Here is a 70793-nt window from a genome sequence, read left to right as displayed (position 1 = left end):
CTCATCTCGAGTTGATTTTGGTCCACCGAGCTCTTGCGTGTTGCTACAGTGACCTCAGGATCCCTCTAGCCTTGAAACAGTGTTCTTGGGGTTTCTCTGGAGTGCCATCAAGGAAATCAAGGCTCTTTTCCTGTGTGATGTGCAACACGGCATTGCTCTGCACGCAGTGCAGGGGAATCGGGCCTCATCTCGCGGCGAAGGGGAAGTCTCATGGTTTTTCTCGAGTTGCGGCGGGAACCTGGGGTATATTCTCGAGTTACGACGGGGATGGCCCTTCCACACACGTGGTTGTTCAGCGACGTCAGGACTCCTGCCTAGTTGCGAGGGACAACTCGGGATTCTCCTCGAGGCTTGGCAGGGCAATTGGAACGCCTCTCCAGCTGAGGCGGGAGACCAAGGGTCCCTTTCCATGTGCCACAGGAATCCTGGGACTCCTATCAAGTTTCACGAGGAGTCAGGCATCGTCTCCTTTGGAGGCACTGATCTCCGCGTCCCTCTGGGGTTTTCAAAGGATGTGAGGCCTCAGGTAGCGATGAGGTGGGGAACTAGGTCTTTCTCTGTGGTCTCCACAGGGGATTCAGACATCCTTTCGTCTTGGGAGATGCAAGACGAGCCTGCATTCAAGTCACTGCAGGCATATCCGGCCTTATTTCAAGTCAGGGCATCGCGGTGTCTATTCCACTTGATTCCGAAAACTCAGGGTCCCTCTCACATACCTAGAGCTGAGAGAAACCTCCTCTTGAGGTGCTTGTGGTAAGGTGGTATTCCTCTGGAGTCGAAGCCAGGGACTAACCTCTCATCTCTAGTTGTTTTGTGGTCCACGGAGCTCTTTCATGTTGCTACAGTGACCTCAGGATCCCTCTAGCCTTGAAACAGTGTTCTTGGGGTTTCTCTGGAATGCCATCAAGGAAATCAAGGCTCCTTTCCTGTGTGATGTGCAACACGGCATTGCTCTGCATGCAGTGCAGGGGAACCAGGCCTCATCTCGTGGCGAGGGGGAAGTCTCATGGTTTTTCTCGAGTTGCGGCGGGAACCTGGGTTATATTCTCGAGTTACGACGGGGATGGACCTTCCACACACGTGTTTGTTCAGCGACGTCAGGACGCCTTCCTAGTTGCGAGGGACAACTCGGGATTCTCCTCGAGGCTTGGCAGGGCAATTGGGACGCCTCTCCAGCTGAGGCGGGAGACCAAGGGTCCCTTTCCACGTGCCACAGGAATCCTGGGACTCCTATCAAGTTTCACGAGGAGTCAGGCATCGTCTCCTTTGGAGGCACTGATCTCCGCGTCCCTCTGGAGTTTTCAAAGGATGTGAGGCCTCCGGTCGCGATGAGATGGGGAACTAGGTCTTTCTCTGAGGTCTCCACAATGGATTCAGACATCCTTTCGTCTTGGGAGATGCAAGACGAGCCTGCATTCAAGTCACTGCAGGCATATCCGGCCTTATTTCGAGTCAGGGCATCGCGGTGTCCATTCCACTTGAGGCCGAAAAATCAGGGTCACTCTCACATACCTAGAGCTGAGAGAAGCCTCCTCTTGAGGTGCCTGTGGTAGGGTGGTATTCCTCTGGAGTCGAAGCCAGGGACTAACCTCTCATCTCGAGTTGATTTTTGGTCCACGGAGCTCTTTCGTTTTGCTCCAGTGACCTCAGGATCCCTCTAGCCTTGAAACAGTGTTCTTGGGCTTTCTCTGGAGTGCCATCAAGGAAATCAAGGCTCCTTGCCTGTGTGATGTGCAACACACGCATTGCTCTGCATGCAGTGCAGGGGAATCGGGCCTCATCTCGCGGCGAGGGGGAAGTCTCATGGTTTTTCTCGAGTTTCGGCGGGAACCTGGGGTATATTCACGAGTTACGACGGGGAAGGCCCTTCCACACACGTGTTTGTTCAGCGACGTCAGGACTCCTGCCTAGTTCGAGGGAAAACTCGGGATTCTCCTTGACGCTTGGCAGGGCAATTGGGACGCCTCTCCAGCTGAGGCGGGAGACCAAGGGTCCCTTTCCAGGTGCCACAGGAATCCTGGGACTCCTATCAAGTATCACGAGGAGTCAGGCATCGTCTCCTTTGGAGGCACTGATCTCCGCGTCCCTCTGGAGTTTTCAAAGGATGTGAGGCCTCCGGTCGCGATGAGGTGGGGAACTTGGTCTTTCTCTGTGGTCTCCACAGGGGATTCAGACATCCTTTCGTCTTGGGAGATGCAAGACGAGCCTGCATTCAAGTCACTGCAGGCATATCCGGCCTTATTTCGAGTCAGGGCATCGCGGTGTCCATTCCACTTGAGGCCCCAAACCAGGGTCCCTCTCACATACTTAGAACTGAGAGAAGCCTCCTCTTGAGGTGCTTGTGGTAAGGTGGTATTCCTCTGGAGTCGAAGACAGGGACTAACCTCTCATCTCGAGTTGATTTTTGGTCCACGGAGCTCTTTCGTGTTGCTACAGTGACCTCAGGATCCCTCTAGCGTTGAAACAGTGTTCTTGGGGTTTCTCTGGAGTGCCATCAAGGAAATCAAGGCTCCTTTCCTGTGTGATGTGCAACACGGCATTGCTCTGCACGCAGTGCAGGGAAATCGGGCCTCATCTCGCGGCGAGGGGGAAGTCTCATGGTTTTTCTCGAGTTGCGGCGGGAACCTGGGGTATATTCTCGAGTTACGACGGGGATGGCCCTTCCACACACGTGTTTGTTCAGCGACGTCAGGACTCCTGCCTAGTTGGGAGGGACAACTCGGGATTCTCCTCGAGGCTTGGCAGGGCAATTGGGACGCCTCTCCAGCTGAGGCGGGAGACCAAGGGTCCCTTTCCACGTGCCACAGGAATCCTGGGACTCCTATCAAGTTTCACGAGGAGTCAGGCATCGTCTCCTTTGGAGGCACTGATCTCAGTGTCCCTCTGGAGTTTTCAAAGGATGTGAGGCCTCCGGTCGCGATGAGGTGGGGAACTAGGTCGTTCTCTGTGGTCTCCACAGGGGATTCAGGCATCCTTTCGTCTTGGGAGATGCAAGACGAGCCTGCATTCAAGTCACTGCAGGGATATCCGGCCTTATTTAGAGTCAGGGCATCGCGGTGTCCATTCCACTAGAGGCCGCAAACTCAGGGTCCCTCTCACATACCTAGAGCTGAGAGAAGCTTCCTCTTGAGGTGCTTGTGGTAGAGTGGTATTTCTCTGGAGTCGAAGCCAGGGACTAACCTCTCATCTCGAGTTGATTTGTGGTCCACGGAGCTCTTTCGTGTTGCTACAGTTACCTCAGGATCCCTCTAGCCTTGAAACAGTGTTCTTGGGCTTTCTATGGAGTGCCATCAAGGAAATCAAGGCTCCTTTCCTGTGTGATGTGCAACACGGCATTGCTCTGCACGCAGTGCAGGGGAATCGGGCCTCATCTCGCGGCGAGGGGGAAGTCTCATGGTTTTTCTCGAGTTGCGGCGGGAACCTCGGCTATATTCTCGAGTTACGACGGGGATGGCCCTTCCACACACGTGTTTGTTCAGCCACGTCAGGACTCCTGCCTAGTTGCGAGGGACAACTCGGGATTGACCTTGAGTCTTGGCAGGGCAATTGGGACGCCTCTCCATCTGAGGCGAGAGACCAAGGGTCCCTTTCCACGTGCCACAGGAATCCTGGGACTCCTATCAAGTTTGACTAGGAGTCAGGCATCGTCTCCTTTGGAGGCACTGATCTCCGCGTCCCTCTGGAGTTTTCCAAGGATGTGAGGCCTCCGGTAGCGATGAGGTGGGGAACTAGTTCTTTCTCTGTGGTCTCCACAGGGGATTCAGACATCCTTTCGTCTTGGGAGATGCAAGACGAGCCTGCATTCAAGTCACTGCAGGGATATCCGGCCTTATTTCGAGTCTGGGCATCGCGGTGTCCATTCCACTTGAGGCCGCAAACTCAGGGTCCCTCTCACATACCTAGAGCTGAGAGAAGCCTCCTCTTGAGGTCCTTGTGGTAAGGTGGTATTCCTCTGGAGTCGAAGCCAGGGACTAACCTCTCATGTCGAGTTGATTTTTGGTCCACGGAGCTCTTTCGTGTTGCTACAGTGACCTCAGGATCCCTCTAGCCTTGAAACAGTGTTCTTGGGGTTTCTCTGGAGTGCCATCAAGGAAATCAAGGCTCCTTTCCTGTGTGATGGGCAACACGGCATTGCTCTGCACGCAGTGCAGGGGAATCGGGCCTCATCTCCCAGCGAGGGGGAAGTCTCATGGTTTTTCTCGAGTTGCGGCGGGAACCTGGGGTATATTCTCGAGTTACGACGGGGATGGCCCTTCCACACACCTGTTTGTTCAGCGACGTCAGGACTCCTGCCTAGTTGCGAGGGACAACTCGGGATTCTCCTCGAGGCTTGGCAGGGCAATTGGGACGCCTCTCCAGCTGAGGCGGGAGACCAAGGGTCCCTTTTCACGTACCACATGAATCCTGCGACTCCTATCAAGTTTCACGAGGAGTCAGGCATCGTCTCCTTTGGAGGCACTGATCTCCGCGTACCTCTGGAGTTTTCAAAGGATGTGAGGCCTCCGGTCGCGATGAGGTGGGGAACTAGGTCTTTCTCTATGGTCTCCACAGGGGATTCAGGCATCCTTTCGTCTTGGGAGATGCAAGACGAGCCTGCATTCAAGTCACTGCAGGGAAATCCGGCCTTATTTCCAGTCAGGGCATCCCAGTGTCCATTACACTTGAGACCGCAAACTCAGGGTCCCTCTCACATACCTAGAGCTGAGAGAAGCCTCCTCATGAGGTGCTTGTGGTAAGGTGGTATTCCTCTGGAGTCGAAGCCAGGGACTAACCTCTCATCTTGAGTTGATATTTGGTCCACGGAGCTTTTTCCTCTTGCTTGTGTGACCTAAGGATCCCTCTAGCCTTGAAACAGTGTTCTTGGGGTTTCTCTGGAGTGCCATCAAGGAAATCAAGGCTCCTTTCCTGTGTGATGTGCAACACGGCATTGCTCTGCACGCAGTGCAGGGGAATCGGGCCTAATCTCGCGGCGAGGGGGAATTCTCATGGTTTTTCTCGAGTTGCGGCGGGAACCTGGGGTATATTCTCGAGTTACGACGGGGATGGCCCTTCCACACACGTGTTTGTTCAGCGACGTCAGGACTCCTGCCTAGTTGCGAGGGACAACTCGAGATTCTCCTCGAGGCTTGGCAGGGCAATTGGGACGCCTCTCCAGCTGAGGCGGGAGACCAAGGGTCCCTTTCCACGTGCCACAGGAATCCTGGAACTCCTATCAAGTTTCACGAGGAGTCAGGCATCGTCTCCTTTGGAGGCACTGATCTCCGCGTCCCTCTGGAGTTTTCAAAGGATGTGAGGCCTCCGGTCGCAATGAGGTGGGGAACTAGGTCTTTCTCTGTGGTCTCCACAGGGGATTCAGACATCCTTTCATCTTGGGAGATGCAAGACGAGCCTGCATTCAAGTCACTGCAGGGATATCCGGCCTTATTTCGAGTCAGGGCATCGCGGTGTCCATTCCACTTGAGGCCGCAAACTCAGGGTCCCTCTCACATACCTAGAGCTGAGAGAAGCCTCCTCTTGAGGTGCTTGTGGTTAGGTGGTATCCCTCTGGAGTCGAAGCCAGGGACTAACCTCTCATCTCGGGTTGATTTGGGGTCCACGGAGCTATTTCGTGTTGCTACAGTTACCTCAGGATCCCTCTAGCCTTGAAACAGTGTTCTTGGGGTCTCTCTGGAGTGCCATCAAGGAAATCAAGGCTCCTTTCCTGTGTGATGTGAAACACGGCATTGCTCTGCACGCAGTGCAGGGAAATCGGGCCTCATCTCGCGGCGAGGGGGAAGTCTCATGGTTTTTCTCGAGTTGCGGCGGGAACCTGGGGTATATTCTCGAGTTACGACGGGGATGGCCCTTCCACCCACGTGTTTGTTCAGCGACGTCAGGACTCCTGCCTAGTTGCGAGGGACAACTCGGGATTCTGCTCGAGGCTTGGCAGGGCAATTGGGACGCCTCTCCAGCTGAGGCGGGAGACCAAGAGTACCTTTCCACGTGCCACAGGAATACTGGGAATCCTATCAAGTTTCACGAGGAGTCAGGCATCGTCTCCTTTGGAGGCAGTGATCTCCGCGTACCTCTGGAGTTTTCAAAGGATGTGAGGCCTCCAGTCGCCATGAGGTGGGGAACTAGGTCTTTCTCTGTGGTCTCCACAGGGGATTCAGACATCCTTTCGTCTTGGGAGATGCAAGACGAGCCTGCATTCAAGTCACTGCAGGAATATCCGGCCTTATTTCGAGCCAGGGCATTGCGGTGTCCAATCCACTTGAGGCCGCAAACTCAGGGTCCCTCTCACATAGCTAGAGCTGAGAGAAGCCTCCTCTTGAGGTGCTTGTGGTAAGGTGGTATTCCTCTGGAGTCGAAGCCAGGGACTAACCTCTCATCTCGAGTTGATTTGTGGTCCACGGAGCTCTTTCGTGTTGCTACAGTTACCTCAGGATCCCTCTAGCCTTGAAACAGTGTTCTTGGGCTTTCTATGGAGTGCCATCAAGGAAATCAAGGCTCCTTTCCTGTGTGATGTGCAACACGGCATTGCTCTGCACGCAGTGCAGGGGAATCGGGCCTCATCTCGCGGCGAGGGGGAAGTCTCATGGTTTTTCTCGAGTTGCGGCGGGAACCTCGGCTATATTCTCGAGTTACGACGGGGATGGCCCTTCCACACACGTGTTTGTTCAGCCACGTCAGGACTCCTGCCTAGTTGCGAGGGACAACTCGGGATTGACCTTGAGTCTTGGCAGGGCAATTGGGACGCCTCTCCATCTGAGGCGAGAGACCAAGGGTCCCTTTCCACGTGCCACAGGAATCCTGGGACTCCTATCAAGTTTGACTAGGAGTCAGGCATCGTCTCCTTTGGAGGCACTGATCTCCGCGTCCCTCTGGAGTTTTCCAAGGATGTGAGGCCTCCGGTAGCGATGAGGTGGGGAACTAGTTCTTTCTCTGTGGTCTCCACAGGGGATTCAGACATCCTTTCGTCTTGGGAGATGCAAGACGAGCCTGCATTCAAGTCACTGCAGGGATATCCGGCCTTATTTCGAGTCTGGGCATCGCGGTGTCCATTCCACTTGAGGCCGCAAACTCAGGGTCCCTCTCACATACCTAGAGCTGAGAGAAGCCTCCTCTTGAGGTCCTTGTGGTAAGGTGGTATTCCTCTGGAGTCGAAGCCAGGGACTAACCTCTCATGTCGAGTTGATTTTTGGTCCACGGAGCTCTTTCGTGTTGCTACAGTGACCTCAGGATCCCTCTAGCCTTGAAACAGTGTTCTTGGGGTTTCTCTGGAGTGCCATCAAGGAAATCAAGGCTCCTTTCCTGTGTGATGTGCAACACGGCATTGCTCTGCACGCAGTGCAGGGGAATCGGGCCTCATCTCCCAGCGAGGGGGAAGTCTCATGGTTTTTCTCGAGTTGCGGCGGGAACCTGGGGTATATTCTCGAGTTACGACGGGGATGGCCCTTCCACACACCTGTTTGTTCAGCGACGTCAGGACTCCTGCCTAGTTGCGAGGGACAACTCGGGATTCTCCTCGAGGCTTGGCAGGGCAATTGGGACGCCTCTCCAGCTGAGGCGGGAGACCAAGGGTCCCTTTTCACGTACCACATGAATCCTGCGACTCCTATCAAGTTTCACGAGGAGTCAGGCATCGTCTCCTTTGGAGGCACTGATCTCCGCGTACCTCTGGAGTTTTCAAAGGATGTGAGGCCTCCGGTCGCGATGAGGTGGGGAACTAGGTCTTTCTCTATGGTCTCCACAGGGGATTCAGGCATCCTTTCGTCTTGGGAGATGCAAGACGAGCCTGCATTCAAGTCACTGCAGGGAAATCCGGCCTTATTTCCAGTCAGGGCATCCCAGTGTCCATTACACTTGAGACCGCAAACTCAGGGTCCCTCTCACATACCTAGAGCTGAGAGAAGCCTCCTCATGAGGTGCTTGTGGTAAGGTGGTATTCCTCTGGAGTCGAAGCCAGGGACTAACCTCTCATCTTGAGTTGATATTTGGTCCACGGAGCTTTTTCCTCTTGCTTGTGTGACCTAAGGATCCCTCTAGCCTTGAAACAGTGTTCTTGGGGTTTTTCTGGAGTGCCATCAAGGAAATCAAGGCTCCTTTCCTGTGTGATGTGCAACACGGCATTGCTCTGCACGCAGTGCAGGGGAATCGGGCCTAATCTCGCGGCGAGGGGGAATTCTCATGGTTTTTCTCGAGTTGCGGCGGGAACCTGGGGTATATTCTCGAGTTACGACGGGGATTGCCCTTCCACACACGTGTTTGTTCAGCGACGTCAGGACTCCTGCCTAGTTGCGAGGGACAACTCGAGATTCTCCTCGAGGCTTGGCAGGGCAATTGGGACGCCTCTCCAGCTGAGGCGGGAGACCAAGGGTCCCTTTCCACGTGCCACAGGAATCCTGGAACTCCTATCAAGTTTCACGAGGAGTCAGGCATCGTCTCCTTTGGAGGCACTGATCTCCGCGTACCTCTGGAGTTTTCAAAGGATGTGAGGCCTCCGGTCGCAATGAGGTGGGGAACTAGGTCTTTCTCTGTGGTCTCCACAGGGGATTCAGACATCCTTTCATCTTGGGAGATGCAAGACGAGCCTGCATTCAAGTCACTGCAGGGATATCCGGCCTTATTTCGAGTCAGGGCATCGCGGTGTCCATTCCACTTGAGGCCGCAAACTCAGGGTCCCTCTCACATACCTAGAGCTGAGAGAAGCCTCCTCTTGAGGTGCTTGTGGTTAGGTGGTATCCCTCTGGAGTCGAAGCCAGGGACTAACCTCTCATCTCGAGTTGATTTGGGGTCCACGGAGCTATTTCGTGTTGCTACAGTTACCTCAGGATCCCTCTAGCCTTGAAACAGTGTTCTTGGGGTCTCTCTGGAGTGCCATCAAGGAAATCAAGGCTCCTTTCCTGTGTGATGTGAAACACGGCATTGCTCTGCACGCAGTGCAGGGAAATCGGGCCTCATCTCGCGGCGAGGGGGAAGTCTCATGGTTTTTCTCGAGTTGCGGCGGGAACCTGGGGTATATTCTCGAGTTACGACGGGGATGGCCCTTCCACCCACGTGTTTGTTCAGCGACGTCAGGACTCCTGCCTAGTTGCGAGGGACAACTCGGGATTCTGCTCGAGGCTTGGCAGGGCAATTGGGACGCCTCTCCAGCTGAGGCGGGAGACCAAGAGTACCTTTCCACGTGCCACAGGAATACTGGGAATCCTATCAAGTTTCACGAGGAGTCAGGCATCGTCTCCTTTGGAGGCAGTGATCTCCGCGTACCTCTGGAGTTTTCAAAGGATGTGAGGCCTCCAGTCGCCATGAGGTGGGGAACTAGGTCTTTCTCTGTGGTCTCCACAGGGGATTCAGACATCCTTTCGTCTTGGGAGATGCAAGACGAGCCTGCATTCAAGTCACTGCAGGAATATCCGGCCTTATTTCGAGCCAGGGCATTGCGGTGTCCAATCCACTTGAGGCCGCAAACTCAGGGTCCCTCTCACATAGCTAGAGCTGAGAGAAGCCTCCTCTTGAGGTGCTTGTGGTAAGGTGGTATTCCTCTGGAGTCGAAGCCAGGGACTAACCTCTCATCTCGAGTTGATTTTTGGTCCACGGAGCTCTTTCGTGTTGCTACAGTGACCTCAGGATCCCTCTAGCCTTGAAACAGTGTTCTTGGGGTTTCTCTGGAGTGCCATCAAGGAAATCAAGGCTCCTTTCATGTGTGATGTCCAACACGGAATTGCTCTGCACGCAGTGCAGGGGAATCGGGCTCATATTGCGGCGAGGGGGAAGTCTCATGGTTTTTCTCGAGTTGCGGCGGGAACCTGGGGTATATTCTCGAGTTACGACGGGGATGGCCCTTCCACCCACGTGTTTGTTCAGCGACGTCAGGACTCCTGCCTAGTTGCGAGGGACAACTCGGGATTCTCCTCGAGGCTTGGCACGGCAATTGGGACGCCTCTCCAGCTGAGGCGGGAGACCAAGCGTCCCTTTCCACGTGCCACAGGAATCCTGGGACTCCTATCAAGTTTCACGAGGAGTCAGGCATCGTCTCCTTTGGAGGCACTGATCTCCGCGTACCTCTGGAGTTTTCAAAGGATGTGAGGCGTCCGGTCGCGAAGAGGTGGGTAACTAGGTCTTTCTCTGTGGTCTCCACAGGGGATTCAGACATCCTTTCGTCTTGGGAGATGCAAGACGAGCCTGCATTCAAGTCACTGCCGGGATATCCGGCCTTATTTCGAGCCAGGGCATTGCGGTGTCCATTCCACTTGAGGCCGCAAACTCAGGGTCCCTCTCACATACCTAGAGCTGAGAGAAGCCTCCTCTTGAGGTGCTTGTGGTAAGGTGGTATTCCTCTGGAGTCGAAGACAGGGACTAACCTCTCATCTCGAGTTGATTTTTGCTCCATGGAGCTCTTTCATGTTGCTACAGTGACCTCAGGATCCCTCAACATTGAAACAGTGTTCTTGGGGTTTCTCTGGAGTGCCATCAAGGAAATCAAGGCTCCTTTCATGTGTGATGTACAACACAGATTTGCTCTACAAGCAGTGCAGGGGAATCGGGCCTCATCTCGCGGCGAGGGGGAAGTCTCATGGTTTTTCTCGAGATGCGGCGGGAACCTGCGGTATATTCTCGAGTTACGACGGGGATGGCCCTTCCCAACACGTGTTAGTTCAGCAATGGCAAGACTCCTGCCTAGTTGCGAGGGACAACTCGGGATTCTCCTCGAGGCTTGGCAGGGCAATTGGGACGCCTCTCCATTCGAGGCGGGAGACCAAGGGTCCCTTTCCACGTGCCACAGGAATCCTGGGACTCCTATCAAGTTTCACGAGAAGTCAGGCATCGTCTCCTTTGGAGGCACTGATCTCCGCGTACCTCTGGAGTTTTCAAAAGATGTGAGGCCTCCGCTCGCCATGAGGTGGGGAACTAGGTCTTTCTCTGTGGTCTCAACAGGGGATTTAGACATCCTTTCGTCTTGGGAGATGCAAGACGAGCCTGCATTCAAGTCACTGCAGGGATATCCGGCCTTATTTCGCGTCAGGGCATCGCAGTGTCCATTCCACTTGAGGCCGCAAAATCAGGGTCCCTCTCACATACCTAGAGCTGAGAGAAGCCTCCTCTTGAGGTGGTTGTGGTAAGGTGGTATTCCTCTGGAGTCGAAGCCAGGGACTAACCTCTCATCTCGAGTTGATTTTTGGTCCACGGAGCTCTTTCGTGTTGCTCCAGTGACCTCAGGATCCCTCTAGCCTTGAAACAGTGTTCTTGGGCTTTCTCTGGAGTGCCATCAAGGAAATCAAGGCTCTTTTCCTGTGTGATGTGCCACACGGCATTGCTCTGCACGCAGTGCAGGGGAATCGGGCCTCATCTCGCGGCGAGGGGGAAGTCTCATGGTTTTTCTCGAGTTGCGGCGGGAACCTGGGGTATATTCTCGAGTTACGATGGGGATGGCCCTTTCACACACGTGTTTGTTCAGCGACGTCAGGACTCCTGCCTAGTTGCGAGGGACAACTCGGGATTCTCCTCGAGGCTTGGCAGGGCAATTGGGACGCCTCTCCAGCTGAGGCGGGAGACCAAGGGTCCCTTTCCAGGTGCCACAGGAATCCTGGGACTCCTATCAAGTTTCACGAGGAGTCAGGCATCGTCTCCTTTGGAGGCACTGATCTCCGCGTACCTCTGGAGATTTCAAAGGATGTGAGGCCTCCGGTCGCGATGAGTTGGGGAACTAGATCTTTCTCTGTGGTCTCAACAGGGGATTCAGACATCCTTTCTTCTTGGGAGATTCAAGACGAGCCTGCATTCAAGTCACTGCAGGGATATCCGGCCTTATTTCGAGTCAGGGCATCACGGTGTCCATTCCACTTGAGGCCCCAAACCAGGGTCCCTCTCATACCTAGAGCTGAGAGAAGCCTCCTCTTGAGGTGCTTGTGGTAAGGTGGTATTCCTCTGGAGTCGAAGCCAGGGACTAACCTCTCATCTCGAGTTGATTTTTGGTCCTCGGAGGTTTTTCGTCTTGCTACAGTGACCTCAGGATCCCTCTAGCCTTGAAACAGTGTTCTTGGAGTTTCTCTGTAGTGCCATCAAGGAAATCAAGGCTCCTTTCCTGTGTGATGTGCAACACGGCATTGCTCTGCACGCAGTGCAAGTGAATCGGGCCTCATCTCGCAGCGAGTGGAAAGTCTCATGGTTTTTCTCGAGTTGCGACGGGAACCTGGGGTATATTCTCGAGTTACGACGGGGATGGCCCTTCCACACACGTGTTTGTTCAGCGACGTCAGGACTCTTGCCTAGTTGTGAGGGACAACTCGGGATTCTCCTCGAGGCTTGGCAGGGCAATTTGGACGCCTCTCCATCCGAGGCGGGAGACCAAGGGTCCATTTCCACGTGCCACAGGAATCCTGGGACTCCTATCAAGTTTCACGAGGAGTCAGGCATCGTCTCCTTTGGAGGCACTGATCTCCGCGTCCCTCTGGAGTTTTCAAAAGATGTGAGGCCACCGGTCGCGATGAGGTGGGGAACTAGGTCTTTCTCTGTGGTCTCCACAGGCGTTTCAGATATCCTTTCGTCTTGAGTGATGCAAGACGAGCATGCATTCAAGTCACTGCAGGCATATCCGGCCTTATTTCGAGTCAGGGCATCGCGGTGTCCATTCCACTTGAGGCCGCAAACCAGGGTCCCTCTCACATACCTAGAGGTGAGAGAAGCCTCCTCTTGAGGTGCTTGTGGTAAGGTGGTATTCCTCTGGAGTCGAAGCCAGGGACTAACCTCTCATCTCGAGTTGATTTTTGGTCCACGGAGCTCTTTCGTGTTGCTACAGTGACCTCAGGATCCCTCTAGCCTTGAAACAGTGTTCTTGGGGTTTCTATGGAGTGCCATCAAGGAAATGAAGTTTCCTTTCCTTTGTGATGTGCAACACGGCATTGCTCTGCACGCAGTGCAGGGGAATCGGGCCTCATCTCGCGGCGAGGGGGAAGTCTCATGGTTTTTCACGAGTTGCGGCGGGAACCTGGGGTATATTCTCGAGTTACGACGGGGATGGCCCTTCCACACACGTGTTTGTTCAGCGACGTCAGGACTCTTGCCTAGTTGCGAGGGACAACTCGGGATTCTCCTCGAGGCTTGGCAGGGCAATTTGGACGCCTCTCCAGCTGAGGCGGGAGACCAAGGGTCCCTTTCCACGTGCCACAGGAATCCTGGGACTCCTATCAAGTTTCACGAGGAGTCAGGCATCGTCTCCTTTGGAGGCACTGATCTCCGCGTCCCTCTGGACTTTTCAAAGGATGTGAGTCCTCCGGTCGCGATGAGGTGGGGAACTAGGTATTTCTCTGTGGTCTCCACAGGGGATTCAGACATCCTTTCTTCTTGGGAGATGCAAGACGAGCATGCATTCAAGTCACTGCAGGCATATCCGGCCTTATTTCGAGTCAGGGCATCGTGGTGTCCATTCCACTTGAGGCCGCAAACTCAGGGTCCCTCTCACATACCTAGAGCTGAGAGAAGCCTCCCCTTGAGGTGCTTGTGGTAAGGTGGTATTCCTCTGGAGTCGAAGCCAGGGACTAACCTCTCATCTCGAGTTGATTTTTGGTCCATGGATCTCTTTCGTGTTGCTACAGTGACCTCAGGATCCCTCTAGCCTTGAAACAGTGTTCTTGGGCTTTCTCTGGAGTGCCATCAAGGAAATCAAGGCTCCTTTCCTGTGTGATGTGAAACACGGCATTGCTCTGCTCGCAGTGCAAGGGAATCGGGCCTCATCTCGCGGCGAGGGGGAAGTCTCATGGTTTTTCTCGAGTTGCGGCGGGAACCTGGGGTATATTCTCGAGTTACGACGGGGATGGCCCTTCCACACACGTGTTTGTTCGGCGACGTCAGGACTCCTGCCTGGTTGCGAGGGACAACTCGGGATTCTCCTCGAGGCTTGGCAGGGCAATTGGGAGGCCTCTCCAGCTGAGGTGGGAGACCAAGGATCCCTTTCCACGTGCCACAGGAATCCTGGGACTCCTATCAAGTTTCACGAGGAGTCAGGCATCGTCTCCTTTGGAGGCACAGATCTCCGCGTCCCTCTGGAGTTTTCAAAAGATGTGAGGCCTCCGGTCGCGATGAGGTGGGGAACTAGGTCTTTCTCTGTGGTCTCCACAGGCGTTTCAGACATCCTTTCGTCTTGAGTGATGCAAGACGAGCATGCATTCAAGTCACTGCAGGCATATCCGGCCTTATTTCGAGTCAGGGCATCGCGGTGTCCATTCCACTTGAGGCCGCAAACCAGGGTCCCTCTCACATACCTAGAACTGAGAGAATCCTCCTCTTGAGGTGCTTGTGGTAAGGTGGTATTCCTCTGGAGTCGAAACCAGGGACTAACCTCTCATCTCGAGTTGATTTTTGGTCCACGGAGCTCTTTCGTGTTGCTAGAGTGACCACAGGATCCCTCTAGCCTTGAAACAGTGTTCTTGGGGTTTCTCTGGAGTGCCATCAAGGAAATCAAGGCTCCTTTCATGTGTGATGTGCAACACGGCATTGCTCTGCACGCAGTGCAGGGGTATCGGGCCTCATCTCGCGGCGAGGGGGAAGTCTCATGGTTTTTCTCGAGTTGCGGCGGGAACCTGGGGTATAATCTCGAGTTACGACGGGGATGGCCCTTCCACACACGTGTTTGTTCAGCGACGTCAGGACTCCTGCCTAGAAGCGAGGGACAACTCGGGATACTCCTCAAGGCTTGGCAGGGCAATTGGGACGCCTCTCCAGCTGAGGCGGGAGACCAAGGGTCCCTTCCAGGTGCCACAGGAATCCTGGGACTCCTATCAAGTTTCACGAGGAGTCAGGCATCGTCTCCTTTGGAGGCACTGATCTCCGCGTTCCTCTGGAGTTTTCAAAGGATGTGAGGCCTCCGGTCGCCATGAGGTGGGGAACTAGGTTTTTCTCTGTGGTCTCCACAGGGGATTCAGACAACCTTTCGTCTTGGGAGATGCAAGACAAGCATGCATTCAAGTCACTGCAGGCATATCCGGCCTTATTTCGAGTCAGGGCATCGCGATGTCCATTCCGCTTGAGGCCGCAAATTCAGGGTCCCTCTCACATACCTAGAGCTGAGAGAAGCCTCCTCTTGAGGTGCTTGTGGTAAGGTGGTATTCCTCTAGAGTCGAAGCCAGGGACTAACCTCTCATCTCGAGTGGATTTTTGGTCCACGGAGGTTTTTCGTCTTGCTACAGTTACCTCAGGATCCCTCTAGCCTTGAAACAGTGTTCTTGGGGATCCTCTGGAGTGCCATCAAGGAAATCAAGGCTCCTTTCCTGTGTGATGTGCAACACGGCATTGCTCTGTACGCAGTGCAGGGGAATCGGGCCTCATCTCGCGGCGAGGAGGAAGTCTCATGGTTTTTCTCGAGTTGCGGCGGGAACCTGGGTTATATTCTCGAGTTACGACGGGGATGGCCCTTCCACACACGTGTTTGTTCAGCGACGTCAGAACTCCTGCCTAGTTGCGAGGGAAAACTCGAGATTCTCCTCGAGGCTTGGCAGGGCAATTGGGACGCCTCTCCAGCTGAGGCGGGAGACCAAGGGTCCCTTTCCACGTGCCACAGGAATCCTGGGACTCCTATCAAGTTTCACGAGGAGTCAGGCATCGTCTCCTTTGGAGGCACTGATCTCCGCGTCCCTCTGGAGTTTTCAAAGGATGTGAGGCCTCTGGTCGCGATGAGGTGTGGAACTAGGTCTTTCTCTGTGGTCTCCACAGGGGATTCATACATCCTTTCCTCTTGGGAGATGCAAGACGAGGATGCATTCAAGTCACTGCAGGCATAACCGGCCTTATTTCTAGTCAGGGCATCGCGGTGTCCATTCCACTTGATGCCGCAAACTCAGGGTCCCTCTCACATACCTAGAGGTGAGAGAAGCCTCCTCTTGAGGTGCTTGTGGTAAGGTGGTATTCCTCTGGAGTCGAAGCCAGGGCCTAACCTCTCAACTCGAGTTGAATTTGGTCCACGGAGCTCTTTCGTGTTGCTACAGTGACCTCAGGATCCCTCTAGCCTTGAAACAGTGTTCTTGGGCTTTCTCTGGAGTGCCATCAAGGAAATCAAGGCTCCTTTCCTGTGTGATGTGCAACACGGCATTGCTCTGCACGCAGTGCAGGGGAATCGGGCCTCATCTCGTGGCGAGGGGGAAGTCTGATGGTTTTTCTCGAGTTGCGGCGGGAACCTGGGGTATATTCTCGAGTTACGACGGGGATGGCCCTTCCACACACGTGTTTGTTCAGCGACGTCAGGACTCCTGCCTAGTTGCGAGGGACAACTCGGGATTCTCCTCGAGGCTTGGCAGGGCAATTGGGACGCCTCTACAGCTGAGGCGGGAGACCAAGGGTCCCTTTCCACGTGCCACAGGAATCCTGGGACTCCTATCAAGTTTCACGAGGAGTCAGGCATCGTCTCCTTTGGAGGCACTGATCTCCGCGTCCCTCTGGAGTTTTCAAAGGATGTGAGGCCTCCAGTCGAGATGAGGTGGGGAACTAGGTCTTTCTCTGTGGTCTCCACAGGGGATTCAGACATCCTTTCGTCTTGGGAGATGCAAGACGAGCCTGCATTCAAGTCACTGCAGGCATATCCGGCCTTATTTCGAGTCAGGGCATTGCGGTGTCCATTCCACTTGAGGCCGCAAACTCAGGGTCCCTCTCACATACCTAGAGCTGAGAGAAGCCTCCTCTTGAGGTGCTTGTGGTAAGGTGGTGTTCCTCTGGAGTCGAAGCCAGGGACTAACCTCTCATCTCGAGTTGATTTTTGGTCCACGGAGCTCTTTCGTTTTGCTCCAGTGACCTCAGGATCCCTCTAGCCTTGAAACAGTGTTCTTGGGCTTTCTCTGGAGTGCCATCAAGGAAATCAAGGCTCCAGGCCTGTGTGATGTGCAACACACGCATTGCTCTGCATGCAGTGCAGGGGAATCGGGCCTCATCTCGCGGCGAGGGGGAAGTCTCATGGTTTTTCTCGAGTTTCGGCGGGAACCTGGGGTATATTCTCGAGTTACGACGGGGAAGGCCCTTCCACACACGTGTTTGTTCAGCGACGTCAGGACTCCTGCCTAGTTCGAGGGAAAACTCGGGATTCTCCTTGACGCTTGGCAGGGCAATTGGGACGCCTCTCCAGCTGAGGCGGGAGACCAAGGGTCCCTTTCCAGGTGCCACAGGAATCCTGGGACTCCTATCAAGTTTCACGAGGAGTCAGGCATCGTCTCCTTTGGAGGCACTGATCTCAGTGTCCCTCTGGAGTTTTCAAAGGATGTGAGGCCTCCGGTCGCGATGAGGTGGGGAACTAGGTCGTTCTCTGTGGTCTCCACAGGGGATTCAGGCATCCTTTCGTCTTGGGAGATGCAAGACGAGCCTGCATTCAAGTCACTGCAGGCATATCCGGCCTTATTTAGAGTCAGGGCATCGCGGTGTCCATTCCACTAGAGGCCGCAAACTCAGGGTCCCTCTCACATACCTAGAGCTGAGAGAAGCTTCCTCTTGAGGTGCTTGTGGTAGAGTGGTATTCCTCTGGAGTCGAAGCCAGGGACTAACCTCTCATCTCGAGTTGATTTGTGGTCCACGGAGCTCTTTCGTGTTGCTACAGTTACCTCAGGATCCCTCTAGCCTTGAAACAGTGTTCTTGGGCTTTCTATGGAGTGCCATCAAGGAAATCAAGGCTCCTTTCCTGTGTGATGTGCAACACGGAATTGCTCTGCACGCAGTGCAGGGGAATCGGGCCTCATCTCGCGGCGAGGGGGAAGTCTCATGGTTTTTCTCGAGTTGCGGCGGGAACCTCGGCTATATTCTCGAGTTACGACGGGGATGGCCCTTCCACACACGTGTTTGTTCAGCCACGTCAGGACTCCTGCCTAGTTGCGAGGGACAACTCGGGATTCTCCTCGAGGCTTGGCAGGGCAATTGGGACGCCTCTACAGCTGAGGCGGGAGACCAAGGGTCCCTTTCCACGTGCCACAGGAATCCTGGGACTCCTATCAAGTTTCACGAGGAGTCAGGCATCGTCTCCTTTGGAGGCACAGATCTCCGCGTCCCTCTGGAGTTTTCAAAAGATGTGAGGCCTCCGGTCGCGATGAGGTGGGGAACTAGGTCTTTCTCTGTGGTCTCCACAGGCGTTTCAGACATCCTTTCGTCTTGAGTGATGCAAGACGAGCATGCATTCAAGTCACTGCAGGCATATCCGGCCTTATTTCGAGTCAGGGCATCGCGGTGTCCATTCCACTTGAGGCCGCAAACCAGGGTCCCTCTCACATACCTAGAACTGAGAGAATCCTCCTCTTGAGGTGCTTGTGGTAAGGTGGTATTCCTCTGGAGTCGAAACCAGGGACTAACCTCTCATCTCGAGTTGATTTTTGGTCCACGGAGCTCTTTCGTGTTGCTAGAGTGACCACAGGATCCCTCTAGCCTTGAAACAGTGTTCTTGGGGTTTCTCTGGAGTGCCATCAAGGAAATCAAGGCTCCTTTCATGTGTGATGTGCAACACGGCATTGCTCTGCACGCAGTGCAGGGGTATCGGGCCTCATCTCGCGGCGAGGGGGAAGTCTCATGGTTTTTCTCGAGTTGCGGCGGGAACCTGGGGTATAATCTCGAGTTACGACGGGGATGGCCCTTCCACACACGTGTTTGTTCAGCGACGTCAGGACTCCTGCCTAGAAGCGAGGGACAACTCGGGATACTCCTCAAGGCTTGGCAGGGCAATTGGGACGCCTCTCCAGCTGAGGCGGGAGACCAAGGGTCCCTTCCAGGTGCCACAGGAATCCTGGGACTCCTATCAAGTTTCACGAGGAGTCAGGCATCGTCTCCTTTGGAGGCACTGATCTCCGCGTTCCTCTGGAGTTTTCAAAGGATGTGAGGCCTCCGGTCGCCATGAGGTGGGGAACTAGGTTTTTCTCTGTGGTCTCCACAGGGGATTCAGACAACCTTTCGTCTTGGGAGATGCAAGACAAGCATGCATTCAAGTCACTGCAGGCATATCCGGCCTTATTTCGAGTCAGGGCATCGCGATGTCCATTCCGCTTGAGGCCGCAAATTCAGGGTCCCTCTCACATACCTAGAGCTGAGAGAAGCCTCCTCTTGAGGTGCTTGTGGTAAGGTGGTATTCCTCTAGAGTCGAAGCCAGGGACTAACCTCTCATCTCGAGTGGATTTTTGGTCCACGGAGGTTTTTCGTCTTGCTACAGTTACCTCAGGATCCCTCTAGCCTTGAAACAGTGTTCTTGGGGATCCTCTGGAGTGCCATCAAGGAAATCAAGGCTCCTTTCCTGTGTGATGTGCAACACGGCATTGCTCTGTACGCAGTGCAGGGGAATCGGGCCTCATCTCGCGGCGAGGAGGAAGTCTCATGGTTTTTCTCGAGTTGCGGCGGGAACCTGGGTTATATTCTCGAGTTACGACGGGGATGGCCCTTCCACACACGTGTTTGTTCAGCGACGTCAGAACTCCTGCCTAGTTGCGAGGGAAAACTCGAGATTCTCCTCGAGGCTTGGCAGGGCAATTGGGACGCCTCTCCAGCTGAGGCGGGAGACCAAGGGTCCCTTTCCACGTGCCACAGGAATCCTGGGACTCCTATCAAGTTTCACGAGGAGTCAGGCATCGTCTCCTTTGGAGGCACTGATCTCCGCGTCCCTCTGGAGTTTTCAAAGGATGTGAGGCCTCTGGTCGCGATGAGGTGTGGAACTAGGTCTTTCTCTGTGGTCTCCACAGGGGATTCATACATCCTTTCCTCTTGGGAGATGCAAGACGAGGATGCATTCAAGTCACTGCAGGCATAACCGGCCTTATTTCTAGTCAGGGCATCGCGGTGTCCATTCCACTTGATGCCGCAAACTCAGGGTCCCTCTCACATACCTAGAGGTGAGAGAAGCCTCCTCTTGAGGTGCTTGTGGTAAGGTGGTATTCCTCTGGAGTCGAAGCCAGGGCCTAACCTCTCAACTCGAGTTGAATTTGGTCCACGGAGCTCTTTCGTGTTGCTACAGTGACCTCAGGATCCCTCTAGCCTTGAAACAGTGTTCTTGGGCTTTCTCTGGAGTGCCATCAAGGAAATCAAGGCTCCTTTCCTGTGTGATGTGCAACACGGCATTGCTCTGCACGCAGTGCAGGGGAATCGGGCCTCATCTCGTGGCGAGGGGGAAGTCTGATGGTTTTTCTCGAGTTGCGGCGGGAACCTGGGGTATATTCTCGAGTTACGACGGGGATGGCCCTTCCACACACGTGTTTGTTCAGCGACGTCAGGACTCCTGCCTAGTTGCGAGGGACAACTCGGGATTCTCCTCGAGGCTTGGCAGGGCAATTGGGACGCCTCTACAGCTGAGGCGGGAGACCAAGGGTCCCTTTCCACGTGCCACAGGAATCCTGGGACTCCTATCAAGTTTCACGAGGAGTCAGGCATCGTCTCCTTTGGAGGCACTGATCTCCGCGTCCCTCTGGAGTTTTCAAAGGATGTGAGGCCTCCAGTCGAGATGAGGTGGGGAACTAGGTCTTTCTCTGTGGTCTCCACAGGGGATTCAGACATCCTTTCGTCTTGGGAGATGCAAGACGAGCCTGCATTCAAGTCACTGCAGGCATATCCGGCCTTATTTCGAGTCAGGGCATTGCGGTGTCCATTCCACTTGAGGCCGCAAACTCAGGGTCCCTCTCACATACCTAGAGCTGAGAGAAGCCTCCTCTTGAGGTGCTTGTGGTAAGGTGGTGTTCCTCTGGAGTCGAAGCCAGGGACTAACCTCTCATCTCGAGTTGATTTTTGGTCCACGGAGCTCTTTCGTTTTGCTCCAGTGACCTCAGGATCCCTCTAGCCTTGAAACAGTGTTCTTGGGCTTTCTCTGGAGTGCCATCAAGGAAATCAAGGCTCCAGGCCTGTGTGATGTGCAACACACGCATTGCTCTGCATGCAGTGCAGGGGAATCGGGCCTCATCTCGCGGCGAGGGGGAAGTCTCATGGTTTTTCTCGAGTTTCGGCGGGAACCTGGGGTATATTCTCGAGTTACGACGGGGAAGGCCCTTCCACACACGTGTTTGTTCAGCGACGTCAGGACTCCTGCCTAGTTCGAGGGAAAACTCGGGATTCTCCTTGACGCTTGGCAGGGCAATTGGGACGCCTCTCCAGCTGAGGCGGGAGACCAAGGGTCCCTTTCCAGGTGCCACAGGAATCCTGGGACTCCTATCAAGTTTCACGAGGAGTCAGGCATCGTCTCCTTTGGAGGCACTGATCTCAGTGTCCCTCTGGAGTTTTCAAAGGATGTGAGGCCTCCGGTCGCGATGAGGTGGGGAACTAGGTCGTTCTCTGTGGTCTCCACAGGGGATTCAGGCATCCTTTCGTCTTGGGAGATGCAAGACGAGCCTGCATTCAAGTCACTGCAGGCATATCCGGCCTTATTTAGAGTCAGGGCATCGCGGTGTCCATTCCACTAGAGGCCGCAAACTCAGGGTCCCTCTCACATACCTAGAGCTGAGAGAAGCTTCCTCTTGAGGTGCTTGTGGTAGAGTGGTATTCCTCTGGAGTCGAAGCCAGGGACTAACCTCTCATCTCGAGTTGATTTGTGGTCCACGGAGCTCTTTCGTGTTGCTACAGTTACCTCAGGATCCCTCTAGCCTTGAAACAGTGTTCTTGGGCTTTCTATGGAGTGCCATCAAGGAAATCAAGGCTCCTTTCCTGTGTGATGTGCAACACGGAATTGCTCTGCACGCAGTGCAGGGGAATCGGGCCTCATCTCGCGGCGAGGGGGAAGTCTCATGGTTTTTCTCGAGTTGCGGCGGGAACCTCGGCTATATTCTCGAGTTACGACGGGGATGGCCCTTCCACACACGTGTTTGTTCAGCCACGTCAGGACTCCTGCCTAGTTGCGAGGGACAACTCGGGATTGACCTTGAGTCTTGGCAGGGCAATTGGGACGCCTCTCCATCTGAGGCGAGAGACCAAGGGTCCCTTTCCACGTGCCACAGGAATCCTGGGACTCCTATCAAGTTTGACTAGGAGTCAGGCATCGTCTCCTTTGGAGGCACTGATCTCCGTGTCCCTCTGGAGTTTTCCAAGGATGTGAGGCCTCCGGTAGCGATGAGGTGGGGAACTAGTTCTTTCTCTGTGGTCTCCACAGGGGATTCAGACATCCTTTCGTCTTGGGAGATGCAAGACGAGCCTGCATTCAAGTCACTGCAGGGATATCCGGCCTTATTTCGAGTCTGGGCATCGCGGTGTCCATTCCACTTGAGGCCGCAAACTCAGGGTCCCTCTCACATACCTAGAGCTGAGAGAAGCCTCCTCTTGAGGTCCTTGTGGTAAGGTGGTATTCCTCTGGAGTCGAAGCCAGGGACTAACCTCTCATGTCGAGGTGATTTGGGGTCCACGGAGCTCTTTCGTGTTGCTACATTGACCTCAGGATCCCTCTAGCCTTGAAACAGTGTTCTTGGGGTTTCTCTGGAGTGCCATCAAGGAAATCAAGGCTCCTTTCCTGTGTGATGTGCAACACGGCATTGCTCTGCACGCAGTGCAGGGGAATCGGGCCTCATCTCCCAGCGAGGGGGAAGTCTCATGGTTTTTCTCGAGTTGCGGCGGGAACCTGGGGTATATTCTCGAGTTACGACGGGGATGGCCCTTCCACACACCTGTTTGTTCAGCGACGTCAGGACTCCTGCCTAGTTGCGAGGGACAACTCGGGATTCTCCTCGAGGCTTGGCAGGGCAATTGGGACGCCTCTCCAGCTGAGGCGGGAGACCAAGGGTCCCTTTTCACGTACCACATGAATCCTGCGACTCCTATCAAGTTTCACGAGGAGTCAGGCATCGTCTCCTTTGGAGGCACTGATCTCCGCGTACCTCTGGAGTTTTCAAAGGATGTGAGGCCTCCGTTCGCGATGAGGTGGGGAACTAGGTCTTTCTCTGTGGTCTCCACAGGGGATTCAGGCATCCTTTCGTCTTGGGAGATGCAAGACGAGCCTGCATTCAAGTCACTGCAGGGAAATCCGGCCTTATTTCCAGTCAGGGCATCCCAGTGTCCATTACACTTGAGACCGCAAACTCAGGGTCCCTCTCACATACCTAGAGCTGAGAGAAGCCTCCTCATGAGGTGCTTGTGGTAAGGTGGTATTCCTCTGGAGTCGAAGCCAGGGACTAACCTCTCATCTTGAGTTGATATTTGGTCCACGGAGCTTTTTCCTCTTGCTTGTGTGACCTAAGGATCCCTCTAGCCTTGAAACAGTGTTCTTGGGGTTTTTCTGGAGTGCCATCAAGGAAATCAAGGCTCCTTTCCTGTGTGATGTGCAACACGGCATTGCTCTGCACGCAGTGCAGGGGAATCGGGCCTAATCTCGCGGCGAGGGGGAATTCTCATGGTTTTTCTCGAGTTGCGGCGGGAACCTGGGGTATATTCTCGAGTTACGACGGGGATTGCGCTTCCACACACGTGTTTGTTCAGCGACGTCAGGACTCCTGCCTAGTTGCGAGGGACAACTCGAGATTCTCCTCGAGGCTTGGCAGGGCAATTGGGACGCCTCTCCAGCTGAGGCGGGAGACCAAGGGTCCCTTTCCACGTGCCACAGGAATCCTGGAACTCCTATCAAGTTTCACGAGGAGTCAGGCATCGTCTCCTTTGGAGGCACTGATCTCCGCGTCCCTCTGGAGTTTTCAAAGGATGTGAGGCCTCCGGTCGCAATGAGGTGGGGAACTAGGTCTTTCTCTGTGGTCTCCACAGGGGATTCAGACATCCTTTCATCTTGGGAGATGCAAGACGAGCCTGCATTCAAGTCACTGCAGGGATATCCGACCTTATTTCGAGTCAGGGCATCGCGGTGTCCATTCCACTTGAGGCCGCAAACTCAGGGTCCCTCTCACATACCTAGAGCTGAGAGAAGCCTCCTCTTGAGGTGCTTGTGGTTAGGTGGTATCCCTCTGGAGTCGAAGCCAGGGACTAACCTCTCATCTCGAGTTGATTTGGGGTCCACGGAGCTATTTCGTGTTGCTACAGTTACCTCAGGATCCCTCTAGCCTTGAAACAGTGTTCTTGGGGTTTCTCTGGAGTGCCATCAAGGAAATCAAGGCTCCTTTCCTGTGTGATGTGAAACACGGCATTGCTCTGCACGCAGTGCAGGGAAATCGGGCCTCATCTCGCGGCGAGGGGGAAGTCTCATGGTTTTTCTCGAGTTGCGGCGGGAACCTGGGGTATATTCTCGAGTTACGACGGGGATGGCCCTTCCACCCACGTGTTTGTTCAGCGACGTCAGGACTCCTGCCTAGTTGCGAGGGACAACTCGGGATTCTGCTCGAGGCTTGGCAGGGCAATTGGGACGCCTCTCCAGCTGAGGCGGGAGACCAAGCGTCCCTTTCCACGTGCCACAGGAATCCTGGGACTCCTATCAAGTTTCACGAGGAGTCAGGCATCGTCTCCTTTGGAGGCACTGATCTCCGCGTACCTCTGGAGTTTTCAAAGGATGTGAGGCGTCCGGTCGCGAAGAGGTGGGGAACTAGGTCTTTCTCTGTGGTCTCCACAGGGGATTCAGACATCCTTTCGTCTTGGGAGATGCAAGACGAGCCTGCATTCAAGTCACTGCCGGGATATCCGGCCTTATTTCGAGCCAGGGCATTGCGGTGTCCATTCCACTTGAGGCCGCAAACTCAGGGTCCCTCTCACATACCTAGAGCTGAGAGAAGCCTCCTCTTGAGGTGCTTGTGGTAAGGTGGTATTCCTCTGGAGTCGAAGACAGGGACTAACCTCTCATCTCGAGTTGATTTGTGGTCCACGGAGCTCTTTCGTGTTGCTACAGTTACCTCAGGATCCCTCTAGCCTTGAAACAGTGTTCTTGGGCTTTCTATGGAGTGCCATCAAGGAAATCAAGGCTCCTTTCCTGTGTGATGTGCAACACGGCATTGCTCTGCACGCAGTGCAGGGGAATCGGGCCTCATCTCGCGGCGAGGGGGAAGTCTCATGGTTTTTCTCGAGTTGCGGCGGGAACCTCGGCTATATTCTCGAGTTACGACGGGGATGGCCCTTCCACACACGTGTTTGTTCAGCCACGTCAGGACTCCTGCCTAGTTGCGAGGGACAACTCGGGATTGACCTTGAGTCTTGGCAGGGCAATTGGGACGCCTCTCCATCTGAGGCGAGAGACCAAGGGTCCCTTTCCACGTGCCACAGGAATCCTGGGACTCCTATCAAGTTTGACTAGGAGTCAGGCATCGTCTCCTTTGGAGGCACTGATCTCCGTGTCCCTCTGGAATTTTCCAAGGATGTGAGGCCTCCGGTAGCGATGAGGTGGGGAACTAGTTCTTTCTCTGTGGTCTCCACAGGGGATTCAGACATCCTTTCGTCTTGGGAGATGCAAGACGAGCCTGCATTCAAGTCACTGCAGGGATATCCGGCCTTATTTCGAGTCAGGGCATCGCGGTGTCCATTCCACTTGAGGCCGCAAACTCAGGGTCCCTCTCACATACCTAGAGCTGAGAGAAGCCTCCTCTTGAGGTCCTTGTGGTAAGGTGGTATTCCTCTGGAGTCGAAGCCAGGGACTAACCTCTCATGTCGAGGTGATTTGGGGTCCACGGAGCTCTTTCGTGTTGCTACATTGACCTCAGGATCCCTCTAGCCTTGAAACAGTGTTCTTGGGGTTTCTCTGGAGTGCCATCAAGGAAATCAAGGCTCCTTTCCTGTGTGATGTGCAACACGGCATTGCTCTGCACGCAGTGCAGGGGAATCGGGCCTCATCTCCCAGCGAGGGGGAAGTCTCATGGTTTTTCTCGAGTTGCGGCGGGAACCTGGGGTATATTCTCGAGTTACGACGGGGATGGCCCTTCCACACACCTGTTTGTTCAGCGACGTCAGGACTCCTGCCTAGTTGCGAGGGACAACTCGGGATTCTCCTCGAGGCTTGGCAGGGCAATTGGGACGCCTCTCCAGCTGAGGCGGGAGACCAAGGGTCCCTTTTCACGTACCACATGAATCCTGCGACTCCTATCAAGTTTCACGAGGAGTCAGGCATCGTCTCCTTTGGAGGCACTGATCTCCGCGTACCTCTGGAGTTTTCAAAGGATGTGAGGCCTCCGTTCGCGATGAGGTGGGGAACTAGGTCTTTCTCTGTGGTCTCCACAGGGGATTCAGGCATCCTTTCGTCTTGGGAGATGCAAGACGAGCCTGCATTCAAGTCACTGCAGGGAAATCCGGCCTTATTTCCAGTCAGGGCATCCCAGTGTCCATTACACTTGAGACCGCAAACTCAGGGTCCCTCTCACATACCTAGAGCTGAGAGAAGCCTCCTCATGAGGTGCTTGTGGTAAGGTGGTATTCCTCTGGAGTCGAAGCCAGGGACTAACCTCTCATCTTGAGTTGATATTTGGTCCACGGAGCTTTTTCCTCTTGCTTGTGTGACCTAAGGATCCCTCTAGCCTTGAAACAGTGTTCTTGGGGTTTTTCTGGAGTGCCATCAAGGAAATCAAGGCTCCTTTCCTGTGTGATGTGCAACACGGCATTGCTCTGCACGCAGTGCAGGGGAATCGGGCCTAATCTCGCGGCGAGGGGGAATTCTCATGGTTTTTCTCGAGTTGCGGCGGGAACCTGGGGTATATTCTCGAGTTACGACGGGGATTGCCCTTCCACACACGTGTTTGTTCAGCGACGTCAGGACTCCTGCCTAGTTGCGAGGGACAACTCGAGATTCTCCTCGAGGCTTGGCAGGGCAATTGGGACGCCTCTCCAGCTGAGGCGGGAGACCAAGGGTCCCTTTCCACGTGCCACAGGGATCCTGGAACTCCTGTCAAGTTTCACGAGGAGTCAGGCATCGTCTCCTTTGGAGGCACTGATCTCCGCGTCCCTCTGGAGTTTTCAAAGGATGTGAGGCCTCCGGTCGCCATGAGGTGGGGAACTAGGTCTTTCTCTGTGGTCTCCACAGGGGATTCAGACATCCTTTCATCTTGGGAGATGCAAGACGAGCCTGCATTCAAGTCACTGCAGGGATATCCGACCTTATTTCGAGTCAGGGCATCGCGGTGTCCATTCCACTTGAGGCCGCAAACTCAGGGTCCCTCTCACATACCTAGAGCTGAGAGAAGCCTCCTCTTGAGGTGCTTGTGGTTAGGTGGTATCCCTCTGGAGTCGAAGCCAGGGACTAACCTCTCATCTCGAGTTGATTTGGGGTCCACGGAGCTATTTCGTGTTGCTACAGTTACCTCAGGATCCCTCTAGCCTTGAAACAGTGTTCTTGGGGTTTCTCTGGAGTGCCATCAAGGAAATCAAGGCTCCTTTCCTGTGTGATGTGAAACACGGCATTGCTCTGCACGCAGTGCAGGGAAATCGGGCCTCATCTCGCGGCGAGGGGGAAGTCTCATGGTTTTTCTCGAGTTGCGGCGGGAACCTGGGGTATATTCTCGAGTTACGACGGGGATGGCCCTTCCACCCACGTGTTTGTTCAGCGACGTCAGGACTCCTGCCTAGTTGCGAGGGACAACTCGGGATTCTGCTCGAGGCTTGGCAGGGCAATTGGGACGCCTCTCCAGCTGAGGCGGGAGACCAAGCGTCCCTTTCCACGTGCCACAGGAATCCTGGGACTCCTATCAAGTTTCACGAGGAGTCAGGCATCGTCTCCTTTGGAGGCACTGATCTCCGCGTACCTCTGGAGTTTTCAAAGGATGTGAGGCGTCCGGTCGCGAAGAGGTGGGGAACTAGGTCTTTCTCTGTGGTCTCCACAGGGGATTCAGACATCCTTTCGTCTTGGGAGATGCAAGACGAGCCTGCATTCAAGTCACTGCCGGGATATCCGGCCTTATTTCGAGCCAGGGCATTGCGGTGTCCATTCCACTTGAGGCCGCAAACTCAGGGTCCCTCTCACATAGCTAGAGCTGAGAGAAGCCTCCTCTTGAGGTGCTTGTGGTAAGGTGGTATTCCTCTGGAGTCGAAGACAGGGACTAACCTCTCATCTCGAGTTGATTTTTGGTCCATGGAGCTCTTTCATGTTGCTACAGTGACCTCAGGATCCCTCAACCTTGAAACAGTGTTCTTGGGGTTTCTCTGGAGTGCCATCAAGGAAATCAAGGCTCCTTTCATGTGTGATGTACAACACAGATTTGCTCTACAAGCAGTGCAGGGGAATCGGGCCTCATCTCGCGGCGAGGGGGAAGTCTCATGGTTTTTCTCGAGATGCGGCGGGAACCTGCGGTATATTCTCGAGTTACGACGGGGATGGCCCTTCCCAACACGTGTTAGTTCAGCGACGGCAAGACTCCTGCCTAGTTGCGAGGGACAACTCGGGATTCTCCTCGAGGCTTGGCAGGGCAATTGGGACGCCTCTCCATTCGAGGCGGGAGACCAAGGGTCCCTTTCCACGTGCCACAGGAATCCTGGGACTCCTATCAAGTTTCACGAGAAGTCAGGCATCGTCTCCTTTGGAGGCACTGATCTCCGCGTACCTCTGGAGTTTTCAAAGGATGTGAGGCCTCCGGTCGCGATGAGGTGGGGAACTAGGTCTTTCTCTGTAGTCTCCACAGGGCATTCAGACATCCTTTATCTAGGGAGATGCAAGACGAGCCTGTATTCAAGTCACTGCAGGGATATCCGGCATTATTTCGAGTCAGGGCATCGCGGTGTCCATTCCACTTGAGGCCACAAACTCAGGGTCCCTCTCACTTACCTAGAGCTGAGAGAAGCCTCCTCTTGAGGTGCTTGTGGTAAGGTGGTATTCCTCTGGAGTCGAAGCCAGGGACTAACCTCTCATCTCCAGTTGATTTTTGGTCCACGGAGCTCTTTCATGTTGCTACAGTGACCTCAGGATCCCTCAACCTTGAAACAGTGTTCTTGGGGTTTTTCTGGAGTGCCATCATGGAAATTAAGGCTCCTTTCATGTGTGATGTGCAACACGGAATTGCTCTGCAAGCAGTGCAGGGGAATCGGGCATCATCTCGGGGCCAGGGGGAAGTATCATGGTTTTTCTCGAGTTGCGGTGGGAACCTGGGATATATTCTCGAGTTACGTCGGGGATGGCCCTTCCACACACGTGTTTGTTCAGCGATGGCAGGACTCCTGCCTAGTTGCGAGGGACAACTCGGGATTCTCCTCGAGGCTTGGCAGGGCAATTGGGACGCCTCTCCAGCTGAGGCGGGAGACCAAGGGTCCCTTTCCACGTGCCACAGGAATCCTGGGACTCCTATCAAGTTTCACGAGGAGTCAGGCATCGTCTCCTTTGGAGGCACTGATCTCCGCGTACCTCTGGAGTTTTCAAAGGATGTGAGGCCTCCGGTCGCCATGAGGTGGGGAACTAGGTTTTTCTCTGTGGTCTCCACAGGGGATTCAGACATCCTTTCATCTTGGGAAATGCAAGACGAGCCTGCATTCAAGTCACTGCAGGGATATCCGGCCTTATTTCGAGTCAGGGCATCGCGGTCTCCATTCCACTTGAGGCCACAAACTCAGGGTCCCTCTCACATACCTAGAGCTGAGAGAAGCCTCCTCTTGAGGTGCTTGTGATAAGGTGGTATTCCTCTGGAGTCCAAGCCAGGGACTAACCTCTCATCTTGAGTTGATTTTTGGTCCACGGAGCTCTTTCGTGTTGCTACAGTGACCTCAGGATCCCTCTAGCCTTGAAACAGTGTTCTTGGGGTTTCTCTGGAGTGCCATCAAGGAAATCAAGGCTCCTTTCATGTGTGATGTGCAACACGGAATTGCTCTGCACGCAGTGCAGGGGAATCGGGCCTCATCTCGCGGCGAGGGGGAAGTCTCATGGTTTTTCTCGAGTTGCGGCGGGAACCTGGGGAATATTCTCGAGTTACGACGGGGATGGCCCTTCCAAACATGTGTTTGTTCAGCGACGTCAGGACTCCTGCCTAGTTGCGAGGGACAACTCGGGATTCTCCTCGAGGCTTGGCAGGGCAATTGGGACGCCTCTCCAGCTGAGGCGGGAGACCAAGTGTCCCTGTCCACGTGCCACAGGAATCCTGTGACTCCTATCAAGTTTCACGAGGAGTCAGGCATCGTCTCCTTTGGAGGCACTGATCTCCGCGTTCTTCTGGAGTTTTCAAAGGATGTGAGGCCTCCGGTCGCGATGAGGTGGGGAACTAGGTCTTTCTCTATGGTCTCCACAGGGGATTCACACATCCTTTCGTCTTGGGAGATGCAAGACGAGCCTGCATTCAAGTCACTGCAGGGATATCCGGCCTTATTTCGAGTCAGGGCATCGCGGTCTCCATTCCACTTGAGGCCGCAAACTCAGGGTCCCTCTCACATACCTAGAGCTGAGAGAAGCCTCCTCTTGAGGTGCTTGCGGTAAGGGGGTATTCCTCTGGAGTCGAAGCCAGGGACTAACCTCTCATCTCGAGTTGATTTTTGGTCCACAGAGCTCTTTCGTGTTGCTCCAGTGACCTCAGGATCCCTCTAGCCTTGAAACAGTGTTCTTGGGGTTTCTCTGGAGTGCCATCAAGGAAATCAAGGCTCCTTTCTTGTTTAATGTGCAACACGGAATTGCTCTGCATGCAGTGCAGGGGAATCGGGCCTCATCTCACGGCGAGGGGGAAGTCTCATGGTTTTTCTCGAGTTGCGGCGGGAACCTGGGGTATATTGTCGAGTTACGACGAGGATGGCCCTTCCACACACGTGTTTCTTCAGCGACGTCAGGACTCCTGCCTAGTTGCGAGGGACAACTCGGGATTCTCCTCGAGGCTTGGCAGGGCAATTGGGACCCCTCTCCGGCTGAGGCGGGAGACCAAGGGTCCCTTTCCACGAGCCACAGGAATCCTGGGACTCCTATCAAGTTTCACGAGGAGTCAGGCATCGTCTCCTTTGGAGGCACTGATCTCCGCGTACCTCTGGAGTTTTCAAAGGATGTGAGGCCTCCGGTCGCGATGAGGTGGGGAACTAGGTCTTTCTCTGTGGTCTCCACAGGGGATTCAGACATCCTTTCGGCTTGGGAGATGCAAGACGAGCCTGCATTCAAGTCACTGCAGGGATATCCGGCCTTATTTCGAGTCAGGGCATCGCGGTGTCCATTCCACTTGAGGCCGCAAACTCAGGGTCCCTCTCACATACCTAGAGCTGAGAGAAGCCTCCTCTTGAGGTGCTTGTGGTAAGGTGGTATTCCTCTGGAGTCCAAGCCAGGGACTAACCTCTCATCTCGAGTTGATTTTTGGTCCACGGAGCTCTTTCGTGTTGCTACAGTGACCTCAGGATCCCTCTAGCCTTGAAACAGTGTTCTTGGGGTTTCTCTGGAGTGCCATCAAGGAAATCAAGGCTCCTTTCATGTGTGATGTGCAACACGGAATTGCTCTGCACGCAGTGCAGGGGAATCGGGCCTCATCTCGCGGCGAGGGGGAAGTCTCATGGTTTTTCGCGAGTTGCGGCGGGAACCTGGGGAATATTCTCGAGTTACGACGGGGATGGCCCTTCCAAACAAGTGTTTGTTCAGCGACATCAGGACTCCTGCCTAGTTGCGAGGGACAACTCGGGATTCTCCTCGAGGCTTGGCAGGGCAATTGGGACGCCTCTCCAGCTGAGGCGGGAGACCAAGTGTCCCTTTCCACGTGCCACAGGAATCCTGGGAATCCCATCAAGTTTCACGAGGAGTCAGGCATCGTCTCCTTGGAGGCACTGATCTCCGCGTACCTCTGGAGTTTTCAAAGGATGTGAGGCCCCCGGTCGCGATGAGGTGGGGAACTAGGTCTTTCTCTGTTGTCTCCACAGGGGATTCAGACATCCTTTCGTCTTGGGAGATGCAAGACGAGCCTGCATTCAAGTCACTGCAGGGATATCCGGCCTTATTTCGAGTCAGGGCATCGCAGTGTCCATTCCAGTTGAGGCTGCAAACTCAGGGTCCCTCTCACATACCTAGAGCTGAGAGAAGCCTCCTATTGAGGTGCTTGTGGTAAGGTGATATTCCTCTGGAGTCGAAGCCAGGGACTAACCTCTCATCTCGAGTTGATTTTTGGTCCACGGAGCTCTTTCGTGTTGCTACAGTGACCTCAGGATCCCTCTAGCCTTGAAGCAGTGTTCTTGGGGTTTCTCTGGAGTGCCATCAAGGAAATCAAGGCTCCTTTCATGTGTGATGTGCAACACGGAATTGCTCTGCACGCAGTGCAGGGGAATCGGGCCTCATCTCGCGGCCAGGGGGAAGTCTCATGGTTTTTCTCGAGTTGTGGCGGGAACCTGGGGTATATTCTAGAGTTACGTCGGGGATGGCCCTTCCACACACGTGTTAGTTCAGCGACGTCAGGACTCCTGCCTAGTGCGAGGGACAACTCGGGATTCTCCTCGAGGCTTGGCAGGGCAATTGGGACGCCTCTCCAGCTGAGGCGGGAGGCCAAGGGTCCCATTCCACGTGCCACAGGAATCCTGGGACTCCTATCAAGTTTCACGAGGAGTCAGGCATCGTCTCCTTTGGAGGCACTGATCTCCGTGTACCTCTGGAGTTTTCAAAGGATGTGAGGCCTCCGGTCGCGATGAGGTGGGGAACTAGGTCTTTCTCCGTGGTCTCCACAGGGGATTCAGACATCCTTTCGTCTTGGGAGATGCAAGACGAGCCTGCATTCAAGTCACTGCAGCGATATCCGGCCTTATTTCGAGTCAGGGCATCGCAGTGTCCATTCCACTTGAGGCCGCAAACTCAGGGTCCCTCTCACATACCTAGAGCTGAGAGAAGCCTCCTCTTGAGGTGCTTGTGTTAAGGTGGTATTCCTCTGGAGTCGAAGCCAGGGACTAACCTCTCATCTCGAGTTGATTTTTGGTCCACGAAGCTCTTTCGTGTTGCTACAGTGACCTCAGGATCCCTCTAGCCTTGAAACCTTGTTCTTGGGGTTTCTCTGGAGTGCCATCAAGGAAATCAAGGCTCCTTTCATGTGTGATGTGCAACACGGAATTGCTCTGCACGCAGTGCAGGGGAATCGGGCCTCATATTGCGGCGAGGGGGAAGTCTCATGGTTTTTCTCGAGTTGCGGCGGGAACCTGGGGTATATTCTCGAGTTACGACGGGGATGGCCCTTCCACCCACGTGTTTCTTCAGCGACGTCAGGACTCCTGCCTAGTTGCGAGGGACAACTCGGGATTCTCCTCGAGGCTCGGCAGGGCAATTGGGACGCCTCTCCTTCTGAGGCGGGAGACCAAGGGTCCCTTTCCACGTGCCACAGGAATCCTGGGACTCCTATCAAGTTTCACGAGGAGTCAGGCATCGTCTCCTGTGGAGGCACTGATCTCCGCGTCCCTTTGGAGTTTTCCAAGGATGTGAGGCCTCCGGTCGCGATGAGGTGTGGAACTAGGTCTTTCTCTGTGGTCTCCACAGGTGATTCAGACATTCTTTCGTCTTGGGAGATGCAAGACGAGCCTGCATTCAAGTCACTGCAGGGATATCCGGCCTTATTTCGAGTCAGGGCATCGCGGTGTCCATTCCACTTGAGGCCGCAAACTCAGGGTCCCTCTCACATACCTAGAGCTGAGAGAAGCCTCCTCTTGAGGTGCTTGTGGTAAGGTGGTATTCCTATGGATTCGAAGTTAGGGACTAACCTCTCATCTAGAGTTGATTTTTGGTCCACGGAACTCTTTCGTGTTGCTACAGTGACCTCAGGATCCCTCTAGCCTTGAAACAGTGTTCTTGGGGTTTCTCTGGAGTGCCATCAAGGAAATCAAGGCTCCTTTCACGTGTGATGTGCAACACCGAATTGCTCTGCACGCAGTGCAGGGGAATCGGGCCTCATCTCGCGGCGAGGGGGAAGTCTCATGGTTTTTCTCAAGTTGCGGCGGGAACCTGGGGTATATTCTCGAGTTACGACGGGGATGGCCCTTCCACCCACGTGTTTGTTCAGCGACGTCAGGACTCCTGCCTAGTTGCGAGGGACAACTCGGGATTTTCCTCGAGGCTTGGCAGGGCAATTGGGATGCCTCTCCAGCTGAGGTGGGAGACCAAGGGTCCCTTTCCACGTGCACAGGAATCCTGGGAATCCTATCAAGTTTCACGAGGAGTCAGGCATCGTCTCCTTTGGAGGCACTGATCTCCGCGTACCTCTGGAGTTTTCAAAGGATGTGAGGCCTCCGGTCGCGATGAGGTGGGTAACTAGGTCTTTCTCTGTGGTCTCCACAGGGGATTCAGACATCCTTTCGTCTTGGGAGATGCAAGACGAGCCTGCATTCAAGTCACTGCAGGGATATCCGGCCTTATTTCGCGTAAGGGCATCGCAGTGTCCATTCCACTTGATGCCGCAAAATCAGGGTCCCTCTCACATACCTAGAGCTGAGAGAAGCCTCCTCTTGAGGTGCTTGTGGTAAGGTGGTATTCCTATGGAGTCGAAGTTAGGGACTAACCTCTCATCTCAAGTTGATTTTTGGTCCACGGAGCTCTTTCGTGTTGCTACAGTGACCTCAGGATCCCTCTAGCCTTGAAACAGTGTTCTTGGGGTTTCTCTGGAGTGCCATCAAGGAAATCAAGGCTCCTTTCCTGTGTGATGTGCAACACGGAATTGCTCTGCACGCAGTGCAGGGGAATCGGGCCTCATCTCGCGGCGAGGGGGAAGTCTCATGTTTTTTCTCGAGTTGCGGCGGGAACCGGGGGTATATTCTCGATTTACGACGGGGATGGCCCTTCCACACACTTGTTTCTTCAGCGACGTCAGGACTCCTGCCTAGTTGCGAGGGACAACTCGGGATTCTCCTCGAGGCTTGGCAGGGCAATTTGGACGCCTCTCCAGCTGAGGCGGGAGACCAAGGGTCCCTTTCCACGTGCCACAGGAATCCTGGGACTCCTATCAAGTTTCACGAGGAGTCAGGCATCGTCTCCTTTGGAGGCACTGATCTCCGCGTACCTCTGGAGTTTTCCAAGGATGTGAGGCCTCCGGTCGCCATGAGGTGGGGAACTAGGTCTTTCTCTGTGGTCTCCACAGGGGATTCAGACATCCTTTCATCTTGGGAGATGCAAGACGAGCCTGCATTCAAGTCACTGCAGGGATATCCGGCCTTATTTCGAGTCAGGGCATCGCAGTGTCCATTCCACATGAGGCCGCAAAATCAGGGTCCCTCTCACATACCTAGAGCTGAGAGAAGCCTCCTCTTGAGGTGCTTGTGGTAAGGTGGTATTCCTCTGGAGTCGAAGTTAGGGACTAACCTCTCATTTCGAGTTGATTCTTGGTCCACGGAGCTCTTTCGTGTTGCTACAGTGACCTCAGGATCCCTCTAGCCTTGAAACAGTGTTCTTGGGGTTTCTCTGGAGTGCCATCAAGGAAATCAAGGCTCCTTTCCTGTGTGATGTGCAACACGGAATTGCTCTGCACGCAGTGCAGGGGAATCGGGCCTCATCTCGCGGCGAGGGGGAAGTCTCATGTTTTTTCTCGAGTTGCGGCGGGAACCGGGGGTATATTCTCGATTTACGACGGGGATGGCCCTTCCACACACATGTTTCTTCAGCGACGTCAGGACTCCTGCCTAGTTGCGAGACAACTCGGGATACTCCTCGAGGCTTGGCAGGGCACTTTGGACGCCTCTCCAGCTGAGGCGGGAGACCAAGGGTCCCTTTCCACGTGCCACAGGAATCCTGGGACTCCTATCAAGTTTCACGAGGAGTCAGGCATCGTCTCCTTTGGAGGCACTGATCTCCGCGTACCTCTGGAGTTTTCCAAGGATGTGAGGCCTCCGGTCGCCATGAGGTGGGGAACTAGGTCTTTCTCTGTGGTCTCCACAGGGGATTCAGACATCCTTTCATCTTGGGAGATGCAAGACGAGCCTGCATTCAAGTCACTGCAGGGATATCCGGCCTTATTTCGAGTCAGGGCATCGCAGTGTCCATTCCACATGAGGCCGCAAAATCAGGGTCCCTCTCACATACCTAGAGCTGAGAGAAGCCTCCTCTTGAGGTGCTTGTGGTAAGGTGGTATTCCTCTGGAGTCGAAGTTAGGGACTAACCTCTCATTTCGAGTTGATTCTTGGTCCACGGAGCTCTTTCGTGTTGCTACAGTGACCTCAGGATCCCTCTAGCCTTGAAACAGTGTTCTTGGGGTTTCTCTGGACTGCCATCAAGGAAATCAAGGCTCCTTTCCTGTGTGATGTGCAACACGGAATTGCTCTGCACGCAGTGCAGGGGAACCGGGCCTCATCTCGCGGCGAGGGGGAAGTCTCATGTTTTTTCTCGAGTTGCGGCGGGAACCGGGGGTATATTCTCGATTTACGACGGGGATGGCCCTTCCACACACGTGTTTCTTCAGCGACGTCAGGACTCCTGCCTAGTTGCGAGGGACAACTCGGGATTCTCCTCGAGGCTTGGCAGGGCAATTTGGACGCCTCTCCAGCTGAGGCGGGAGACCAAGGGTCCCTTTCCACGTGCCACAGGAATCCTGGGACTCCTATCAAGTTTCACGAGGAGTCAGGCATCGTCTCCTTTGGAGGCACTGATCTCCGCGTACCTCTGGAGTTTTCCAAGGATGTGAGGCCTCCGGTCGCCATGAGGTGGGGAACTAGGTCTTTCTCTGTGGTCTCCACAGGGGATTCAGACATCCTTTCATCTTGGGAGATGCAAGACGAGCCTTCATTCAAGTCACTGCAGGGATATCCGGCCTTATTTCGAGTCAGGGCATCGCGGTTTCCATTCCACTTGAGGCCGCAAACTCAGGGTCCCTCTCACATACCTAAAGCTGAGAGAAGCCTCCTCTTGAGGTGCTTGTGGTAAGGTGGTATTCCTCTGGAGTCGAAGCCAGGGACTAACCTCTCATCTCGAGTTGATTTGTGGTCTATGGAGCTCTTTCGTGTTGCTACAGTGACCTCAGGATCCCTCTAGCCTTGAAACAGTGTTCTTGGGGTTTCTCTGGAGTGCCATCAAGGAAATCAATTCTCCTTTCATGTGTGATGTGCAACACGGAATTGCTCTGCACGCAGTGCAGGGGAATCGGGCCTCATCTCGCGGCGAGTGGGAAGTCTCATGGTTTTTCTCGAGTTGCGGCGGGAACCTGGGGTATATTCTCGAGTTACGACGGGGATGGCCCTTCCACCCACGTGTTTGTTCAGCCACGTCAGGACTCCTGCCTAGTTGCGAGGGACAACTCGGGATTCTCCTCGAGGCTTGGCAGGGCAATTGGGACGCCTCTCCAGCTGAGGCGGGAGACCAAGTGTCCCTTTCCACGTGCCACAGGAATCCTGGGACTCCTATCAAGTTTCACGAGGAGTCAGGCATCGTCTCCTTTGGAGGCACTGATCTCCGCGTACCTCTGGAGTTTTCAAAAGATGTGAGGCCTCCGGTCGCCATGAGGTGGGCAACTAGGTCATTCTCTGTGGTCTCCACAGGGGATTCAGATATCCTTTCGTCTTGGGAGATGCAAGACGAGCCTGCATTCAAGTCACTGCAGGGATATCCGGCCTTATTTCGCGTCAGGGCATCGCAGTGTCCATTCCACTTGAGGCCGCAAACTCAGGGTCCCTCTCACATACCTAGAGCTGAGAGAAGCCTCCTCTTGAGGTGCTTGTGGTAAGGTGGTATTCCTATGGATTCGAAGTTAGGGACTAACCTCTCATCTAGAGTTGATTTTTGGTCCACGGAACTCTTTCGTGTTGCTAGAGTGACCTCAGGATCCCTCTAGCCTTGAAACAGTGTTCTTGGGGTTTCTCTGGAGTGCCATCAAGGAAATCAAGGCTCCTTTCACGTGTGATGTGCAACACCGAATTGCTCTGCACGCAGTGCAGGGGAATCGGGCCTCATCTCGCGGCGAGGGGGAAGTCTCATGGTTTTTCTCAAGTTGCGGCGGGAACCTGGGGTATATTCTCGAGTTACGACGGGGATGGCCCTTCCACCCACGTGTTTGTTCAGCGACGTCAGGACTCCTGCCTCGTTGCGAGGGACAACTCGGGATTATCCTTGAGGCTTGGCAGGGCAATTGGGATGCCTCTCCAGCTGAGGTGGGAGACCAAGTGTCCCTTTCCACGTGCCACAGGAATCCTGGGACTCCTATCAAGTTTCACGAGGAGTCAGGCATCGTCTCCTTTGGAGGCACTGATCTCCGCGTACCTCTGGAGTTTTCAAAGGATATGAGGCCTCCGGTCGCGATGAGGTGGGGAACTAGGTCTTTCTCTGTGGTCTCCACAGGGGATTCAGACATCCTTTCTTCTTGGGAGATGCAAACGAGCCTGCATTCAAGTCACTGCAGGGATATCCGGCCTTATTTCGAGCAAGGCATCGCGGTGTCCATTCCACTTGAGGGCGCAAACTCAGGGTCCCTCTCACATAGCTAGAGGTGAGAGAAGCCTCCTCTTGAGGTGCTTGTGGTAAGGTGGTATTCCTCTGGAGTCGAAGCTAGGGACTAACCTCTCATCTCGAGATGATTTTTGGTCCAAGGAGCTCTTTTGTGTTGCTACAGTGACCTCAGGATCCCTCTATCCTTGAAACAGTGTTCTTGGGGTTTCTCTGGAGTGCCATCAAGGAAATCAAGGCTCCTTTCATGTGTGATGTGCAACACATAATTGCTCTGCATGCAGTGCAGGGGAATCGGGCCTCATCTCGCGGCGAGGGGGAAGTCTCATGGTTTTTCTCGAGTTGCGGCGGGAACCTGCGGTATATTCTCGAGTTACAACGGGGATGGCCCTTCCCCACACGTGTTAGTTCAGCGACGGCAGGACTCCTGCCTAGTTGCGAGGGACAACTCGGGATTCTCCTCGAGGCTTGGCAGGGCAATTGGGACGCCTCTCCAGCTGAGGCGGGAGACCAAGGGTCCCTTTCCACGTGCCACAGGAATCCTGGGACTCCTATCAAGTTTCACGAGGAGTCAGGCATCGTCTCCTGTGGAGGCACTGATCTCCGCGTCCCTTTGGAGTTTTCCAAGGATGTGAGGCCTCCGGTCGCGATGAGGTGTGGAACTAGGTCTTTCTCTGTGGTCTCCACAGGTGATTCAGACATTCTTTCGTCTTGGGAGATGCAAGACGAGCCTGCATTCAAGTCACTGCAGGGATATCCGGCCTTATTTCGAGTCAGGGCATCGCGGTGTCCATTCCACTTGAGGCCGCAAACTCAGGGTCCCTCTCACATACCTAGAGCTGAGAGAAGCCTCCTCTTGAGGTGCTTGTGGTAAGGTGGTATTCCTATGGATTCGAAGTTAGGGACTAACCTCTCATCTAGAGTTGATTTTTGGTCCACGGAACTCTTTCGTGTTGCTAGAGTGACCTCAGGATCCCTCTAGCCTTGAAACAGTGTTCTTGGGGTTTCTCTGGAGTGCCATCAAGGAAATCAAGGCTCCTTTCACGTGTGATGTGCAACACCGAATTGCTCTGCACGCAGTGCAGGGGAATCGGGCCTCATCTCGCGGCGAGGGGGAAGTCTCATGGTTTTTCTCAAGTTGCGGCGGGAACCTGGGGTATATTCTCGAGTTACGACGGGGATGGCCCTTCCACCCACGTGTTTGTTCAGCGACGTCAGGACTCCTGCCTAGTTGCGAGGGACAACTCGGGATTTTCCTTGAGGCTTGGCAGGGCAATTGGGATGCCTCTCCAGCTGAGGTGGGAGACCAAGGGTCCCTTTCCACGTGCACAGGAATCCTGGGAATCCTATCAAGTTTCACGAGGAGTCAGGCATCGTCTCCTTTGGAGGCACTGATCTCCGCGTACCTCTGGAGTTTTCAAAGGATGTGAGGCCTCCGGTCGCGATGAGGTGGGTAACTAGGTCTTTCTCTGTGGTCTCCACAGGGGATTCAGACATCCTTTCGTCTTGGGAGATGCAAGACGAGCCTGCATTCAAGTCACTGCAGGGATATCCGGCCTTATTTCGCGTAAGGGCATCGCAGTGTCCATTCCACTTGAGGCCGCAAAATCAGGGTCCCTCTCACATACCTAGAGCTGAGAGAAGCCTCCTCTTGAGGTGCTTGTGGTAAGGTGGTATTCCTATGGAGTCGAAGTTAGGGACTAACCTCTCATCTCAAGTTGATTTTTGGTCCACGGAGCTCTTTCGTGTTGCTACAGTGACCTCAGGATCCCTCTAGCCTTGAAACAGTGTTCTTGGGGTTTCTCTGGAGTGCCATCAAGGAAATCAAGGCTCCTTTCCTGTGTGATGTGCAACACGGAATTGCTCTGCACGCAGTGCAGGGGAATCGGGCCTCATCTCGCGGCGAGGGGGAAGTCTCATGTTTTTTCTCGAGTTGCGGCGGGAACCGGGGGTATATTCTCGATTTACGACGGGGATGGCCCTTCCACACACTTGTTTCTTCAGCGACGTCAGGACTCCTGCCTAGTTGCGAGGGACAACTCGGGATTCTCCTCGAGGCTTGGCAGGGCAATTTGGACGCCTCTCCAGCTGAGGCGGGAGACCAAGGGTCCCTTTCCACGTGCCACAGGAATCCTGGGACTCCTATCAAGTTTCACGAGGAGTCAGGCATCGTCTCCTTTGGAGGCACTGATCTCCGCGTACCTCTGGAGTTTTCCAAGGATGTGAGGCCTCCGGTCGCCATGAGGTGGGGAACTAGGTCTTTCTCTGTGGTCTCCACAGGGGATTCAGACATCCTTTCATCTTGGGAGATGCAAGACGAGCCTGCATTCAAGTCACTGCAGGGATATCCGGCCTTATTTCGAGTCAGGGCATCGCAGTGTCCATTCCACATGAGGCCGCAAAATCAGGGTCCCTCTCACATACCTAGAGCTGAGAGAAGCCTCCTCTTGAGGTGCTTGTGGTAAGGTGGTATTCCTCTGGAGTCGAAGTTAGGGACTAACCTCTCATTTCGAGTTGATTCTTGGTCCACGGAGCTCTTTCGTGTTGCTACAGTGACCTCAGGATCCCTCTAGCCTTGAAACAGTGTTCTTGGGGTTTCTCTGGAGTGCCATCAAGGAAATCAAGGCTCCTTTCCTGTGTGATGTGCAACACGGAATTGCTCTGCACGCAGTGCAGGGGAATCGGGCCTCATCTCGCGGCGAGGGGGAAGTCTCATGTTTTTTCTCGAGTTGCGGCGGGAACCGGGGGTATATTCTCGATTTACGACGGGGATGGCCCTTCCACACACATGTTTCTTCAGCGACGTCAGGACTCCTGCCTAGTTGCGAGACAACTCGGGATACTCCTCGAGGCTTGGCAGGGCAATTTGGACGCCTCTCCAGCTGAGGCGGGAGACCAAGGGTCCCTTTCCACGTGCCACAGGAATCCTGGGACTCCTATCAAGTTTCACGAGGAGTCAGGCATCGTCTCCTTTGGAGGCACTGATCTCCGCGTACCTCTGGAGTTTTCCAAGGATGTGAGGCCTCCGGTCGCCATGAGGTGGGGAACTAGGTCTTTCTCTGTGGTCTCCACAGGGGATTCAGACATCCTTTCATCTTGGGAGATGCAAGACGAGCCTGCATTCAAGTCACTGCAGGGATATCCGGCCTTATTTCGAGTCAGGGCATCGCAGTGTCCATTCCACATGAGGCCGCAAAATCAGGGTCCCTCTCACATACCTAGAGCTGAGAGAAGCCTCCTCTTGAGGTGCTTGTGGTAAGGTGGTATTCCTCTGGAGTCGAAGTTAGGGACTAACCTCTCATTTCGAGTTGATTCTTGGTCCACGGAGCTCTTTCGTGTTGCTACAGTGACCTCAGGATCCCTCTAGCCTTGAAACAGTGTTCTTGGGGTTTCTCTGGACTGCCATCAAGGAAATCAAGGCTCCTTTCCTGTGTGATGTGCAACACGGAATTGCTCTGCACGCAGTGCAGGGGAACCGGGCCTCATCTCGCGGCGAGGGGGAAGTCTCATGTTTTTTCTCGAGTTGCGGCGGGAACCGGGGGTATATTCTCGATTTACGACGGGGATGGCCCTTCCACACACGTGTTTCTTCAGCGACGTCAGGACTCCTGCCTAGTTGCGAGGGACAACTCGGGATTCTCCTCGAGGCTTGGCAGGGCAATTTGGACGCCTCTCCAGCTGAGGCGGGAGACCAAGGGTCCCTTTCCACGTGCCACAGGAATCCTGGGACTCCTATCAAGTTTCACGAGGAGTCAGGCATCGTCTCCTTTGGAGGCACTGATCTCCGCGTACCTCTGGAGTTTTCCAAGGATGTGAGGCCTCCGGTCGCCATGAGGTGGGGAACTAGGTCTTTCTCTGTGGTCTCCACAGGGGATTCAGACATCCTTTCATCTTGGGAGATGCAAGACGAGCCTTCATTCAAGTCACTGCAGGGATATCCGGCCTTATTTCGAGTCAGGGCATCGCGGTTTCCATTCCACTTGAGGCCGCAAACTCAGGGTCCCTCTCACATACCTAAAGCTGAGAGAAGCCTCCTCTTGAGGTGCTTGTGGTAAGGTGGTATTCCTCTGGAGTCGAAGCCAGGGACTAACCTCTCATCTCGAGTTGATTTGTGGTCTATGGAGCTCTTTCGTGTTGCTACAGTGACCTCAGGATCCCTCTAGCCTTGAAACAGTGTTCTTGGGGTTTCTCTGGAGTGCCATCAAGGAAATCAATTCTCCTTTCATGTGTGATGTGCAACACGGAATTGCTCTGCACGCAGTGCAGGGGAATCGGGCCTCATCTCGCGGCGAGTGGGAAGTCTCATGGTTTTTCTCGAGTTGCGGCGGGAACCTGGGGTATATTCTCGAGTTACGACGGGGATGGCCCTTCCACCCACGTGTTTGTTCAGCCACGTCAGGACTCCTGCCTAGTTGCGAGGGACAACTCGGGATTCTCCTCGAGGCTTGGCAGGGCAATTGGGACGCCTCTCCAGCTGAGGCGGGAGACCAAGTGTCCCTTTCCACGTGCCACAGGAATCCTGGGACTCCTATCAAGTTTCACGAGGAGTCAGGCATCGTCTCCTTTGGAGGCACTGATCTCCGCGTACCTCTGGAGTTTTCAAAAGATGTGAGGCCTCCGGTCGCCATGAGGTGGGCAACTAGGTCATTCTCTGTGGTCTCCACAGGGGATTCAGATATCCTTTCGTCTTGGGAGATGCAAGACGAGCCTGCATTCAAGTCACTGCAGGGATATCCGGCCTTATTTCGCGTCAGGGCATCGCAGTGTCCATTCCACTTGAGGCCGCAAACTCAGGGTCCCTCTCACATACCTAGAGCTGAGAGAAGCCTCCTCTTGAGGTGCTTGTGGTAAGGTGGTATTCCTATGGATTCGAAGTTAGGGACTAACCTCTCATCTAGAGTTGATTTTTGGTCCACGGAACTCTTTCGTGTTGCTAGAGTGACCTCAGGATCCCTCTAGCCTTGAAACAGTGTTCTTGGGGTTTCTCTGGAGTGCCATCAAGGAAATCAAGGCTCCTTTCACGTGTGATGTGCAACACCGAATTGCTCTGCACGCAGTGCAGGGGAATCGGGCCTCATCTCGCGGCGAGGGGGAAGTCTCATGGTTTTTCTCAAGTTGCGGCGGGAACCTGGGGTATATTCTCGAGTTACGACGGGGATGGCCCTTCCACCCACGTGTTTGTTCAGCGACGTCAGGACTCCTGCCTAGTTGCGAGGGACAACTCGGGATTATCCTTGAGGCTTGGCAGGGCAATTGGGATGCCTCTCCAGCTGAGGTGGGAGACCAAGTGTCCCTTTCCACGTGCCACAGGAATCCTGGGACTCCTATCAAGTTTCACGAGGAGTCAGGCATCGTCTCCTTTGGAGGCACTGATCTCCGCGTACCTCTGGAGTTTTCAAAGGATGTGAGGACTCCGGTCGACATAAGGTGGGGAACTAGGTCTTTCTCTGTGGTCTCCACAGGGGATTCAGATATCCTTTCGTCTTGGGAGATGCAAGACGAGCCTGCATTCAAGTCACTGCAGGGATATCCGGCCTTATTTCGCGTCAGGGCATCGCAGTGTCCATTCCACTTGAGGCCGCAAACTCAGGGTCCCTCTCACATACCTAGAGCTGAGAGAAGCCTCCTCTTGAGGTGCTTGTGGTAAGGTGGTATTCCTATGGATTCGAAGTTAGGGACTAACCTCTCATCTAGAGTTGATTTTTGGTCCACGGAACTCTTTCGTGTTGCTAGAGTGACCTCAGGATCCCTCTAGCCTTGAAACAGTGTTCTTGGGGTTTCTCTGGAGTGCCATCAAGGAAATCAAGGCTCCTTTCACGTGTGATGTGCAACACCGAATTGCTCTGCACGCAGTGCAGGGGAATCGGGCCTCATCTCGCGGCGAGGGGGAAGTCTCATGGTTTTTCTCAAGTTGCGGCAGGAACCTGGGGTATATTCTCGAGTTACGACGGGGATGGCCCTTCCACCCACGTGTTTGTTCAGCGACGTCAGGACTCCTGCCTCGTTGCGAGGGACAACTCGGGATTATCCTTGAGGCTTGGCAGGGCAATTGGGATGCCTCTCCAGCTGAGGTGGGAGACCAAGTGTCCCTTTCCACGTGCCACAGGAATCCTGGGACTCCTATCAAGTTTCACGAGGAGTCAGGCATCGTCTCCTTTGGAGGCACTGATCTCCGCGTACCTCTGGAGTTTTCAAAGGATGTGAGGCCTCCGGTCGCGATGAGGTGGGGAACTAGGTCTTTCTCTGTGGTCTCCACAGGGGATTCAGACATCCTTTCTTCTTGGGAGATGCAAACGAGCCTGCATTCAAGTCACTGCAGGGATATCCGGCCTTATTTCGAGCAAGGCATCGCGGTGTCCATTCCACTTGAGGGCGCAAACTCAGGGTCCCTCTCACATAGGTAGACCTGAGAGAAGCCTCCTCTTGAGGTGCTTGTGGTAAGGTGGTATTCCTCTGGAGTCGAAGCCAGGGACTAACCTCTCATCTCGAGATGATTTTTGGTCCAAGGAGCTCTTTTGTGTTGCTACAGTGACCTCAGGATCCCTCTATCCTTGAAACAGTGTTCTTGGGGTTTCTCTGGAGTGCCATCAAGGAAATCAAGGCTCCTTTCATGTGTGATGGGCAACAGGGAATTGCTCTGCACGCAGTGCAGGGGAATCGGGCCTCATCTCGCGGCGAGGGGGAAGTCTCATGGTTTTTCTCGAGTTGCGGCGGGAACCTGGGATATATTCTCGAGTTACGACGGGGATGGCCCTTCCACTCACTTGTTTGTTCAGCGACGTCAGGACTACTGCCTAGTTGCGAGGGACAACTCGGGATTCTCCTCGAGGCTTGGCAGGGAAATTGGGACGCCTCTCCAGCTGAGGCGGGAGACCAAGGGTCCCTTTCCACGTGCCACAGGAATCCTGGGACTCCTATCAAGTTTCACGAGGAGTTAGGCATCATCTCCTTTGGAGGCACTGATCTCCGCGTACCTCTGGAGTTTTCAAAGGATGTGAGGCCTCCGGTCCCGATGAGCTTGGGAACTAGGTCTTTCTCTGTGGTCTACACAGGTGATTCAGACATCCTTTCGTCTTGGGAGATGCAAGACGAGCCTGCATTCAAGTCACTGCAGGGATATTCGGCCTTATTTCGAGTCAGGGCATCGCGGTGTCCATTCCACTTGAGGCCACAAACTCAGGGTCCCTCTCACATACCTAGAGCTGAGAGAAGCCTTCTCTTGAGGTGCTTGTGGTAAGGTGGTATTCCTCTGGAGTCGAAGCCAGGGACTAACCTCTCATGTCGAGTTGATTTTTGGTCCACGGAGCTCTTTCGTGTTGCTACAGTGACCTCAGGATCCCTCTATCCTTGAAACAGTGTTCTTGGGGTTTCTCTGGAGTGCCATCAAGGAAATCAAGGCTCCTTTCATGTGTGATGTGCAACACGGAATTGCTCTGCATGCAGTGCAGGGGAATCGGGCCTCATCTCTCGGCGAGGGGGAAGTCTCATGGTTTTTCTCGAGTTGCGGCGGGAACCTATGGTATATTCTCGAGTTACGACGGGGATGGCCCTTCCACTCACTTGTTTGTTCAGCGACGTCAGGACTACTGCCTAGTTGCGAGGGACAACTCGGGATTCTCCTTGAGGCTCGGCAAGGCAATTGGGACGCCTCTCCAGATGAGGCGGGAGACCAAGTGTCCCTTTCCACGTGCCACAGGAATCCTGGGACTCCTATCAAGTTTCACGAGGAGTCAGGCATCGTCTCCTTTGGAGGCACTGATCTCCGCATACCTCTGGAGTTTTCAAAGGATGTGAGGCCTCCTGTCGCGATGAGGTTGGGAACTAGGTCTTTCTCTGTGGTCTCCACAGGGGATTCAGACATCCTTTCGTCTTGAGAGATGCAAGAGGAGACTACATTCAAGTCACTGCAGGGATATTCGGCCTTATTTCGAGTCAGGGCATCGCGGTGTCCATTCCACTTGAGGCCGCAAACTCAGGGTCCCTCTCACATACCTAGAGCTGAGAGAAGCCTCCTCTTGAGGTGCTTGTGGTAAGGTGGTATTCCTCTGGAGTCGAAGCCAGGGACTAACCTCTCATCTCGAGTTGATTTTTGGTCCACGGAGCTCTTTCGTGTTGCTCCAGTGACCTCAGGATCCCTCTAGCCTTGAAACAGTGTTCTTGGGGTTTCTCTGGAGTGCCATCAAGGAAATCAAGGCTCCTTTCATGTGTGATGTGCAACACGGAATTGCTCTGCACGCAGTGCAGGGGAATCAGGCCTCATCTCGCGGCGAGGGGGAAGTCTCATTGTTTTTCTCGAGTTGCGGCGCGAACCTGGGGTATATTCTCGAGTTACGACGGGGATGGCCCTTCCACACACGTGTTTGTTCAGCGACGTCAGGACCCCTGCCTAGTTGTGAGGGACAACTCGGGATTCTCCTCGAGACTTGACAGGGCAATTGGGACGCCTCTCCAGCTGAGGCGGGAGAGCAAGGGTCCCTTTCCACGTGCCACAGGAATCCTGGGACTCCTATCAAGTTTCAAGAGGAGTCAGGCATCGTCTCCTTTGGCGGCACTGATCTCCGCGTAACTCTGGAGTTTTCAAAGGATGTGAGGCCTCCGGTCGCCAAGAGGTGGGGAACTAGGTCTTTCTCTGTGGTCTCCACAGGGGATTCAGACATCCTTTCATCTTGGGAGATGCAAGACGAGCCTGCATTCAAGTCACTGCAGGGATATCCGGCCTTATTTCAAGTCAGGGCATCGCGGTGTCCATTCCACTTGAGGCCGCATACTCAGGGTCCCTCTCACATACCTAGAGCTGAGAGAAGCCTCCTCTTGAGGTGCTTGTGGTAAGGTGGTATTCCTCTGGAGTCGAAGCCATGGACTAACCTCTCATCTCGAGTTGATTTTTGGTCCACGGAGCTCTTTCGTGTTGCTCCAGTGACCTCAGGATCCCTCTAGCCTTGAAACAGTGTTCTTGGGGTTTCTCTGGAGTGCCATCAAGGAAATCAAGGCTCCTTTCATGTGTGATGTGCAACACGGAGTTGCTCTGCATGCAGTGCAGGGGAATCGGGCCTCATCTCACGGCGAGGGGGAAGTCTCATGGTTTTTCTCGAGTTGCGGTGGGAACCTGGGGTATATTCTCGAGTTACGACGGGGATGGCCCTTCCACCCACGTGTTTGTTCAGCGACGTCAGGACTCCTGCCTAGTTGCGAGGGACAACTCGGGATTCTCCTCGAGGCTTGGCAGGGCAATTGGGACGCCTCTCCAGCTGAGGCGGGAGACCAAGGGTCCCTTTCCACGTGCCACAGGAATCCTGGGACTCCTATCAAGTTTCACGAGGAGTCAGGCATCGTCTCCTTTGGAGGCACTGATCTCCGCGTACCTCTGGAGTTTTCAAAGGATGTGAGGCCTCCGGTCACAATGAGGTGGGGAACTAGGTCTTTCTCTGTGGTCTCCACAGGGGATTCAGACATCCTTTCGTCTTGGGAGATGCAAGACGAGCCTGCATTCAAGTCACTGCAGGGATATCCGGACTTATTTCGAGTCAGGGCATCGCGGTGTCCATTCCACTTGAGGCCGCAAACTCAGGGTCCCTCTCACATACCTAAAGCTGAGAGAAGCCTCCTCTTGAGGTGCTTGTGGTAAGGTGGTATTCCTCTGGAGTCGAAGCCAGGGACTAACCTCTCATCTCGAGTTGATTTTTGGTCTATGGAGCTCTTTCGTGTTGCTACAGTGAACACAGGATCCCTCTAGCCTTGAAACAGTGTTCTTGGGGTGTCTCTCGAGTGCCATCAAGGAAATCAAGGCTCCTTTCATGTGTGATGTGCAACACGGAATTGCTCTGCACGCAGTGCAGGGGAATCGGGCCTCATCTCGCGGCGAGGGGGAAGTCTCATGGTTTTTCTCGAGTTGCGGCGGGAACCTGGGGTATATTCTCGAGTTACGACGGGGATGGCCCTTCCACCCACGTGTTTGTTCAGCGACGTCAGGACTCCTGCCTAGTTGCGAGGGACAACTCGGGATTCTCCTCGAGGCTTGGCAGGGCAATTGGGACGCCTCTCCAGCTGAGGCAGGAGACCAAGGGTCCCTTTGCACGTGCCACAGGAATCCTGGGACTCCTATCAAGTTTCAGGAGGAGTCAGGCATCGTCTCCTTTGGAGGCAATGATCTCCGCGTACCTCTGGAGTTTTCAAAGGATGTGAGGCCTCCGGTCGCGATGAGGTGGGGAACTAGGTCTTTCTCAGTGGTCTCCACCGGGGATTCTGACATCCTTTCATCTTGGGAGATGCAAGACGAGCCTGCATTCAAGTCACTGCAGGGATATCCGGCCTTATTTCGAGTCAGGGCATCGCGGTGTCCATACCACTTGAGGCCGCAAACTCAGGGTCCCTTTCACATACCTAAAGCTGAGAGAAGCCTCCTCTTGAGGTGCTTGTGGTAAGGTGGTATTCCTCTGGAGTCGAAGCCAGGGACTAACCTCTCATCTCGAGTTGATTTTTGGTCTATGGAGCTCTTTCGTGTTGCTCCAGTGACCTCAGGATCCCTCTAGCCTTGAAACAGTGTTCTTGGGGTTTCTCTGGAGTGCCACCATGAAAATCAAGGCTCCTTTCATGTGTGATGTGCAACACGGAATTACTCTGCACGCAGTGCAGGGGAATAGGGCCTCATCTCGCGGCAAGGGGGAAGTCTCATGATTTTTCTCGAGTTGCGGCGGGAACCTGGGGTATATTCTCGAGTTACGACGGGGATGGCCCTTCCACACACGTGTTTGTTCAGCGACGTCAGGACTCCTGCCTAGTTGCGAGGGACAACTCGGGATTCTCCTCGAGGCTTGGCAGGGAAATTGGGACGCCTCTCCAGCCGAGGAGGGAGACCAAGGGTCCCTTTCCACGTGCCACAGGAATCCTGGGACTCGTATCAAGTTTCACGAGGAGTCAGGCATCGTCTCCTTTGGAGGCACTGATCTCCGCGTACCTCTGGAGTTTTCAAAGGATGTGAGGACTCCGGTCGCCATAAGGTGCGGATATAGGTCTTTCTCTGTGGTCTCCACAGCGGATTCAGACATCCTTTCATCTTGGGAGATGAAAGACGAGCCTGCATTCAAGTCACTGCAGGGATATAGTGCCTTATTTCGAGTCAGGGCCATGCGGTGTCCATTTCACTTGAGACCGCAAACTCAGCACATAGGTAGACCTGAGAGAAGCCTCCTCTTGAGGTGCTTGTGGTAAGGTGGTATTCCTCTGGAGTCGAAGCCAGGGACTAACCTCTCATCTCGAGTTGATTGTTGGTCCACGGAGCTCTTTCGTGTTGCTACAGTGACCTCAGGATCCCGCTACCCTTGAAACAGTCTTCTTGGGGTTTCTCTGGATTGCCATCAAGGAAATCAAGGCTCCTTTCATGTGTGATGTGCAACACGGAATTGCTCTGCACGCAGTGCAGGGGAATCGGGCTTCATATCGCAGTGAGGGGGAAGTCTCATGGTTTTTCTGGAGTTGCGGCGGGAACCTGGGGTATATTCTCGAGTTACGACGGGGATGGCGCTTCCAACCACGTGTTTGTTCAGCGACAGCAGGACTCCTGCCTAGTTGCGAGGGACAACTCGGGATTCTCCTCGAGGCTTGGCAGGGCAATTGGGACGCCTCTCCAGCTGAGGCGGGAGACCAAGTTTCCCTATCCACGTGCCACAGGAATCCTGGTTCTCCTATCAAGATTCACGAGGAGTCAGGCATCGTCTCCTTTGGAGGCACTGATCTCCGCGTACCTCTGGAGTTTTCAAAGGATGTGAGGCCTCCGGGCGCGATGAGGTGGGGAACTAGGTCTTTCTCTGTGGTCTCCACAGGGGATTCAGACATCCTTTCGTCTTGGGAGATGCAAGACGAGCCTGCATTCAAGTCACTGCAGGCATATCCGGCCTTATTTCGAGCCAGGGCATCGCGGTGTCCATTCCACTTGAGGCCGCAAACTCAGGGTCCCTCTCACATACCTAGAGCTGAGAGAAGCCTCCTCTTGAGGTGCTTGTGGTAAGGTGGTATTCCTCTGGAGTCGAAGCCAGGGACTAACCTCTCATCTCGAGTTGATTTGTGGTCCACGGAGCTCTTTCATGTTGCTCCAGTGACCTCAGGATCCCTCTAGCCTTGAAACAGTGTTCTTGGGGTTTCTCCGGAGTGCCATCAAGGAAATCAAGGCTCCTTTCATGTGTGATGTGCAAGACGGAATTGCTCTGCACGCAGTGCAGGGGAATCGGGCCTCATCTCGCGGCGAGGGGGAAGTCTCATGGTTTTTCTCGAGTTGCGGCGGGAACCTGGGGTATATTCTCGAGTTACGACGGGGATGGCCCTTCCACCTACGTGTTTGTTCATCGACGGCAGGACTCCTGCCTAGTTGCGAGGGACAACTCGGGATTCTCCTCGAGGCTTGGCAGGGCAATTGGGACGCCTCTCCAGCTGAGGCGGGAGACCAAGGGTCCCTTTCCACGTGCCACAGGAATCCTGGGACTCCTATCAAGTTTCACGAGGAGTCAGACATCGTCTCCTTTGGAGGCACTGATCTCCGCGTACCTCTGGAGTTTTCAAAGGATGTGAGGCCTCTGGTCGCGATGAGGTGGGGAACTAGGTCTTTCTCTGTGGTCTCCACAGGGGATTCAGACATCCTTTCGTCTTGGGAGATGCAAGACGAGCCTGCATTCAAGTCACTGCAGGGATATCTGGCCTTATTTCGAGTCAGGGCATCGCGGTGTCCATTCCACTTGAGGGCGCAAACTCAGGGTCCGTCTCACATACCTAGAGCTGAGAGAAGCCTCCTCTTGAGGTGCTTGTGGTAAGGTGGTATTCCTCTGGAGTCGAAGCCAGGGACTAACCTCTCAAATCGAGTTGATTTTTGGTCCACGGAGCTCTTTCGTGTTGCTACAGTGACCTCAGGATCCCTCTAGCCTTGAAACAGTGTTCTTGGGGTTTCTCTGGAGTGCCATCAAGGAAATCAAGGCTCCTTTCACGTGTGATGTGCAACACCGAATTGCTCTGCACGCAGTGCAGGGGAATCGGGCCTCATCTCGCGGCGAGGGGGAAGTCTCATGGTTTTTCTCGAGTTGCGGCGGGAACCTGGGGTATATTCTCGAGTTACGACGGGGATGGCCCTTCCACCCACGTGTTTGTTCAGCGACGTCAGGACTCCTGCCTAGTTGCGAGGGACAACTCGGGATTCTCCTCGAGGCTTGGCAGGGCAATTGGGACGCCTCTCCAGCTGAGGCGGGAGACCAAGGGTCCCTTTCCACGAGCCACAGGAATCCTGGGACTCCTATCAAGTTTCACGAGGAGTCAGGCATCGTCTCCTTTGGAGGCACTGATGTCCGCGTACCTCTGGAGTTTTCAAAGGATGTGAGGCCTCCGGTCGCGATGAGGTTGGGAAGTACGTCTTTCTCTGTGGTCTCCACAGGGGATTCAGACATCCTTTCGTCTTGGCAGATGCAAGACTAGCCTGCATTCAAGTCACTGCAGGGATATCCGGCCTTATTTCGAGTCAGGGCATCGCGGTGTCCATTCCACTTGAGGCCGCAAACTCAGGGTCCCTCTCACATACCTAGAGCTGAGAGAAGCCTCCTCTTGAGCTGCTTGTGGTAAGGTGGTATTCCTCTGGAGTCGAAGCCAGGGACTAACCTCTCATCTCGAGTTGATTTGTGGTCCACGGAGCTCTTTCGTGTTGCTACAGTGACCTCAGGATCCCTCTAGCCTTGAAACAGTGTTCTTGGGGTTTCTCTGGAGTGCCATCAAGGAAATCAAGGCTCCTTTCATGTGTGATGTGCAACACGGAATTGCTCTGCACGCAGTGCAGGGGAATCGGGCCTCATCTCGCGGCGAGGGGGAAGTCTCATGGTTTTTCTCGAGTTGCGGCGGGAACCTGGGGTATATTCTCGAGTTAAGACGGGGATGGCCCTTCCATCCACGTGTTTGTTCAGCAACGGCAGGACTCCTGCCTAGTTGCGAGGGACAACTCGGGATTCTCCTCGAGGCTTGGCAGGGCAATTGGGACGCCTCTCCAGCTGAGGCAGGAGACCAAGGGTCCCTTTGCACGTGCCACAGGAATCCTGGGACTCCTATCAAGTTTCAGGAGGAGTCAGGCATCGTCTCCTTTGGAGGCACTGATCTCCGCGTACCTCTGGAGTTTTCAAAGGATGTGAGGCCTCCGGTCGCGATGAGGTGGGGAACTAGGTCTTTCTCAGTGGTCTCCACAGGGGATTCAGACATCCTTTCGTCTTGGGAGATGCAAGACGAGCCTGCATTCAAGTCACTGCAGGGATATCCGGCCTTATTTCGAGTCAGGGCATCGCGGTGTCCATACCACTTGAGGCCGCAAACTCAGGGTCCCTTTCACATACCTAAAGCTGAGAGAAGCCTCCTCTTGAGGTGCTTGTGGTAAGGTGGTATTCCTCTGGAGTCGAAGCCAGGGACTAACCTCTCATCTCGAGTTGATTTTTGGTCTATGGAGCTCTTTCGTGTTGCTCCAGTGACCTCAGGATCCCTCTAGCCTTGAAACAGTGTTCTTGGGGTTTCTCTGGAGTGCCACCATGAAAATCAAGGCTCCTTTCATGTGTGATGTGCAACACGGAATTACTCTGCACGCAGTGCAGGGGAATAGGGCCTCATCTCGCGGCAAGGGGGAAGTCTCATGGTTTTTCTCGAGTTGCGGCGGGAACCTGGGGTATATTCTCGAGTTACGACGGGGATGGCCCTTCCACACACGTGTTTGTTCAGCGACGTCAGGACTCCTGCCTAGTTGCGAGGGACAACTCGGGATTCTCCTCGAGGCTTGGCAGGGAAATTGGGACGCCTCTCCAGCCGAGGAGGGAGACCAAGGGTCCCTTTCCACGTGCCACAGGAATCCTGGGACTCGTATCAAGTTTCACGAGGAGTCAGGCATCGTCTCCTTTGGAGGCACTGATCTCCGCGTACCTCTGGAGTTTTCAAAGGATGTGAGGACTCCGGTCGCCATAAGGTGCGGATATAGGTCTTTCTCTGTGGTCTCCACAGCGGATTCAGACATCCTTTCATCTTGGGAGATGAAAGACGAGCCTGCATTCAAGTCACTGCAGGGATATAGTGCCTTATTTCGAGTCAGGGCCATGCGGTGTCCATTTCACTTGAGACCGCAAACTCAGCACATAGGTAGACCTGAGAGAAGCCTCCTCTTGAGGTGCTTGTGGTAAGGTGGTATTCCTCTGGAGTCGAAGCCAGGGACTAACCTCTCATCTCGAGTTGATTTGTGGTCCACGGAGCTCTTTCATGTTGCTCCAGTGACCTCAGGATCCCTCTAGCCTTGAAACAGTGTTCTTGGGGTTTCTCCGGAGTGCCATAAAGGAAATCAAGGCTCCTTTCATGTGTGATGTGCAAGACGGAATTGCTCTGCACGCAGTGCAGGGGAATCGGGCCTCATCTCGCGGCGAGGGGGAAGTCTCATGGTTTTTCTCGAGTTGCGGCGGGAACCTGGGGTATATTCTCGAGTTACGACGGGGATGGCCCTTCCACCCACGTGTTTGTTCAGCGACGTCAGGACTCCTGCCTAGTTGCGAGGGACAACTCGGGATTCTCCTCGAGGCTTGGCAGGGCAATTGGGACGCCTCTCCAGCTGAGGCGGGAGACCAAGGGTCCCTTTCCACGAGCCACAGGAATCCTGGGACTCCTATCAAGTTTCACGAGGAGTCAGGCATCGTCTCCTTTGGAGGCACTGATGTCCGCGTACCTCTGGAGTTTTCAAAGGATGTGAGGCCTCCGGTCGCGATGAGGTTGGGAAGTACGTCTTTCTCTGTGGTCTCCACAGGGGATTCAGACATCCTTTCGTCTTGGGAGATGCAAGACGAGCCTGCATTCAAGTCACTGCAGGGATATCCGGCCTTATTTCGAGTCAGGGCATCGCGGTGTCCATTCCACTTGAGGCCGCAAACTCAGGGTCCCTCTCACATACCTAGAGCTGAGAGAAGCCTCCTCTTGAGGTGCTTGTGGTAAGGTGGTATTCCTCTGGAGTCGAAGCCAGGGACTAACCTCTCATCTCGAGTTGATTTGTGGTCCACGGAGCTCTTTCGTGTTGCTACAGTGACCTCAGGATCCCTCTAGCCTTGAAACAGTGTTCTTGGGTTTTCTCTGGAGTGCCATCAAGGAAATCAAGGCTCCTTTCATGTGTGATGTGCAACACGGAATTGCTCTGCACGCAGTGCAGGGGAATCGGGCCTCATCTCGCGGCGAGGGGGAAGTCTCATGGTTTTTCTCGAGTTGCGGCGGGAACCTGGGGTATATTCTCGAGTTAAGACGGGGATGGCCCTTCCATCCACGTGTTTGTTCAGCAACGGCAGGACTCCTGCCTAGTTACGACGGACAACTCGCAATTCTCCTCGAGGCTTGGCAGGGCAATTGGGACGCCTCTCCAGCTGAGGCGGGAGACCAAGGGTCCCTTTCCACGTGCCACAGGAATCCTGGGACTCCTATCAAGTTTCACGAGAAGTCAGGCATCGTCTCCTTTGGAGGCACTGATCTCCACGTACCTCAGGAGATTTCAAAGGATGGGAAGCCTCCGGTCGCGATGAGGTGGGGAACTAGGTCTTTCTCTGTGGTCTCCACAGGGGATTCAGACATCCTTTCATCTTGGGAGATGCAAGACGAGCCTGCATTCAAGTCACTGCAGGGATATCCGGCCTTATTTCGAGTCAGGGCATCGCGGTGTCCATTCCACTTGAGGCCGCAAAATCAGGGTCCCTCTCACATACCTAGAGCTGAGAGAAGCCTCCTCTTGAGCTGCTTGTGGTAACGTGGTATTCCTCTGGAGTCGAAGCCAGGGTCTAACCTCTCATCTCGAGTTGATTTGTGGTCCACGGAGCTCTTTCGTGTTGCTACAGTGACCTCAGGATCCCTCTAGCCTTGAAACAGTGTTCTTGGGGTTTCTCTGGAGTGCCATCAAGGAAATCAAGGCTCCTTTCATGTGTGATGTGCAACACGGAATTGCTCTGCACGCAGTGCAGGGGAATCGGGCCTCATCTCGCGGCGAGGGGGAAGTCTCATGGTTTTCCTCGAGTTTCGGCGGGAACCTGGGGTATATTCTCGAGTTACGACAGGGATGGCCATTCCACACACGTGTTTGTTCAGCGACGTCAGGACTCCTGCCTAGTTGGGAGGGACAACTCGGGATTCTCCTCGAGGCTTGGCAGGGCAATTGGGACGCCTCTCCAGCTGAGGCGGGAGACCTAGGGTCCCTTTCCACGTGCCACAGGAATCCTGGGACTCCTATCAAGTTTCACGAGGAGTCAGGCATCGTCTCCTTTGGAGGCACTGATCTCCGCGTACCTCTGGAGTTTTCAAAGGATGTGAGGCCTCCGGTCGCGATGAGGTGGGGAACTAGGTCTTTCTCTGTGGTCTCCACAGGGGATTCAGACATCCTTTCATCTTGGGAGATGCAAGACGAGCCTGCATTCAAGTCACTGCAGGGATATCCGGCCTTATTTCGAGTCAGGGCATCGCGGTGTCCATCCACTTGAGGCCGCAAACTCAGGGTCCCTCTCACATACCTAAAGCTGCGAGAAGCCTCCTCTTGAGGTGGTTGTGGTTAGGTGGTATTCCTCTGGAGTCGAAGCCAGGGACTAACCTCTCATCTCGAGTTGATTTTTGGTCCACGGAGCTCTTTCGTGTTGCTACAGTGACCTCAGGATCCCTCTAGCCTTGAAATAGTGTTCTTGGTGCTTCTCTGGAGGGCCATGAAGGAAATCAAGGCTCCTTTCATGTGTGATGTGCAACACGGAATTACTCTACATGCAGTGTAGGGGAATCGGGCCTCATCTCGCGGCGAGGGGGAAGTCTCATGGTTTTTCTCGAGTTGCGGCGGGAACCTGGGCTATATTCTCGAGTTATGATGGGGATGGCCCTTCCACCCACGTGTTTGTTCAGCGACGGCAGGACTCCTGCCTAGTTGCGAGGGACAACTCGGGATTCTCCTCGAGGCTTGGCAGGGCAATTGGGACGCCTCTCCAGCTGAGGCGGGAGACCACGGGTCCCTTTCCACGTGCCACAGGAATTCTGGGACTCCTATCAAGTTTCACGAGGAGTCAGGCATCGTCTCCTTTGGAGGCACTGATCTTCGCATACCTCTGGAATTTTCATAGGATGTGAGGCCTCCGATCGCGATGAGGTGGGGAACTAGGTCTTTCTCTGTGGTCTCCACAGGGGATTCAGACATCCTTTCGTCTTGGGAGATGCGAGACGAGCCTGCATTCTAGTCACTGCAGGGATATCCGACCTTATTTCGAGTCAGGGCATAGCGGTGTCCATTCCACTTGAGGCTGCAATCTCAGGGTCCCTCTCACATACCTAGAGCTGAGAGAAGCCTCCTCTTGAGGTGCTTGTGGTAAGGTGGTATTCCTCTGGAGTCGTTGCCAGGGACCAACCCCTCATCTCGAGTTGATTGTTGGTCCACGGAGCTCTTTCGTGTTGCTCCAGTGACGTCAGGATCCCTCTAGCCTTGAAACAGTGTTCTTGGGGTTTCTCTGGAGTGCCATCAAGGAAATCAAGGCTCCTTTCATGTGTGATGTGCAACACGGAATTGCTCTGCATGCAGTGCAGGGGAATCAGGCCTCATCTTGCAGCGAGGGGGAAGTCTCATGGTTTTTCTCGAGTTACGGCGGGAACCTGGGGTATATTCTCGAGTTACGACGGGGATGGCCCTTCCACCCACGTGTTTGTTCAGCCACGTCAGGACTCCTGCCTAGTTGCGAGGGACAACTCGGGATTCTCCTCGAGGCTTGGCAGGGCAATTTTGACGCATCTGCAGCTGAGACGGGAGACCAAGGGTCCCTTTCCACGTGCCACAGGAATCCTGGGACTCCTATCAAGTTTCACGAGGAGTCAGGCATTGTCTCCTTTGGAGGCACTGATCTCCGCGTACCTCTGGAGTTTTCAAAGGATGTGAGGCCTCCGGTCGCGATGAGGTGGGGAACTAGGTCCTTCTCTGTGGTCTCCACAGGGGATTCAGACATCCTTTCGTCTTGGGAGATGCAAGCGAGCCTGGATTCAAGTCACTGCAGGGATATCCGGCCTTATTTCTAGTCAGGTCATCGTGGTGTCCATTTCACTTGAGGCTGCAAACTCAGTGTCCCTCTCACATACCTAGAGCTGAGAGAAGCCTCCTCTTGAGGTGCTTGTGGTTAGGTGGTATTCCTCTGGAGTCGAAGCCAGGGACTAACCTCTCATCTCGAGTTGATTTTTGGTCCTCGGAGCTCTTTTGTGTTGCTACAGTGACGTCAGGATCCCTCTAGCCTTGAAACAGTGTTCTTGGGGTTTCTCTGGAGTGCCACCAAGGAAATCAAGGCTCCTTTCATGTGTGATGTGTAAGACGGAATTGCTCTGCACGCAGTGCAGGGGAATCGGGCCTCATCTCGCGGCGAGGTGGAAGTCTCATGGTTTTTCTCGAGTTGCGGCGGGAACCTGGGGTATATTCTCGAGTTACGACGGGGATGGCCCTTCCACCCACGTGATTGTTCAGCGATGTCAGGACTCCTGCCTAGTTGGGAGGGACAACTCGGGATTCTCCTCGAGGCTTGGCAGGGCAATTGGGACGCCTCTCCAGCTGAGGCGGGAGACCAAGGGTCCCTTTCCACGTGCCACAGGAATCCTGGGACTCCTATCAAGTTTCACGAGGAGTCAGGCATCGTCTCCTTTGGAGGCACTGATCTCCGCGTACCTTTGGAGTTTTCAAAGGACGTGAGGCCTCCGGTCGCGATGAGGTGTGGAACTAGGTCTTTTTCTGTGGTCTCCACAGGGGATTCAGACATCCTTTCATCTTGGGAGATGAAAGACGAGCCTGCATTCAAGTCACTGCAGGGATATAGGGCCTTATTTCGAGTCAGGGCCATGCGGTGTCCATTTCACTTGAGACCGCAAACTCAGCACATAGGTAGACCTGAGAGAAGCCTCCTCTTGAGGTGCTTGTGGTAAGGTGGTATTCCTCTGGAGTCGAAGCCAGGGACTAACCTCTCATCTCGAGTTGATTGTTGGTCCACGGAGCTCTTTCGTGTTGCTACAGTGACCTCAGGATCCCGCTACCCTTGAAACAGTGTTCTTGGGGTTTCTCTGGAGTGCCATCAAGGAAATCAAGGCTCCTTTCATGTGTGATGTGCAACACGGAATTGCTCTGCACGCAGTGCAGGGGAATCGGGCTTCATATCGCAGTGAGGGGGAAGTCTCATGGTTTTTCTGGAGTTGCGGCGGGAACCTGGGGTATATTCTCGAGTTACGACTGGGATGGCGCTTCCAACCACGTGTTTGTTCAGCGACAGCAGGACTCCTGCCTAGTTGCGAGGGACAACTCGGGATTCTCCTCGAGGCTTGGCAGGACAATTGGGACGCCTCTCCAGCTGAGGCGGGAGACCAAGGGTCCCTTTCCACGTGCACAGGAATCCTGGTTCTCCTATCAAGATTCACGAGGAGTCAGGCATCGTCTCCCTTGGAGGCACTGATCTCCGCGTACCTCTGGAGTTTTCAAAGGATGTGAGGTCTCCGGTCGCGATGAGGTGGGGAACTAGGTCTTTCTATGTGGTCTCCACAGGGGATTCAGACATCCTTTCGTCTTGGGAGATGCAAGACGAGCCTGGATTCAAGTCACTGCAGGGATATCCGGCCTGATTTCGAGTCAGGGCATCGCGATGTCCATTCCACTTGAGGCCGCGAACTCAGGGTCCCTCTCACATACCTAGAGCTGAGAGAAGCCTCCTCTTGAGCTGCTTGTGGTAAGGTGGTATTCCTCTGGAGTCGAAGCCAGGGACTAACCTCTCATCTCGAGTTGATTTTTGGTCCACGGAGCTCTTTCGTGTTGCTACAGTGACCTCAGGATCCCTCTAGCCTTGAAACAGTGTTCTTGGGGTTTCTCTGGAGTGCCATCAAGGAAATCAAGTCTCCTTTCATGTGTGATGTGCAACACGGAATTGCTCTGCACGCAGTGCAGGGGAATCGGGCCTCATCTAGCGACGAGGGGGAAGTCTCATGGTTTTTCTCGACTTGCGGAGGGAACCTGGGGTATATTCTCGAGTTACGACGGGGATGGCCCTTCCACACACGTGTTTTTTCAGCGACGGCAGGACTCCTGCCTAGTTGCGAGGGACAACTTGGGATTCTCCTCGAGGCTTGGCAGGGCAATTGGGACGTTTCTCCAGCTGAGGAGGGAGACCAAGTTTCCCTATCCACGTGCCACAGGAATCCTGGGACTCCTATCAAGTTTCACGAGGAGTCAGGCATCGTCTCCTTTGGAGGCACTGATCTCCGCGTACCTCTGGAGTTTTCAAAGGATGTGAGGCCTCCGGTCGCGATGAGGTGGGGAACTAGGTCTTTCTCTGTGGTCTCCACAGGGGATTCAGACATCCTTTCGTCTTGGGAGATGCAAGACGAGCCTGCATTCAAGTCACTGCAGGGATATCCGGACTTATTTCGAGCCAGGGCATCGCGGTGTCCATTCCACTTGAGGCCGCAAACTCAGGGTCCCTCTCACATACCTAGAGCTGAGAGAAGCCTCCTCTTGAGGTGCTTGTGGTAAGGTGGTATTCCTCTGGAGTCGCAGCCAGGGACTAACCTCTCATCTCGAGTTGATTTGTGGTCCACGGAGCTCTTTCATGTTGCTCCAGTGACCTCAGGATCCCTCTAGCCTTGAAACAGTGTTCTTGGGGTTTCTCTGGAGTGCCATCAAGGAAATCAAGGCTCCTTTCATGTGTGATGTGCAAGACGGAATTGCTCTGCACGCAGTGCAGGGGAATCGGGCCTCATCTCGCGGCGAGGGGGAAGTCTCATGGTTTTTCTCGAGTTGCGGCGGGAACCTGGGGTATATTCTCGAGTTACGACGGGGATGGCCCTTCCACCTACGTGTTTGTTCATCGACGGCAGGACTCCTGCCTAGTTGCGAGGGACAACTCGGGATTCTCCTCGAGGCTTGGCAGGGCAATTGGGACGCCTCTCCAGCTGAGGCGGGAGACCAAGGGTCCCTTTCCACGTGCCACTGGAATCTTGGGACTCCTATCAAGTTTCACGAGGAGTCAGGCATCGTCTCCTTTGGAGGCACTGATCTCCGCGTACCTCTGGAGTTTTCAAAGGATGTGAGGCCTCTGGTCGCGATGAGGTGGGGAACTAGGTCTTTCTCTGTGGTCTCCACAGGGGATTCAGACATCCTTTCGTCTTGGGAGATGCAAGACGAGCCTGCATTCAAGTCACTGCAGGGATATCTGGCCTTATTTCGAGTCAGGGCATCGCGGTGTCCATTCCACTTGAGGGCGCAAACTCAGGGTCCGTCTCACATACCTAGAGCTGAGAGAAGCCTCCTCTTGAGGTGCTTGTGGTAAGGTGGTATTCCTCTGGAGTCGAAGCCAGGGACTAACTTCTCAAATCGAGTTGATTTTTGGTCCACGGAGCTCTTTCGTGTTGCTACAGTGACCTCAGGATCCCTCTAGCCTTGAAACAGTGTTCTTGGGGTTTCTCTGGAGTGCCATCAAGGAAATCAAGGCTCCTTTCACGTGTGATGTGCAACACCGAATTGCTCTGCACGCAGTGCAGGGGAATCGGGCCTCATCTCGCGGCGAGGGGGAAGTCTCATGGTTTTTCTCGAGTTGCGGCGGGAACCTGGGGTATATTCTCGAGTTACGACGGGGATGGCCCTTCCACCCACGTGTTTGTTCAGCGACGTCAGGACTCCTGCCTAGTTGCGAGGGACAACTCGGGATTCTCCTCGAGGCTTGGCAGGGCAATTGGGACGCCTCTCCAGCTGAGGCGGGAGACCAAGGGTCCCTTTCCACGAGCCACAGGAATCCTGGGACTCCTATCAAGTTTCACGAGGAGTCAGGCATCGTCTCCTTTGGAGGCACTGATGTCCGCGTACCTCTGGAGTTTTCAAAGGATGTGAGGCCTCCGTTCGCGATGAGGTTGGGAAGTACGTCTTTCTCTGTGGTCTCCACAGGGGATTCAGACATCCTTTCGTCTTGGGAGATGCAAGACGAGCCTGCATTCAAGTCACTGCAGGGATATCCGGCCTTATTTCGAGTCAGGGCATCGCGGTGTCCATTCCACTTGAGGCCGCAAACTCAGGGTCCCTCTCACATACCTAGAGCTGAGAGAAGCCTCCTCTTGAGCTGCTTGTGGTAAGGTGGTATTCCTCTGGAGTCGAAGCCAGGGACTACCTCCCATCTCGAGTTGATTTGTGGTCCACGGAGCTCTTTCGTGTTGCTACAGTGACCTCAGGATCCCTCTAGCCTTGAAACAGTGTTCTTGGGGTTTCTCTGGAGTGCCATCAAGGAAATCAAGGCTCCTTTCATGTGTGATGTGCAACACGGAATTGCTCTGCACACAGTGCAGGGGAATCGGGCCTCATCTCGCGGCGAGGGGGAAGTCTCATGGTTTTTCTCGAGTTGCGGCGGGAACCTGGGGTATATTCTCGAGTTAAGACGGGGATGGCCCTTCCACCCACGTGTTTGTTCAGCAACGGCAGGACTCCTGCCTAGTTGCGACGGACAACTCGCAATTCTCCTCGAGGCTTGGCAGGGCAATTGGGACGCCTCTCCAGCTGAGGCGGGAGACCAAGGGTCCCTTTCCACGTGCCACAGGAATCCTGGGACTCCTATCAAGTTTCACGAGAAGTCAGGCATCGTCTCCTTTGGAGGCACTGATCTCCACGTACCTCAGGAGTTTTCAAAGGATGTGACGCCTCCGGTCGCGATGAGGTGGGGACTAGGTCTTTCTCTGTGGTCTCCACAGGGGATTCAGACATCCTTTCGTCTTGGGAGATGCAAGACGAGCCTGCATTCAAGTCACTGCAGGGATATCCGGCCTTATTTCGAGTCAGGGCATCGCGGTGTCCATTCCACTTGAGGCCGCAAATTCAGGGTCCCTCTCACATAGCTAGAGCTGAGAGAAGCCTCCTCTTGAGCTGCTTGTGGTAAGGTGGTATTCCTCTGGAGTCGAAGCCAGGGACTAACCTCTCATCTCGAGTTGATTTGTGGTCCACGGAGCTCTTTCGTGTTGCTACAGTGACCTCAGGATCCCTCTAGCCTTGAAACAGTGTTCTTGGGGTTTCTCTGGAGTGCCATCAAGGAAATCAAGGCTCCTTTCCTATGTGATGTGCAACACGGAATTGCTCTGCACGCAGTGCAGGGGAATCGGGCCTCATCTCGCGGCGAGGGGGAAGTCTCATGGTTTTCCTCGAGTTTCGGCGGGAACCTGGGGTATATTCTCGAGTTACGACGGGGATGGCCATTCCACACACGTGTTTGTTCAGCGACGTCAGGACTCCTGCCTAGTTGCGAGGGACAACCCGGGATTCTTCTCGAGGCTTGGCAGGGCAATTGGGACGCCTCTCCAGCTGAAGCGGGAGACCAACGGTCCCTTTCCACGTGCCACAGGAATCCTGGGACTCCTATCAATTTTCACGAGGAGTCAGGCATCGTCTCCTTTGGAGGCACTGATCTCCGCGTACTTCTGGAGTTTTCAAAGGATGTGAGGCCTCCGGTCGCGATGAGTTGGGGAACTAGGTCTTTCTCTGTGGTCTCCACAGGGGATTCAGACATCCTTTCGTCTTGGGAGATGCAAGACGAGCCTGCATTCAAGTCACTGCAGGGATATCCGGCCTTATTTCGAGTCAGGGCATCACAGTGTCCACTCCACTTGACGCCGCAAACTCAGGGTCCCTCTCACATACCTAGAGCTGAGAGAAGCCTCCTCTTGAGGTGCTTGTGGTAAGGTGGTATTCCTCTGGAGTCGAAGCCAGGGACTAACCTCTCATCTCGAGTTGATTCTTGGTCCACGGAGCTCTTTCGTGTAGCTACACTGACTCAGGATCCCTCTAGCCTTGAAACAGTGTTCTTGGGGTTTCTCTGGAGTGCCATTAAGGAAATCAAGGCTCCTTTCATGTGTGATGTGCAAGACGGAATTGCTCTTCACGCAGTGCAGGGGAATCGGGCCTCATCTCGCGGCGAGGGGGAAGTCTCATGGTTTTTCTCGAGTTGCGGCGGGAACCTGGGGTATATTCTCGAGTTACGACGGGGATGGCCCTTCCACACACGTGTTTGTTCAGCCACGTCAGGACTCCTGCCTAGTTGCGAGGGACAACTCGGGATTCTCCTCGAGGCTTGGCAGGGCAATTGGGACGCCTCTCCAGCTGAGGCGGGAGACCTAGGGTCCCTTTCCACGTGCCACAGGAATCCTGGGACTCCTATCAAGTTTCACGAGGAGTCAGGCATCGTCTCCTTTGGAGGCACTGATCTCCGCGTACCTCTGGAGTTTTCAAAGGATGTGAGGCCTCCGGTCGCGATGAGGTGGGGAACTAAGTCTTTCTCTGTGGTCTCCACAGGGGATTCTGACATCCTTTCATCTTGGGAGATGCAAGACGAGCCTGCATTCAAGTCACTGCAGGGATATCCGGCCTTATTTCGAGTCAGGGCATCGCGGTGTCCATCCACTTGAGGCCGCAAACTCAGGGTCCCTCTCACATACCTAAAGCTGCGAGAAGCCTCCTCTTGAGGTGCTTGTGGTTAGGTGGTATTCCTCTGGAGTCGAAGCCAGGGACTAACCTCTCATCTCGAGTTGATTTTTGGTCCACGGAGCTCTTACGTGTTGCTACAGTGACCTCAGGATCCTCTAGCCTTGAAATAGTGTTCTTGGTGCTTCTCTGGAGGGCCATGAAGGAAATCAAGGCTCCTTTCATGTGTGATGTGCAACACGGAATTACTCTGCATGCAGTGTAGGGGAATCGGGCCTCATCTCACGGCGAGGGGGAAGTCTCATGGTTTTTCTCGAGTTGCGGCGGGAACCTGGGCTATATTCTCGAGTTATGATGGGGATGGCCCTTCCACCCACGTGTTTGTTCAGCGACGGCAGGACTCCTGCCTAGTTGCGAGGGACAACTCGGGATTCTCCTCGAGGCTTGGCAGGGCAATTGGGACGCCTCTCCAGCTGAGGCGGGAGACCACGGGTCCCTTTCCACGTGCCACAGGAATTTTGGGACTCCTATCAAGTTTCACGAGGAGTCAGGCATCGTCTCCTTTGGAGGCACTGATCTTCGCATACCTCTGGAATTTTCATAGGATGTGAGGCCTCCGGTCGCGATGAGGTGGGGAACTAGGTCTTTCTCTGTGGTCTCCACAGGGGATTCAGACATCCTTTCGTCTTGGGAGATGCGAGACGAGCCTGCATTCAAGTCACTGCAGGGATATCCGACCTTATTTCGAGTCAGGGCATAGCGGTGTCCATTCCACTTGAGGCTGCAATCTCAGGGTCCCTCTCACATACCTAGAGCTGAGAGAAGCCTCCTCTTGAGGTTCTTGTGGTAAGGTGGTATTCCTCTGGAGTCGTAGCCAGGGACCAACACCTCATCTCGAGTTGATTGTTGGTCCACGGAGCTCTTTCGTGTTGCTCCAGTGACGTCAGGATCCCTCTAGCCTTGAAACAGTGTTCTTGGGGTTTCTCTGGAGTGCCATCAAGGAAATCAAGGCTCCTTTCATGTGTGATGTGCAACACGGAATTGCTCTGCATGCAGTGCAGGGGAATCAGGCCTCATCTCGCAGCGAGGGGGAAGTCTCATGGTTTTTCTCGAGTTACGGCGGGAACCTGGGGTATATTCTCGAGTTACGACGGGGATGGCCCTTCCACCCACGTGTTTGTTCAGCCACGTCAGGACTCCTGCCTAGTTGCGAGGGACAACTCGGGATTCTCCTCGAGGCTTGGCAGGGCAATTTTGACGCATCTGCAGCTGAGACGGGAGACCAAGGGGCCCTTTCCACGTGCCACAGGAATCCTGGGACTCCTATCAAGTTTCACGAGGAGTCAGGCATTGTCTCCTTTGGAGGCACTGATCTCCGCGTACCTCTGGAGTTTTCAAAGGATGTGAGGCCTCCGGTCGCGATGAGGTGGGGAATTAGGTCCTTCTCTGTGGTCTCCACAGGGGATTCAGACATCCTTTCGTCTTGGGAGATGCAAGACGAGCCTGCATTCAAGTCACTGCAGGGATATCCGGCCTTATTTCGAGTCAGGGCATCGCGGTGTCCATTCCACTTGAGGCCGCAAACTCAGGGTCCCTCTCACATACCTAAAGCTGAGAGAAGCCTCCTCTTGAGGTGCTTGTGGTAAGGTGGTATTCCTCTGGAGTCGAAGCCAGGGACTAACCTCTCATCTCGAGTTGATTTTTGGTCCACGGAGCTCTTTCGTGTTGCTACAGTGACCTCAGGATCCCTCTAGCCTTGAAACAGTGTTCTTGGGGTTTCTCTGAAGTGCCATCAAGGAAATCAAGGCTCCTTTCATGTGTGATGTGCAACACGGAATTGCTCTGCATGCAGTGCAGGGGAATCGGGCCTCATCTCGCGGCGAGGGGGAAGTCTCATGGTTTTTCCCGAGTTGCGGCGGGAACCTGGGGTATATTCTCGAGTTACGACGGGGATGGGCCTTCCACCCACGTGTTTGTTGAGCGACGTCAGGACTCCTGCCTAGTTGCGAGGGACAACTCGCGATTCTCCTCGAGGCTTGGCAGGGCAATTGGGACGCCTCTCCAGCTGAGGCGGGAGACCAAGGGTCCCTTTCCACGTGCCACAGGAATCCTGGGACTCCTATCAAGTTTCCCGAGGAGTCAGGCATCGTCTCCTTTGGAGGCACTGATCTCCGCATACCTCTGGAGTTTTCAAAGGATGTGAGGCCTCCGGTCGCCATGAGGTGGGGAACTAGGTCTTTCTCTGTGGTCTCCACAGGGGATTCAGACATCCTTTCGTCTTGGGAGATGCAAGATGAGCCTGCATTCAAGTCACTGCAGGGATATCCGGACTTATTTCGAGTCAGGGCATCGCGGTGTCCATTCCACTTGAGGCCGCAAACTCAGGGTCCCTCTCACATACCTAGAGCTGAGAGAAGCCTCCTCTTGAGGTGCTTGTGGTAAGGTGGTATTCCTCTGGAGTCGAAGCCAGGGACTAACCTCTCATGTCGAGTTGATTTTGGGTCCACGGAGCTCTTTCCTGTTGCTCCAGTGACCTCAGGATCCCTCTAGCCTTGAATCAGTGTTCTTGGGGTTTCTCTGGAGTGCCATCAAGGAAATCAAGGCTCCTTTCATGTGTGATGTGCAACACGGAATTGCTCTGCACGCAGTGCAGGGGAATCAGGCCTCAACCCGCGGCGAGGGGGAAGTCTCATGGTTTTTCTCGAGTTGCGGCGGGAACCTGGGTTATATTCTCGAGTTACGACGGGGATGGCCCTTCCACACACATGTTTCTTCAGCGATGGCAGGACTCCTGCCTAGTTGCGAGGGACACCTCGGGATTCTCCTCGAGGCTTGGCAGGGCAATTGGGACGCCTCTCCAGCCGAGGAGGGAGACCAAGGGTCCCTTTCCACGTGCCACAGGAATCCTGGGACTCCTATCAAGTTTCACGAGGAGTCAGGCATTGTCTCCTTTGGAGGCCCTGATCTCCGCGTACCTCTGGAGTTTTCAAAGGATGTGAGGACTCCGATCGCCATAAGGTGGGGAACTAGGTCTTTCTCAGTGGTCTCCACAGGGGATTCAGACATCCTTTCATCTTGGGAGATGCAAGACGAGCCTGCATTCAAGTCACTGCAGGGATATCCGGCCTTATTTCGCGTCAGGGCATCGCAGTGTCCATTCCACTTGAGGCCGCAAACTCAGGGTCCCTCTCACATACCTAGAGCTCAGAGAAGCCTCCTCTTGAGGTGCTTGTGGTAAGGTGGTATTCCTCTGGAGTCGAAGCCATGGACTAACCTCTCATCTCGTGTTGATTCTTGGTCCACGTAGCTCTTTCGTGTTGGTACAGTGACCTCAGAATCCCTCTAGCCTTGAAACAGTGTTCTTGGGGTTTCTCTGGAGTGCCATCAAGGAAATCAAGGCTCCTTTCATATGTGATGTGCAACACGGAATTGCTCTGCACGCAGTGCAGGGGAATCAGGCCTCATCTCGCGGCGAGGGGGAAGTCATGGTTTTTTTCGAGTTGCGGCGCGAACCTGGGGTATATTCTCGACTTACGACGGGGATGGCCCTTCCACACACGTGTTTGTTCAGCGACGTCAGGACTACTGCCTAGCTGCGAGGGACAACTCGGGATTCTCCTCGAGGCTTGACAGGGCAATTGGGACGCCTCTCCAGCTGAGGCGGGAGACCAAGGGCCCCTTTCCACGTGCCAGAGTAATCCTGGGACTCCTATCAAGTTTCACGAGGAGTCAGGCATCGTCTCCTTTGGCGGCACTGATGTCCGCGTACCTCTGGAGTTTTCAAAGGATGTGAGGCCTCCGGTCGCCATGAGATGGGGAACTAGGTCTTTCTCTGTGGTCTCCACAGGGGATTCAGACATCCTTTCGTCTTGGGAGATGCAAGACGAGCCTGCATTCAAGTCACTGCAGGGATATCCGGCCTTATTTCGAGTCAGGGCATCGCGGTGTCCATTCCACTTGAGGCTGCAAACTCAGGGTCCCTCGCACATACCTAGAGCTGAGAGAAGCCTCCTCTTGAGGTGCTTGTGGTAAGGTGGTATTCCTCTGGAGTCGAAGCCAGGGACTAACCTCTCATGCCGAGTTGATTTTTGGTCTACGGAGCTCTTTCGTGTTGCTCCAGTGACCTCAGGATCCCTCTAGCCTTGAAACAGTGTTCTTGGGGTTTCTCTAGAGTGCCATCAAGGAAATCAAGGCTCCTTTCATGTGTGATGTGCAACACGGAATTGCTCTGTACGCAGTGCAGGGGAATCAGGCCTCATCCCGCGGCGAGGGGGAAGTCTCATGGTTTTTCTCGAGTTGCGGCGGGAACCTGGGGTATATTCTCGAGTTACGACGGGGATGGCCCTTCCACACACGTGTTTGTTCAGCGATGGCAGGACTCCTGCCTAGTTGCGAGGGACAACTCGGGATTCTCCTCGAGGCTTGCCAGGGAAATTGGGACGCCTCTCCAGCCGAGGAGGGAGACCAAGGGTCCCTTTCCACGTGCCACAGGAATCCTGGGACTCCTATCAAGTTTCACGAGGAGTCAGGCATCGTCTCCTTTGGAGGCACTGATCTCCGCGTCCCTCTGGAGTTTTCAAAGGATGTGAGCACTCCGATCGCCATAAGGTGGGGAACTAGGTCTTTCTCAGTGGTCTCCACAGGGGATTCAGACATCCTTTCATCTTGGGAGATGCAAGACGAGCCTGCATTCAAGTCAGTGCAGGGATATCCGGCCTTATTTCGCGTCAGGGCATCGCAGTGTCCATTCCACTTAAGGCCGCAAACTCAGGGTCCCTCTCACATACCTAGAGCTGAGAGAAGCCTCCTCTTGAGGTGCTTGTGGTAAGGTGGTATTCCTCTGGAGTCGAAGTTAGGGACTAACCTCTCATCTCGAGTTGATACTTGGTCCACGGAGCTCTTTCGTGTTGGTACAGTGACCTCAGGATCCCTCTAGCCTTGAAACAGTGTTCTTGGGGTTTCTCTGGAGTGCCATCAAGGAAATCAAGGCTCCTTTCATATGTGATGGGCAACACGGAATTGCTCTGCACGCAGTGCAGGGGAATCGGGCCTCATCTCGCGGCGAGGGGGAAGTCTCATGGTTTTTCTCGAGTTGCGGCGGAAACCTGGGGTATATTCTCGAGTTACGACGGGGATGGCCCTTCCACACACGTGTTTGTTCAGCGACGTCAGTACTCCTGGCTAGTTGCGTGGGACAACCTGGGATTCTCCTCGAGGCTTGGCAGTGCAATTGGGACGCCTCTCCAGCTGAGGCGGAAATCCAAGTGTCCCTTTCCATGTGCCACAGGAATCCTGGGAATGCTATAAAGTTTCACGAGGAGTCAGGCATCGTCTCCTTTGGAGGCACTGATCTCCGCGTACCTCTGGAGTTTTCAAAGGATGTGAGGCCTCTGGTCGCGATGAGGTGGGGAACTAGGTCTTTCTCTGTGGTCTCCACAGGGGATTCAGACATCCTTTCGTCTTGGGAGATGCAAGACGAGCCTGCATTCAAGTCACTGCAGGGATATCCGACCTTATTTCGAGTGAGGGCATCGCGGTGTCCATTACACTTTAGACCGCAAACTCAGGGTCCCTCTCACATACCTAGAGCTGAGAGAAGCCTCCTCTTGAGGTGCTTGTGGTAAGGTGGTATTCCTCTGGAGTCAAAGCCAGGGACTAATCTCTCATCTCGAGTTGATTTGTGGTCCACGGAGCTCTTTCGTGTTGCTACAGTGACCTCAGGATCCCTCTAGCCTTGAAACAGTGTTCTTGGGGTTTCTCTGGAGTGCCACCATGGAAATCAAGGCTCCTTTCATGTGTGATGTGCAACACGGAATTGCTCTGCACGCAGTGCAGGGGAATCGGGCCTCATCTCGCGGCGACGGGGAAGTCTCATGGTTTTTCACGAGTTGCGGGGGGAACCTGGGGTATATTCTCGACTTACGACGGGGATGGCCCTTCCACACACGTGTTTCTTCAGCGACGTCAGGACTCCTGCCTAGTTGCGAGGGACAACTCGGGATTCTCCTCGAGGCTTGGCAGGGCAATTGGGACGCCTCTCCAGCTGAGGCGGGAGACCAAGAGTCCCTTTCCATGTGCCACAGGAATCCTGGGACTCCTATAAAGTTTCACGAGGATTCAGGCATCGTCTCCTTTGTAGGCACTGATCTCCGCGTACCTCTGGAGTTTTCAAAGGATGTGAGGCCTACGGTCGCGATGAGGTGGGGAACTAGGTCTTTCTCTGTGGTCTCCACAGGGGATTCAGACATCCTTTCGTCTTGGGAGATGCAAGACGAGCCTGCATTCAAGTCCCTGCAGGGATATCCGGCCTTATTTCACGTCAGTGCATCGCGGTGTCCATTCCACTTGAGGCCGCAAAATCAGGGTCCCTCTCACATACCTAGAGCTGAGAGAAGCCTCCTCTTGAGGTGCTTGTGGTAAGGTGGTATTCCTCTGGAGTCGAAGCCAGGGACTAACCTCTCATCTCGAGTTGATTTTTGGTCCACGGAGCTCTTTCCTGTTGCTACAGTGACCTCAGGATCCCTCTAGCCTTGAAACACTGTTCTTTGGTTTTCTCTGGAGTGCCATCAAGGAAATCAAGGCTCCTTTCATGTGTGATGTGCAACACGGAATTGCTCTGCACGCAGTGCAGGGGAATCGGGCCTCATCCCGCGGCGAGTGGGAAGTCTCATGGTTTTTCTCCAATTGCGGTGGGAACCTGGGGTATATTCTCGAGTTACAACGGGGATGGCCCTTCCACACACGTGTTTGTTCAGCGACGTCAGGACTCCTGCCTAGTTGCGAGGGACAATTCGGGATTCTCCTCGAGGCTTGGCAGGGCAATTGGGACGCCTCTCCAGCTGAGGCGGGAGACCAAGGGTCCCTTTCCACGTGCCACAGGAATCCTGGGACTGCTATCAAGTTTCATGAGGAGTCAGGCATCGTTTCCTTTGGAGGCACTGATCTCCGCGTTCCTCTGGGGTTTTCAAAGGATGTGAGGCCTCCGGTCGCGATGAGATGGGAAACTAGGTCTTTCTCTGTGGTCTCCACAGGGGATTCAGACATCCTTTCGTTTTGGGAGATGCAAGACGAGCCTGCATTCAAGTCACTGCAGGGATATCCGGCCTTATTTCGAGTCAGGGCATCGCGGTGTCCATTCCACTTGAGGCCGCAAACTCAGGGTCCCTCTCACATAGCTAGAGCTGAGAGAAGCCTCCTCTTGAGGTGCTTGTGGTAAGGTGATATTCCTCTCGAGTCGAACCCAGGGACTAACCTCTCATCTCGAGTTGA

Source organism: Cervus elaphus, chromosome 19 (genome assembly GCF_910594005.1).
Source record: "Cervus elaphus chromosome 19, mCerEla1.1, whole genome shotgun sequence".
NCBI lineage: Eukaryota > Metazoa > Chordata > Mammalia > Artiodactyla > Cervidae > Cervus > Cervus elaphus.
This window is presented reverse-complemented; position numbering follows the sequence as displayed.